Source organism: Salvia hispanica, chromosome 3 (genome assembly GCF_023119035.1).
Source record: "Salvia hispanica cultivar TCC Black 2014 chromosome 3, UniMelb_Shisp_WGS_1.0, whole genome shotgun sequence".
NCBI lineage: Eukaryota > Viridiplantae > Streptophyta > Magnoliopsida > Lamiales > Lamiaceae > Salvia > Salvia hispanica.
In genome coordinates this window covers 833,521-896,963 of record NC_062967.1, presented here as the reverse complement: position 1 = coordinate 896,963, position 63,443 = coordinate 833,521, and the positions used below count along the sequence as shown (strand labels likewise).

General features: G+C 33.8%; 7 protein-coding genes and 1 long non-coding RNA gene across 11 annotated transcripts in view; 3 read left to right on the top strand and 5 right to left on the bottom strand.

The window, feature by feature from the left end:
- Positions 1-4,856: 4,856 nt before the first annotated feature.
- Positions 4,857-8,993, bottom strand: LOC125215074 (putative late blight resistance protein homolog R1B-16). Of its 2 annotated transcripts, XM_048116382.1 has the most exons (4): positions 8,455-8,993; positions 6,697-7,626; positions 5,527-6,606; positions 4,857-5,076 (listed from the first exon to the last, which is right to left on the bottom strand). In XM_048116382.1, exons 1-3 carry the CDS (start codon positions 8,797-8,799, stop codon positions 5,551-5,553), a joined length of 2,331 nt encoding a protein of 776 aa, XP_047972339.1. In that variant the 5' UTR covers positions 8,800-8,993; the 3' UTR covers positions 4,857-5,076; positions 5,527-5,550. The 2 variants fall into 2 exon arrangements, with proteins under 2 accessions (XP_047972339.1, XP_047972338.1); XM_048116381.1 differs by having other exon boundaries at positions 5,527-7,626.
- LOC125214478 (disease resistance protein RPP13-like) lies at positions 8,966-36,346 on the top strand. The gene is made up of 5 exons (XM_048115523.1): positions 8,966-8,998; positions 32,090-32,427; positions 34,120-34,126; positions 34,861-36,209; positions 36,340-36,346. Exons 2-5 carry the CDS (start codon positions 32,090-32,092, stop codon positions 36,344-36,346), a joined length of 1,701 nt encoding a protein of 566 aa, XP_047971480.1. The 5' UTR covers positions 8,966-8,998.
- On the top strand, positions 12,654-15,535 carry LOC125215073 (putative late blight resistance protein homolog R1B-14). The gene is made up of 2 exons (XM_048116380.1): positions 12,654-15,258; positions 15,356-15,535. Exon 1 carries the CDS (start codon positions 12,747-12,749, stop codon positions 15,255-15,257), a length of 2,511 nt encoding a protein of 836 aa, XP_047972337.1. The 5' UTR covers positions 12,654-12,746; the 3' UTR covers position 15,258; positions 15,356-15,535.
- A 31-nt stretch (positions 36,347-36,377) lies between the features above and the next one.
- LOC125211093 lies at positions 36,378-37,195 on the top strand. Its single transcript, XR_007174453.1, has 2 exons — positions 36,378-36,483; positions 36,866-37,195. It is a non-coding gene; the product is annotated as an uncharacterized LOC125211093 (long non-coding RNA).
- A 6,021-nt stretch (positions 37,196-43,216) lies between these two features.
- On the bottom strand, positions 43,217-47,481 carry LOC125211450 (putative late blight resistance protein homolog R1A-10). Of its 3 annotated transcripts, XM_048111249.1 has the most exons (4): positions 46,802-46,908; positions 46,202-46,351; positions 43,852-46,116; positions 43,217-43,399 (listed from the first exon to the last, which is right to left on the bottom strand). In XM_048111249.1, exon 3 carries the CDS (start codon positions 46,069-46,071, stop codon positions 43,876-43,878), a length of 2,196 nt encoding a protein of 731 aa, XP_047967206.1. In that variant the 5' UTR covers positions 46,072-46,116; positions 46,202-46,351; positions 46,802-46,908; the 3' UTR covers positions 43,217-43,399; positions 43,852-43,875. The 3 variants fall into 3 exon arrangements, with proteins under 3 accessions (XP_047967206.1, XP_047967204.1, XP_047967205.1); XM_048111247.1 differs by lacking the exon at positions 46,202-46,351 and having other exon boundaries at positions 46,802-47,481; XM_048111248.1 differs by lacking the exon at positions 46,202-46,351 and having other exon boundaries at positions 43,852-46,092; positions 46,802-47,481.
- Positions 47,482-50,684: 3,203 nt separating this feature from the next.
- Positions 50,685-53,624, bottom strand: LOC125212016 (putative late blight resistance protein homolog R1A-10). Its single transcript, XM_048112018.1, has 2 exons — positions 50,945-53,624; positions 50,685-50,857 (listed from the first exon to the last, which is right to left on the bottom strand). Exon 1 carries the CDS (start codon positions 53,412-53,414, stop codon positions 50,946-50,948), a length of 2,469 nt encoding a protein of 822 aa, XP_047967975.1. The 5' UTR covers positions 53,415-53,624; the 3' UTR covers positions 50,685-50,857; position 50,945.
- Positions 53,625-59,150: 5,526 nt separating this feature from the next.
- Positions 59,151-60,957, bottom strand: LOC125214461 (putative late blight resistance protein homolog R1B-17). The gene is made up of 2 exons (XM_048115498.1): positions 60,936-60,957; positions 59,151-60,085 (listed from the first exon to the last, which is right to left on the bottom strand). Exons 1-2 carry the CDS (start codon positions 60,955-60,957, stop codon positions 59,151-59,153), a joined length of 957 nt encoding a protein of 318 aa, XP_047971455.1.
- A 659-nt stretch (positions 60,958-61,616) lies between these two features.
- Positions 61,617-63,443, bottom strand: part of LOC125212434 (putative late blight resistance protein homolog R1B-14) — a 3,095-nt gene continuing 1,268 nt past the window's right edge. Inside the window, exons 1-2 of the mRNA XM_048112606.1 lie at positions 62,078-63,443; positions 61,617-61,961 (exon numbers count right to left, since the gene is read on the bottom strand). The exon at positions 62,078-63,443 is cut by the window's right edge and continues 1,268 nt beyond it. Coding sequence (XP_047968563.1) covers positions 62,079-63,443 — 1,365 coding nt within the window. The 3' untranslated portion in view covers positions 61,617-61,961; position 62,078. The remainder of the gene's footprint in view (positions 61,962-62,077) is intronic.

Here is a 63,443-nt window from a genome sequence, read left to right as displayed (position 1 = left end):
TATTCAGGATTAAATTTGTAGTGTGTTTGGTTCATGAGATTCAACCCCACAACTCAATCCTAGATGGATAATCATGGGATGATTAGTCATAGCCAGTGGCGGAGGCAGGGTTTTAATCCTGGGGGGCCCAAATTACTAGTAGTGTTTAAGTTGTTGAGTGTTTTTAGTGTCAACGACACGGAAAAAACTTAAACATAAATAACATAGGGTTGCATGTAAAAACGGATAATGAGATAAATAAATAGAGGTCGAGTAGTAGAAACTAGAGATACAATGACAACAGTAACATCAAAATAATTAATAATAATTTTTTTTTTATAATAAATAGCATACTATTGAAATTGTTATTGCTAATATTAGTATCTTTTTTAGTTATATGATTAAAGAATTATTTTCTATTCTAGATTTTAAAATTATATTATTTGACACATTTACATGTTTATGAGATTAAAGAATTAATTTTTATTCTTAAATTATGAAAGAGTACAAAATATAGTTATTTATACAAAATTATTAGCTATAACTAGAGAAAATAAATTAAACTACAAATATTAGAAAATCCAAATAGAGCATAAATGAAATTTAAGAGAAAATTCAAGGAGGCAGAAAAATAAAATATTAAAAATAAGAGAAAATCCAAGGAGGCAGAAAAATAAAATATTAAAAACAAGGACCTGGATTCGAACTTGAATTCATTTGGTTGCTAGTCACTCTCTATGCCAACTGGGCTGTAGCATCAAGTTTCCATTGAAGTATACATATAATATACATAGTAAAATAAAAAAGGGTGAGGGGCCCAAGGGCCCCCCGGCCCCACCCTGGCTCCGCCAGTGGTCATAGCTAACCCCCTATGACTAAAATAATTTCACAACTCAATCCTAGATTGTATTTTGGTATTATTTTATCTTAGAAACCGAACACCACCTTAGAATACTAGTAGTATATAATTACCTGCGTGGATCTACGAACTAACCAAACTGATTAATAATATTGGTTCAGCCATCCGGTAGTATCCTATGAAACCGTGCATGTGACATGTAAACAACCAATATATTCCGTAGATATTAAAATGGAATGCTTTTGTAACCAGTTATCTCACACAATAGGCTAGCTAAATTATGATAGTATACGAGAATAATTTAAACTACTTTAACAATAGAAGTTTTTTTTTAATAAAAAAATAGAAATGACTTAATTAATTTAAGACTCTTATTTGTTGCTATAAAGCTAGTATAATTTTTTTTTTTCCTAATGAAATTAATGATAATTAAATAAGCATGTACAAATATAACATGATATTGACGTAATGGAAAAATCAATATTTGACCCCGTTGTTTATTAACGATGACATGAGATTGTTTAGGATTTCCACGATAACTAATGGTAATGTCATTTTCAATCATTTACACCAAATTTAAATATATTTTTGTGTATATATTACATAAAAAAATAATTTTACTCTAACCATTTACACTAAATTCAAGATTTACACCATTTTCGGATTTTTGTCTCACAAAACTTTTGCAGTAACACCAATTATGGTGTTGTTTCACAAAATAAACCCATTTTGGGGTTTGAGTTTGGTGTAGGTTGGAGAAGATTTCTACACCAAAACTCATTTTTGGTGTATGGTTGGATATGGTTTAACACACAAAAATAATTATAGTAGGTGTAAATTGTAATATTATACACAAGACAGTTTGTGAAATGTTAACTTTTTTACATACTCCCTCCGTCCCATAATTGATGGCACACTCGGGGATCGATACATAATTTTTGGAGAAGTTGTTTTGTGTGTATAGTGGAGAGAAAATATTTATATTAATGTGACAAAGAACTTTTTTCAAAAAAGAAAATACGGCATTTTTTGTGAGACAAACTAAAAAGAAAGACATCTATTATAAGACGGATGGAGTACGTGACGTAATTAGATGCGCAATGTAAGGCATAACGTAATTAGATGCGCAATGTAAGGGACCGTTGACTTTAGAAACGTGGGATGCCACCTCAATGGCTAAATATATATAAGGAAAAGTTAGTAAAAAACTAAAAATAGTGAACATGAGGTGTGATCAATTGCTAATTTTCTTAAGTTGCTAACTTGCTAACTCATCAACGCAATGTATTAAAAATGTCAACACAATGACATTAAAATGTCAATACATGATTTTGTTGAACTTCAATATAATGTATTGATATTATGTGTTGACATTTTAATGTCACCGTGTTGACATTTTTAATACACTGCATTGATGAGTTAGCAAAGTTAGCAATTTAAATAGTTAGCAATATAACCCACCCCTAGTGAACATAATATTATATGTTTTAATGTGAAATTGATATTGTATGACAAAAAGTTAAAAGGCATAGCTAAAATAATATTAGCGGGTGATGGAACTGCATTATTATTCCTATTATTTATTTAGAACAAAGGAAGTAGTAACAACCAAAATGACGCACATTATGGGAATACTATTATTTAAAGACTAGTAAACTCTTTGGGTTTGCTTAGTTGAGTTTATTTTGGTAAAATTTATGGAATACTAGTACTATTATTTTAAGACTAAAGTCTTTGGGTAGCATAGTTGAGTACTTGAGTTTATCTTGTTAAAATTTATTAAATGGAGTATTATTTAAAGACCAATAAAGTCTTTGGGTTAGCTTAGTTGAGTTTATGGAATAGTATTATATAAAGACTAGTAAAGTCTCTGGGTTAGCATAGTTGAGTTTATCTTGTTAAAATTTATTAAATGGAGTATTATTTAAAGACCAATAAAGTCTTTGGGTTAGCTAATTAGTTGAGTTTATGAAATATTATTATTTAAAGACTAGTAAAGTCTTCGGGTTAGCATAGTTGAGTTTATCTTGTTAAATGAAATAGTACTATATTTAAAAGCCAGTAAAGTCTTTGGGTTAGCTTAGTTGGTAATGTACAGTTTCAGTCCAGCATCCAAATTAAATAGTGGTTGCCTATTTAAATAATTACCACCATTTATAAAAAAAAGTAATTTTAATTATAAACAACAAGCGTTTTAAATTAGTAGTTAGACCGAATATAATAAATTAGTTTTGTAGGTACATTTGGCCGAGTTTATCAGGTTAAATTTTACTTCCTCCATCGCTAAAAATTATGAACATAACTACCAATGAATAATATACTATCAATATTGTAAAAAAAAATCATATGCCAAGCTGCAATTTTGCTATTTCAAAATTTCAAAATATTATATGATTGAATTGCATGCCATGTAATCGTCATGTGGTAGGGTATGATTGATCTCAGCATTGTATTATGTGAATAATCAAAACTTTTTGTTTAGGGAATAATCAAATCAACTTGACATCGAATATTGTAAACTATCCAAATGGTTATGTTTTGCCATGATAATTAATTTTAGGGAAATGATTTTGCCATGAATACTGGTAATTAATTTAGGGAAATAATTTTTTGACATTATGACATTATCATATATAGTAGGGTTGAAATGGTAATTGCATATTATATTTTATTTTTAATTAAATATATATTTCATGTATACACTTAATACACTTACGTCAATTTGTTTATTAAATACACCAATTTAAGGATATAGATATAGATTATGCATATATTATTCATGGGGAATACCCAAGTCTAATACTAGTTGGACCTTTATGTTATGGTTTGTGGGCCTAAGTTAAAAAATGATAAAAGCAATTAATAAGAAGAGGCCCACCTAAACTCAGACATTGGAAATAATAAACCATTCCATTTTCTCTAATTATTTCACTCGATCAGTCCACGTAGTGAAATCTCAAAGCTTGAAGATTCAAGCTCAATTTCAAGCAAGTTTACTTCTTTCTGAATGTAAGGTAAGTATATATTGTTTCTCTCACTCCATAATGGAATTTGAGTATTAAAGTAGAAGAAACCCAACCATAAATGGCCGAACAATCACTCTTTTATAATTAATGGCTTTTTGCTTTTTTTTTTTTTTTTTTTTTTTTTTTTTTTTTTTTTTTTTTTTTTTTGGGTCTAACTAAGCTCGAATTATGCCAATTTCTATGATTGGACACGAATTGAGTTAGCAATGGAAATGGGATCGAAGCCCTTGGTTGAATATCTTGAAGGGGCCGAAACCTAGTTAAATTGAACTCGATAAATGTTATTTGGTGGATATGAATGTGGATTGAGCAATAAATAAAGTTAAAATCAAGTCTATTTGATAATTTGGCAAGGGGCGAATATAAGAAGTGTGGAATCACTTGATTTTGATTTAGTTTTTATGGTTTGGCTTTGGAATTGAATTCTATGATATGAATAAGTCTTAGATTGGTAAAAGTTGGAGTTTTCCAAGCATAGTCATGAAATTAGATCTTTTGTGTTTTACCATTTTCCATGGAAAAATAAGGCACTTCAAAGAAAGCAGAGTGTAAATAAATCAACAACTAAAACAACACAAACAACCAACTTTTAGCATAATACTAATTGCAAACAACAGAACAATCACAAGAGGGATTAAGTCAAGACAATATACATAGCTACAAATAAGAATTGTTCAGAATGTGCTCAATGAACACCATACAAATTACTACCTCCATCACCCAAATTTTGACACATTTTACTATTTCGGCCAGTCCCTGAAAATTTGACACACTTCACTTTTACCATTATTGGTAGTGAACCTCATATTCCACTAACTCATTCCTACTCAAATTTTATTATAAAACTAATACTTTAAAAGTAGGACCCACATCCCACCAACTTTTTCAACACACTTTCCATTACATTTCTTAAAACCCATGCCGGGTCAAACCGTGTCAAGTATTCGGGAACGGAGGGAGTAATATGTAACGATAAATTATTTGATCTCATCTGTCACAATGAACGAACTGAGATCCCATACTGAACAATCAAATAACACAACAAAGCGATGTTTTGCAGTTCAACATATAAACCGAATCAAGTGCAGCATTTATTACAATCCGAGCGAACATGCTCGATTATTTGAAGAAGGGAAAAACAGTTCAAGATAACAATGCCAACAACAAATTGATGTGCAACAGTTTTTCAAGCCAGCCAGCCTGCATCAGTCCCTGCAAATTAATGCAAACTATTAATCATTGAAACAGAGTTTATGAGACAAAAAAATTGTCAATTATGGTCCTATTTCCTAATATCGAAAGATAGAAATTCTTTCATTTTTGGTCCGTTTCCTGAAAATAAAAACTCTACATTTTAGGAAATGTACCCCCACAATCCAATAACACTAATTCCACAATTTTTTTCTCTTCCGCCTCTTACTTTATCCATTTTTTCTCCATCTCTCTCTTACTTTATTTATTTGTTCTCCCTCTCTCTCTTACTTTACTAATTTTGCATTAAAATTCGTGTCATTTCCAACGTTCCTATTTTTAGGAAACGGAGGGAGTACTATATTCCCCCAGTCCCAAAGTAGCTGAATCGTTTTCCTTTCAGAGTTGAAATTAATTAACATGAAATTATAAAAATATTAAGTTGGAGTATGCATTTGAAAGATAACTCACCTGGCAATGATAAATAAATCTTGATCATATACGAGGAGGAGGAAGAGGAGGAGGAAAGATGGAGAGCATGAATTCAGAGCCTATGCCAAATATCATTTCCTTTTCAGCAGCAATATTCCTGGCAGCGTCAATTGCATCTACGCATACAGTCAAATCCAACATCTTGAAGCTCTGTAATTTAGCCAGATCAACTGGAATTACACGAAGTTTGTAACAGTGCTTGAGCACAAGGCTTCTAAGCTTGGGGAAGTGATGAGATTTAGCCTCCCAGAAAGCTAAATCTGTCTCTTCAATGAACAGGAATTGAAGCGATGGAAAACCTTCAACCTCATCTTCTAACTCCCAGGCGATCCCGGTAAATGCTTGATTTTTTAGCTTGAGCACCTCAAGCTTCTGGAGCGATGTGAGAATAGAGATTTCTTCCCATTTGAGGGAAGTCGAGCACAGTGTGAGGCGTGTAAGTCCAGATGGGAATTGATCAACTTTTGGTAGGCAATTCAGTCGCTCCGTTTCTTGTGCATTGTCGTTTACTAGCTTCAGCTTTCGCAGATATCTCATCTTCCTCACACTATCAAATGTTGCAGAGGCATTTGTCTTGAAATACCTCAAGTGCTTCATATTCCATATGTTGGCTTTAACATTAAGGGTAGGAGAAGTGGTGTTGATGATAAGAGTTTGCATGTTGCACATCTTGTCGAAATGTGGAGAAAGCATATCCAAGGTGATGGACAAGGCAATGTACCTCATATGGATCAAATTGTAGATGTCAGAATCAATATCCTTCAATGTCAAGGCTTGAACCTCAAAAACTCTGAGAAACTTAAAGGCTTTAATGAAGTTTGTGATGTCTTTCGCAGACAGGTCATCATCGGGCTCCTTGGAGAAACAAACAAATGAGCGGGCACGAGGAGTTAGAGATTTTGATGAGAAATATAGCTTGCAATCGGAATGAATAGAAAGACGGCGGCACCTCTCAGAGATTTGAGGCTCACACTCTCCTTTTTCGTTGAGTCTGATCTCTTGGAGAAAGTTTTCAATTGCAGCTTCTGTGCGGCAGAAATCACGCAAGGTATCATGAATCTGGAATGTTTTAACATTACCATCAGCTCTAAACTTGATAGTTTTGACTAAGTTCTTACTAATGAGATCCTCCAAATAATTTTGTCCAACCTCCTCCAACGGAATACGTGCATCCTTCTGTTGTATGAACCCTTCTCCAATCCACAGGCGGATCAATTTTGAAGCTGAAATCTCATAGTCTTCTGGGAACAACCCCAGATAGAGAAAGCAAGGTCGCAGATAGTGAGGTAGACTCTCATAACTCAAAGATATGAATTTTGTAATGCGTTTTTGCGGGTCCTTCTCACTGAGATATGAATTCACATCTTCCGACACTTTAATCCAGATCCTTTTAGTCATAATCAAATTACTATTTGATTTTGATAACTCGTAAAGGATGCCTCCTATGACGACTATTGCAAGTGGCAGTCCATCACAATCGTATGCAATTTTTTGCCCGACTCTTACCAGTTGAGGAGGGCATTCGAGCTTGCCCAGAGCCTCCAACCGAAACAGCTCCCAGCTTTCTTCTGGCTCAAAGGGACGCAATGGCACGAAAGGTCTTGGCTTACTAGCAGTCCTTCCCACAGTCTCTTCACGACTGGTGATCAAGACTTTACTTTTGTTTTCTTGTAACGGGAGAGCCTTTTTAAGTTGTTCCCAAGCATGTACGCTCCATACATCATCCATCACTAGTAGGAAAGTGCCCATCTGGAGATTTTTGGATACAATTTCAGCTAGTTCCTCTCCATCTTTGGCGCGCATGTCGGTGTCTAGAGTAGTTAAATGGCCGAGGATGCGTAAAAAGATATCTTTCTCAATGAACTTTGCAGAAACAGTAAGCCATATGCGGGTCGGGAACTTTAACATGATTTCAGGATCATTATAAATCTTCCATGCCAGTGTCGTCTTGCCTAGCCCAAACATACCAGTTAGAGAAATGACATCAAGACCGTCGGCTTCTCGAGTCAGACGGCTTATGAGGCGTTCGGTCACATCTGCAAAGCCCACCACATTCTTGTCCTTTCTTGGTGGTCGAGGCTGTTTGAAAAGTTTACTTTAGAGTTCAAACAGATGTAGGAAGAAATTAATGCTTTCTAAGTTCTAAAAAATGAACCCTAGGTCTAGAAGTGTTTGGAGGTTGATTGAGTTGAATCCGGCATTAACGTGAGGAGAGAGAAAGAGAGGTTTAATTGAATTATATTCGAATCTGGAATCATGCCATATTTGTGAGGGCTTTTTTGTCAGAACACAAGCAGTGAAAACAGGGAGTATTATTTCATGAAAACTGAACACTTCAATCCAGTTTCAATTATGTGGGCCTAGACGCCTAGTGATAGTTGTAACAACACAATCAAACACTTAAAAGTTGTTATATTATGGAGTATTACCTTTTCCAGCATTTTCTTTACAATCAAACAAGTCCTAAGGATACATGACATTGTGCATGAACGATGCTCACTCGCTATGAAACGAAGAAAAGATGGGATATTATATCAAAATTATGTTAATTCGAGCAAAAATATAAATTTGAAGAGAAGAGAAAGATGATGATGAATGTTACTGACGATAATGTCCCATATCGGTTAAGAATAGTAGCTAGTTTGCAGTCCTGGTACTAATGGCGACTATTCGTGCTAGTTGTGGCATGCAACGCCCTCGTACAAAATAGTGTAGTAGGATGTTGCACACAACGATGACTGGGCAAGTTATAATTAAATTTATACTAGTAATAATTTTGCATATTTCATAAAGAGTAGAACACCAATCTTGATCATTTAATTGTTTTTCTAATCATATTAAAACATCTCTTAGTTACTAGAGTAGTAGTACTAGTAGCATATGAATATGAGAGGGTAGAAAGGTAACCTTAGGAAGGAGTGTTTCCTTTTCGTGTTCCTCATTGGTGGTGAGGTTGATTTCTTTCATCAACTGTTGGACTCGGCTGCTGATGAGTATTTCCTTTTCATTTTCCTCATTGGTGGTGATGTTGATTTCATTCCTCAAGTGTTGGACTCGGCCGCTGATAGCCTCCACCTTCTGCCTAATGCTGTGGAGATTGAGCTCGCTTTGGTGCTTACTCAGCAATTTTGTGTAGAAACGACTATTCCGCCCTGACACTTTGTTCTTTGCCATGTATGCCCAATGATATCTTCGACATCGTAAATGACATCGTGAATCTCCTTCCGCATCAGCTTTATCCGCGCATTCCATTCCCGCATCTTCACTGTGTCCTTGAGGAAGGCTTGGAGGTGGAGGAGATCGCTCACCAACTTGTCCACGTTTCCCTCCGTCTCATTCATTAGATGGGTTTCGTGCAGCACGAGCTCCTTCAGGTTGTTCACCACGAACTCCATAGCTGCGTCCGCCATCTCTCTCTCTCTTTTGCCTCTTATCTTTTTATTTGCAGGAGATGAAAGTAGCCATCATTTATGAAGAAATGAAGAATGGTCTCCACTTGTGATTTACTAATTACTCCCTCTACTCATCAATACAAAGCCAAATTTGTTTGGGCACTAGTTTGAACAAATGTGTTAGAAAGTGGGTGGAAAATGTTAATAAAAGGTGGATTCTACTTTTATATATTAATTTTATATATTAAAATGTGAGTGAAATAAAAATAATGGAATATAGGGCCATTACCAAAAATGCGAAAAATCAAATAATACATTTATTAATTGACGGATGAAAAATAGAAAAAAGACAATTATTGGTGACCAGGAGTACATTAATTTCCAGCCTGCGATACTAAAAAAAGTCAACCACGATATTGAAAAAGTCACTTTAAATTTGCACAAGACTTGCAAAACGATGCCATTATAGATCTTTTGATATAAGAGTTGAAAATGATTCTTAATTTTTTTTTTAAATTCCCGGACTGCCGGTGGTTTAATATGTAATGTGGTCCTACAATTGTTATTTTACTTAAGAAGTCATTATCAACTAAAAACACCAAAAGTTTTTATTAATCTGTTTTAGATTATTTATAAAATCTGGATTTCAGTCATGGTAGCTAGGCTGTCAAAACATAAAAATGTCAAACTTATGATAATAATGTTTTTTGAAGGATTTAAAGCTTGAATACAAACTTTATTATACATAATTATGCTTAAATTAGTTCAACGTCACGGCCTAATGATCAGTTTGTGTGTTTACTATACTTTTGGGATAATGGAGTATAAAGTTTTAATAGTTAATATTAAAATATATCTAGAAATCTAATTTTGAAATAAAAAAAATTTAAAATTGTTAATTAATCAGTTTGTTGAGTTCATTATGCTTAAAATTGACGGTATTCATCTCAATTTGTCTCGACCAAACCCCTAATTTACATTAACCATTATAGAAGCGTCATTCCTCTTTCCATAAAATAAATTAATTCATTATATTTTCATTTGAAAACTAATCTTACAAAATTATGATTTTAACACATAACTAATCAGTCTAAAGATGTACCAATTTCAACTCTGCAAATGGTCTGTATTTAAATGCACCTACAAATGTAACCTTCCCTGCTATCACTTAGAAATTAGAATGGTCGTATCACTACAAATTCGGGATTGAAGATAAGTGTCAATGTAACGCAACAAATTTTTTTAAAACAAAAATGAAAAATCAGTCTATATATAGATTTACCATATTCAGCTCTGCAAGTGGCTTTATCAATGGTCTTTTTTAACTCATTTTTTTCGTTTGTGAACGTGAAAAGCCAGTTGTGATGCCTAATCTTAGGAATCAATTCCATTTCTCTAATAACAAGTTGGATTTGTTTTCATAGTACCACTTTACAATTATACCCTACAATTATATACTATATGCAAGACTGATTCATCATGAAATAGAGATTCCAAAAAAATTGAAAGTACAATCTTATAAGATAAGTTCTAAAGTCATATGTATAAAGTTGAATTTAATGAAAATATAGCAATAATACTTATGAAGTTTGGTTTGAGTAATAAGACATGATTGGTTGAATAATACTACTACAGGATTGGGCGGTGAACGTACTCAATCTTAATTAGCCAGTGATGTAATGAACTTGTTTAAATCTGAGGTGATGTCATTTTCTACGATGCCCAATTTACGGAGACGATATAATAAATAATTTTTTTGTTTTCCATAAGAAGCGCCGTCGGCATTAAATACGTAGCGTACACTTTCGATTAAATTATGTTCTCGAAAATCTTTAAATAATTTATTGAGAAAGGCCAGGTGCATTCATGACTCGTGAGGAAATGTGGAGGCTGCTTCTTATGTGAAACAATGAATTAATTTGAAATAACAGCTTGCCTTCCTTTCACATGGCTTTGAATCTATAGATTTAAAATTCATAACATGATTATACATGGCTGTGTTTTTTTTTATCAAGAAGTTTAAATTTGGAATCCATCGCTAAAAAAAAAAAAAAAAAAAAAAAAAAAAAAAAAAAAAACTCGCTATTAGTGACGGTCCATCACTAATCAGCAAAATTTCTCACTTAACACAGTTAGTGACAGATTAAATACCGACAGATCCGTCAATAAAAAATGTCAGTAAAACATAAAAGTGACGGATTTTTCCGTCACTAAAGTTACTAACCTACTCAATAACGAAAACGTAGGTGGTTGCCATGATAACTTTCGTGTTAGTGACGGACTAATCTGTCACTAATTAGTGACTAATCTTGAGCTATCGGCCGCTGTCATTAATTCCAAAACTAATGAGCGTTTTATTGTAGTGCATATTTTTCTAAAATTAATCAACGCATAATGAATTCGTTAAATACAGAGTTGTTTCCATGAATATTTTCAGAAAATGTCGTTTGGGAAATCATGCACGATTCAATCAACTTCCGATAGTTAGTAATGTGTTACAATTATGGAGATTTATCTTAATTACAAAAACTTGTTAATTTAATCCGCCTAAATTAAATCTTGTTAAAACATGTTATTATTCAATCAAGATTCAAAAAGTTTTAGTGAATACAAATTTATCATAGTTAAAATTAATTATGGTAGTGCTTCGTTCATCTGGATAGACTGTGAAATTAGTTAAGAAGATTTACTAATTTCAGTGCTAACACTCATCCTTATTTTGTTTGTTGGCCTCCTTTGGGAGCTTTTGGAGGAATCCGATTCTTGATTTAGCAGGCGAAGTACTCACAAAATTCGATGACAGTTGTTAAAAATGCATAGTAATCCATTTCTTACTTAAACAATTACTAATTTTTTATTCGGAATCATTATTTATTCAGAAATTAATCTGACAAAGTTTACTTATAAATTGAGCATATAAAAAACTTATCCAACTTGTCATTAAAGAAATCGGAGTCAGCCTAAAATTAAGGGTCAGCACATTCAACCAGTCATTAATCTGATTATGATTAGGTATCATCTCACTTGACTGGATGGTGTTCACGTGAATGTTATTTGGATCCGCTGCTGTGCATTCAAGCATAGAAAGGGATGTTGTGACATACATATACACACTAAGATCCTCTTAGTGTGATCAATTGTTTACTTGTTAACTCATCACTGCAGTGTATTAAAAATGTCAACACATAATTTTGTAGAACTTTAATATAATGTGTTGATACTATATGTTGACATATTTAATAAACTGTAGTGATGAGTTAGCAGAGTTAGTAACTTAAATACTTAGCAATATAACACATCCATACACACTAATATATTCATAAATTATAAAATTAAAATATTTATATTTTTTACATAAAATAATATGGTATGTATAAGAGCATCTTCAAGGGAAAAATATAAGATTGAGAAGGTATATTAATTATATTTTCTCAAAAAGTAATGAACTCCAAGAGAAGAAGGTAAATGAAAAAGGCAAATAAAAATACTAACTTTTTACCTTTTGTTCAAGAAGAGGTAAATATATCTTCTTAAATTCCTCTTTCCTTGAATAATGGTAGTTATTTCTCAAAAATACTTTTTACTTTTTACCTTTTATTCCAAGAAGAGGTAGTAAATATGATAGTTATTTCTCTTTTACCACTCTATTTACCTCACATGGTTGACTAATTACATGTTCTCTCTCCTTATTTTTGATGACTTAGAATACCTTACTCGTCAATACCCCAACATTTCATTTTCTTGTTTCAAACTACTTGAATCTAGATTTACCTCCTCGCCAAAAACAGAAGTTGTTCTTGGCCAGATATGGCCTATGCTGTTGTTGATTCACTCGCCCAAACAATACATCGACTCCTTAGTCAAGATGAACCGTATCCTATTTCTGATGATGGGAAGCAAGCGATCGAATCGCTTAGCCAAAAAATAGCTCTCCTCCGAGGCTTCCTCGAGGGCTCTAAAGAGGAAGAAGCCATGAGCTTGGAAACTCGAATCAGGGATGCCGCAAATCGAGCTGAAGATGTCATGGAGCACTTGATGTACGAGCATCTCATGAGATCCAAGGCAGTTGTTGAATGCACAGATATTATTCTGTATGATTTAGGTGAGCTGAAAAATGCGATGAAGGAGATCAACTCCATTGCTCAAGAGGTGGAAATAGTGCAGCAAGGTGACCGTCCAGCAGCGCAGTCCACATCATTCCAGAGTCCCACACCCGTTATAGATACTGTGACGGTTGGTCTGGAGGAGCATATCAAGAAAATAAGAGGTCTGCTCTGCAGAGGAACACTTGCACGCCAGATCATCCCAATCACGGGGATGGGCGGTATTGGGAAGACTACTCTTGCCAGAGCTGTTTATCACGATGATGAAATTTCCAACAAATTTCCGATTCGTGCCTGGATTAATGTGTCACAGGATTATAAAGCCGAAAATATTTTTGGAGAGCTCCTATATTCCCTGGAGAAACAAGTCGAACAAGGATTTGTCAACGTTGGTGACACAGTGGAAGACAAATTACACAGAATCTTGACGTTGAAGAAGTACTTGATAGTGTTGGATGATCTATGGAGTGCAAAGGCTTGGCTAGACATAACGAAGGGATTTGGAGACCCAAACAAGCGTGATGGGAGTCGGATTATCATAACCACAAGGATTGAGGAAGTGGTTAATTCTACCCACCGTCGCCATGCCATGTATTCTTACACTCTGCCTCTCTTGTTAGACCATCAAAGTTGGTGTCTGCTCAAGCAAAAGGTGTTTCCTTGTCACAAAGAATGTCCATCGGAGTTGGAGAAGATTGGAAAGGATATTGCAAAAGGTTGTAAGGGGCTTCCCCTTGCAATTGTTGTAGTTGCAGCTAAATTGTCTCAAAGAAACCAGACTAAATCCTCATGGAAAGAAGTTGCTCAAAACATACGTTCATTTATCGTGGAAGATGCAGAGTTCCAGAAGAGAATGTTATTGAGCTATATTCACTTGCCTCGTTATTTGAGGCCTTGTTTCTTGTACATGTGTGGCTTCCCTGAAGCTTACGAAATTCGAGTCTCCATGCTTATCAAGTTATGGATGGCTGAAGGATTTGTGGAAGATCAAGTGGAGGCTGAAAAAGATTTGATTGAGCTTGAGAGGCAAAACCTGATTTTCGTTAAGGCCATCAAGTCCAATGGCAAAATCAAAAGTTACACTGTCCATGGTTTGCTACGTGACTTGTGCAATATTCAGGCGATAGATGAGAATTATGAGCGGCGACTCAGTAATTCTCATCTTGATCTGAGGGAGGTTGCAAGAGCGTATGCCTCAACGCTGCGTTCTGTTATAAGCTTCCGACCTAATCAAAGCTCATTACGCGGTCTGCGCAAGTTCAAATTGCTGAGGGTGTTGGATGTGGTGGATACGGATGCCTACCCACTCCCTGCTTCAGTGTTCGACCTCTTTCACTTGAGGTACCTCGCTTTCGGATGTCCAATGGAGGTTCCATCAGCCATATCAAAACTTCATAATCTCCGATCTTTGATTATTCGTCCGAGCAAGAGATTGAGGCGCTTCTCAATGGATGAGGTATATCTACCGTTGGAGATCTGGATGTTGCCACTTTTGACTCATCTTGTATCCTTTTTCGATCTCTTGCCAGATCCAGAAGAAGCAGCTTCTTCTTCTACTCCGAAGAAGCTGATCTCTCTTTCTGTGGTGAAGAAGCTGATATGTACAGAAGAGATGATGAAAATGATTTGCAATGTGCAAAAGCTAGCAATCACTTATTTTGGAGACATATATCAAGAAGACTATCAGCTCCACAATCTCGTTCTTATGTCTCAACTTGAGAAGCTGGCACTAGTTGTGAAGAAAGATTCTCATTTTCATCTAAAAGCTAAGCCTGTTTTTCCAAAGACACTGAAAAAGTTAAAGTTGAGTGGTTGGCGATTTCCATGGGAAGATATGAAGGCTATTGCAGCTTTGCCCCATCTTCAAGTGCTCAAATTGAAAGATCATGCATTTGAAGGCCATACATGGGACACTTTTGAAGAGAGTGATGAGGAGGATGGAGAAGAACGTTTTGTTAGTCTGGAATATTTGCTAATTGAGGAATGTGATTTAAAAAATTGGTTTACTGACAAACACCAGTTCCTATCACTGGAGCGCCTAGTGCTCAAACGTTGTGCTGAACTAGATGAGATTCCAAATGATATTGGGCACATATTAACACTTCAAATGATTGAGATCGATGGTGCAAACCCGTCTCTTCTCGAGTGTGTCCAAGAGATCCAGAAGGAACAGATGGAAGAGCATGGTCGAGTCCTTAACGTTCGACTGCTGTAAGGTTAGGCAAGTTCATTTAGCTAGACTTTTTTATTAGGTAGCTCATAAACATATTTAGGATTATTGTGTTTTTCGATATGTTCTATACTATCTTTCAGGGGTATTAGCAAGAACTGATTAGATGAGTTGGATTTGATGATATTCCACATTCCCACCCATGGATTTCAAAAAGACCAGGTTGCAAGGCTTCTGGGAATTTGTTTTGAATCCCTGCATGTTGTTTCTTTATTTGTATCCATGTGACCATGTATTTATTTACTAAACTTATCTGTTTTGAATCCCTGCTTGCTTTTTTTTATATTCATGCGTTTCTTGATATGAATTTCTCTTATTTGCACTAATTGATTTTCGTCAAAAGCATGCGATGAGGTCTTAACTAGACATTCATAAAATCTCAAACATGTTATGAAGTCTAGAATATATAGATTTCATCATTAGTTCTTGCCTATAATATTAACTAGTGTTAACCCACGCGCTATGCGCGACTTGGGAAAAAATACTATGAATAAATAAAATAAAATAAGTGATAATATCATTGCATATATAAGATTAAAGATATTTAGGAGAAAATACCATTACATAAGTGACAATATTATTTTATTAGACTTATATATCTAGAGTATAAAAAGCTAATAAAATATTAGGGAACAACAACATTGTCTCGCAAAAAAATAAAATGATGAACTACAAACAAATAAAAAGCGCACATATATAACTACAATTTTAAAAAATAAGTATGTACTATAACAATAAGATTATAAAGAACGAAAAGTATCAATAACACTTTTTTAAAAATTTACATATCTGAGTTAGTAAATTTAGTCAAATCAAATGACCGTTACTTATAACTAAAAATGTTACTATCAATTATATACACAATTATTATTTACAAATATTGAAAAGATTCATAACTAATAAATATTTAAAATCTAGCCTAAAATTTATAAATATTCAAACGACTAAATCAATTTTCTACCTGCACTGTTTCAAAAATGTGGATATACTTTTATGAAATGAGAAATAATATAATTATATCAAGTTCTAAACTCATAAATTATATTAATAATTTATTAAAATAATAAAAACTCATATAATCAAATAAGTTTAGAAACTAATAGTTGCATAAAAAACAAACGCTAATTCAACCTCTATATATGTTGTGGCTCAAAGTTAAAATATCTTAAATTACATGTTTCAATTTATTTAATAAATTTATTATTAAAAAAAATCTATATTTTAAATATATAAATTTGTTGGTACTAAATATAAATATGATTTAATAATATAGTTTGAGTGGTTCAAAACAAATTTAATAAAATTCACCAATTAGTTATGACAATTCTATATTACTTGTCACCTCGAACGTTAGCAAATCCATCGTTGGTTTATTGAGATAGTTGTTGCAACGGTCTAACCCCTACACTCCTCACTTTTAACAATATATTTTGATACTGATACTATAGTTCCTCACTTTTAACAATACATAAATAAAAAAGTGTTTTAATGCTTGGTCGGATTCATTAAATTAGCATTTGAGTATGTGCACTGTCATTTCAACATTTTATTCAAAATTATCATATCATGTTATATTTGTAAAAAATGTCTCGGCTTTATCTCCATGCATAATTATATCCCGTCATTTTTTAAGTTCTACCAAAAAAAAAGGATATTCAAAATTGTAGTACAACATTTTTAATATTTTTAATTCACAACAGATTGAGTAAAACATTTTTGATGATCATAATATGAGTAATTTTCAAATAAAATGATAAAATGAAAGCGATAGAATCAATAATTTACCTATTTTGATATTTTAAGAATACCATATTAGCTTAAGATATTCCAAATTTTATCTGTTTATATTTAATACATATATGATGAAGTTAATTAACACCCAACACCAAATGTTTGCTATTTGTATATTTTTAGTCCCCTGTTGATAATTTGCCTGAATAAGATATCAAAAGGTAAAAAATTCAATTATAAAATTTTGGATAGAAATAGAAATTCTTTTACTATAATTTTTGCTCCAATTCCCATTATTTTTAAAGTAAAATAAAAAGAGAAAAAGACAATAATAGAAAGAAGAAAAAAAAACCCACCCTAGCAAAACCCCAATAACAAATCTCAACCCTCCAAATAACAAATAGAAAGAATTGCTCCGTCCATAATTTGATCACGAAACTAATTTGTAATGATTTTGGGAAATGTTCCTTGAATCCTAATGCTCAACAAAAACCCAATAACAAATCTCAACCGTCCAAATAGCAAATAGAAAGAATTGCTCCTTCATAATTTGATCACGAAACTAATTTTATAATGAATTTGGAAAATGTTCCTTGAATCATAAGGCTCTGCAAGATAAAAAAAATATTAATTAATGATTTTAGATAAATAGTTAAAAAATATACTAATAAATAAAAATGCTAAAACACATACCATAAAATCATGGGAAACACATTCCAAGCTCACAACATTTGATTTGTTGTCCAGGTTTGGTCTTTACAAAAACACATACACCGAACTTTGATAACTGATGAAGTTAAGTTATGTTAGATTGTAGATCATTGAGGTAGATGAATTCTATAACGTCATTTTTCTTCTGGCAAAATTACAACATTAGCAAAACATACAAAAAAATAATAAGGTAAATAGATGAATACAAATACTCCATACTACTATCTCATGGCCGTAGGAAGTTTCTTAAACTCTAGAAAATACTCGCCAATTTCAAAACAAAACTTGGTGACGTTCGTGGCTTGTTTGTTTGGTTGGATTTTTTCATTGGTATTTATAGAGGTTATATCTGCGGATTTAAATTGTATACATTAATTCTCTATTAGTAATGATGTTAAATGGTGCAACGGTTTTCATTAATTAGCCAAGAGCGTTTCAAATAAAACGTTAATTGGCTTTGGAATCTTTCCAAAATTAAATATCAAATTTAATTAGTCTAAATTAATAAAAATACATAAAATGGTCGACCAAGGAAGAAAAATTTGAAGTGGATTGGATTGTGTTCTGAAATTTGAGGGCATCCGTAATGGTGCGGACGATGCGGCATCGCAGACGATGGGTTAACCATCGTGCGTGCCCCATACATCGTCCGCGGACGATGCGCGGAGGATACCCATCGTTCGTCGCATCATCCGCCACTATGGACGATGCGGACGATGCTCACACAAATTTTTCTTATTTAAACACTACAATTCTCTACCATTTCACACACTCCAATTTCACATCTCTTCAATTATTCTCTCTCATCGTCTCAAAAATTAATCCCGACGACTACAATTTGAGTACATCGGATGGCTGCAGACGGGCCTTGACTCGAGCCTTATTCGATGCCGTTAACGAAGCCAAGGCGGAATGCTTGGCACAAATGCAACGGGAGCAGGCGGCGGCGGCGGAGGTGCAGGTCCCTCGCCCGATACGACGTCGGACGTATGTCCCCCGCGAGCACGACGTAGCGCATGGACGTCGGTTCGCAGATTATTTTGCCGAGAATCCAAGGTGGGGCCCGAATGTTTTAGAATGAGCCGAGATCTTTTTCTCCGCATTGTGCACACGTTGGAGGGACGTGATGAGTACTTCCAGATATCGGGAAGACGAGATCGGCAGACCCGGACTTACGCCGTTGCAGAAGTGCACGGTTGCGATCCCGCCAGTTGGCCTACGGCACAACAGTGGATATGTTCGACGAGTACCTTCACGTCGGGGATACAACTGGCCGCGAATGTCTCAAGAAATTTTGTAAGTTAGTTGTGGAGGCTTTTGGCGACACATATTTGCGACGCCCGACTGCCGATGATTGCTAAAGCCTGATGCGGATGCACGAGACGGTGCACGGCTTCCCTGGGATGCTAGGGAGCATCGACTGTATGCACTGGCAGTGGAAGAACTGTCCGACGGCCTGGAGAGGCCAATTTACTAGCGGCTACAAGGGCAGTCACCCGACGATGATCCTAGAAGCCGTCGCTGACTAACGCCTTTGGATCTGGCATGCCTACTTTGGTGTAGCCGGGTCGAACAACGACATCAACGTCCTCAACTCGTCCACCCTATTCGCCGATCAATGCAGGGGTCGCGGTCCGGCCATTCAGTTCACTGCCAACGGCCGCACACATCATATGGGGTACTACTTGGCCGATGGTGTAACACCCCTTACTCGGTTAGTTTTAACCGAATAAGTGACGTCACATTTCGGTCAGATCGATAAACAAAACCTGCCTATTTAACCTGCATAACTTTTTTTTTCGTTTTGCAAACACTCAACACACAAAACTATTATATAAATAATCAAACCTATTAACACAACCATTTAATACTATACATAACAAAATAATGTTAACTTGTTTGATAAGTATACACAACCTTACATTTACAACTAACTATTTACAACCAAAAGCTACCCTAAGCATGCCACGTGAAAACTCCAACTTTACCAGCAAAAAGGAGGGTAGTGACTTGACACGTGCAGCTGCCAACAAGCGAGTCCACTCGCTTCTATACGCTGCAAGAGGGGGGAGAAAGGGAGGGTGAGCTTCAACAAGCTCGTAGTGTAAACGCATTCCAGAAATCAATCTCGAAAGACTTCAATCGATATTACGTACACAGAATATCAAATTATAACTTAGAATGCTACACAATATCTATTCATTTTTCATTTCAAAGTCTATTATAGTTTACTATCACTTTATATAATATCTTCCAAACTATTTTAATTAATTATTCATCAAACACAATATATTAGTCATGATGATACTTTCAAATGCAACCATTTATCATTTATCAATCAAAACCATATGGCACAAAGTAACCTATATCATACAACTATCAATTTCTTTCATTAATCAACAATATGCTTTAGGAAGCTATTTAGATATCCAAGTCATAAAACATCAATTCTCAATCAGATACCACATTCATATCACATTCAGCCCCACATTATGCTTAGCGATGGACATGGGTACACGGACACTATAAGTAGCCCGATGAGGGCCTCTGTTTTGTATACATCTGGGTGAGATACTATCAGATGTTGTATATCTTTCGTATAGCCTATCATAAGGCATCTGTCATATATTACCTGTATAGGGCTCATATCAACTATCAACATATCATATGGATCATCGCTTCGGTTATCTGGAAGACGAATGATCAAATATGTGTGCAGTACTGTTGTCCTATGGCATGCCAACTATGCCCCGTGATTCACTCAAGCAATGGAGCATAACACAACTATTTCATATCAACTTTCACATTATCCAACACATATAACTATTTAAATCACTTTGCATATTATATATCACACCAATTCACAATTTCAAAACATAATTCCCACATCTTACCTTTCCATATCTCGTTTATGTCATTGAGTTATACCATTCACACAATCATATTTAATCTCTATTGCACAAGCAGATAAAACATATAAAATGTAGCAATATGTCTCGAAGTTAAAGAGATTAAACTCTAGAACCCGCGTACACTACCTGTACACGTCACAAAAACGCTATTACTCTCTTAGTCAACCATGGATGTGCCCCTTTTCCCTGTCGCTTGTGCTTGCACTCAGTTCACCAAATTTTTCAAACAATCACATATACAATTTATATATAAACACAAGAAAAACCAAATCATCACATCTATCTATTTCACTTTCCATATTCTTTCCTTCATCACAACTAAGCCAAATAAGACGTATATACAAGTTAAAACATTTCTAACTTCATTCATACCAAAAAGAAGCTAAGAAATTCAATAATACTATTCAATAGCTTCGGAAAATGAAAGCTATACCCGGCTGTCCCAAAAAATATAAGCCTCACACTTTCATTTTCCTACATAAAACAAACCTAATTAGTTTTACGAATATGGGACAGCCACTTCATTTTGAAGTTAACACAAAATATTCACATCTTGAAGCTAAAACTTCAATTGTAAACCTTTTTATAACAACCAACAACTAAACCTCTTTCACCAAATCATTTTTAAAAAATTTCAGCTGGAATCTGGGACAAAAATCAACATCAAACTTCACCACAATGCAGCCTCATCTTTATACAATATCAAAACCATCAAGAATGTAACTTTAAAATCACCATCAAGAGCTTAAGGTCACATACTACCCTCAAACTCGGATTTTTCCATCATTTTCATGCTTAAAATGTCATAACATACTTCCAATTGCATAATTCCATAGCCAATTTACACAAAAGCATCAAAGCACCAAAATCCCCAATTCAAGAACCCTAATTTCGACTCCCACAACAAGAATCACATCAAATTAACATCATTCCTATGCTTAGAAACAAGATTAAGGAGGTTAAGGAGGAGTCTAACCTCTAATTTCAACTAATTTGCAAAGCTAAGTGGATATGGGTTTGCAACCTCAGCTCCAAAATTGAGAAAAACTAGAGGAGATTGAGAGCTTGGATTGGTTGTGGTTACTACATGCTTCACGTTGGAGTGATCGGAGCTATCACTAGGGCTGGGAAAAAAATACCGAAATACCAAAATACCGGCCTTATCGTACCGAAAAAATATCGAAAATACCGAATTTTCGGTATACCATGACTTTCAGTATGGTATGATACCTTACCGAAATATTCCGGTAAGGTAACGGTATGAATTTTCAAATACCGTGGTATACCGCTGCATACCGAAATTCGGTATATATATACCGTAAATTAAGGTATATACCACAAAAATATAAACAAAATTATATATAAATATATTTTATATATTTTTAAATTATAAAATCTATTATGAAATATAAATATAATTATGAATAAATTATTTAATTTATTTTTAAAATTATAAATTATAAATAATATTTTAAAAAATCTAATTTTCTATTTTAATTGATGTTGAAAGTCAGGTATACCGCAAAAGTAAGGTATACCGAACTTCGGTACGGTATACCGAAAATGAGGTACGATATCGGTATGAAAATTTGTCATACCGAAAATAAGGTATACCGAAGTTCGGTATACCGAAAACTTTGGTAAGGTAAAGGTATGACTTTTTCGCATACCATATTTACGGTAAGGTATACGGTATGATGGTTTCAGTAAGGTATACCTTACCTACCCACCCCTAGCTATCACGTTGGTTGATCAGAGAAATTATGAGAGCTGTGAAATTTTCTTACAGTGAAGGAGGGAGTATGCGTAATGAGAGAGAGAAGAGAAATATGAAATCTGATATTTGAATCCTCTCTCTAAACCTTTTCTATTTTCCTTTTTCTATTCTTCTTTTTTTCTTCCTAATTCTCACCATAAGACACGTTTTTTTCTCCCAGCTTACTCAACAACATTCTATTCTCTCTTCCTTATCCTATTTTCTATTTTCTATTTCATTTAACTTCTAATCCTATTAGTAAAAACATGTATAACACCACTAATTAAAAATCTAATTTCTAATTCTAAACTTAGTTTGGGATATTACAGATGGCATATACCCAAGGTGACCTGTTTTTTTAAGACGATCAGCTGCCTAATTGATGAGAGCAGAGTCTTGTTTGCGGCAAAGCAGCAGTCCGCGCTGAAGGATGTGGAGCGGGCTTTTGGGGTGCTCGAATAGCGGTGGGCAATCGTGAAAGGTCCGGCGCGTTTCTGGTACAAGGAAGTCATCGCCGACGTCATGTATGCGTGCATCATCATGCATAACATGATAGTCGAACAAGAACGTGGACATGTCACCGATTGGGTGGATGATGAATCCGGATCTAGCTCCAGCACGGCGACCTCGCATGTCACTCGAGGATGACCGATGGGCTTTTTAAATTAAATATTTTTGTAGTAGTAATTTTGTACTAATATTAATATATTCAATCCCACGATAATTGATTCATGGATATGTCACTAGCTGGGAGCCTGGGACCCATGGCCCAAGGCCTTTGTCCCTGATCAATTATCAAAACTCTTGACAGTGGACGCAATTAGTTTTGTTAAATTGGTTGTTAGAGTATGAAAAATGACATAAAAGTTTTTTTTCTTTGTTTTTTATTCGCTTTATTATTTACTCTGGGCATCGTCGTATTGGTCTTTAAAAATTAAAATTGAGGATTACAGCTGGCCGGGCAGCTGGCCTCTCCCTTTCAGAAACAAAAAAAATTAAGAATTCATAACTAAGCATATTAAGACTAATTCCTTATAATCTGATTATAACGATAACGATAACGAATGAATAATAAAAAATAACTAAAATATTTGAAGTCAATATAACTCCTTATAATCTGATTATAACGATAACGCGCGAGAACGATAATCTGGCTTAACCCTTCATAACTAAGCATATAATCAACCTAGTTAATAAACAAATTTGGGTGATCCTAAAATTAAGGATGCACGTTCACAGAAGACAAAATGAAGCAGCAACATTGACATTGCTTAATTGCGACTGACTTAATTGCTTATTTATGCATTTTAAAACTCTATAATGGATGAGGTTTACTCGTAAACAGATTAAAACTCATAATCTTAAGCCGGACGTTTCTACCTAAAGGTTGACATTTAACGTTTGGACAGCTTAGCTACCAAATTGTAAATTAACTTTTAATATGAAATTCAAATAGTAAAATTGAGAGATTTGAAATTATAATTCAATTTTAAATCTAAATATTTTTGTGATACTAAAATTTATATTTGAATTAAAGGTTCAAAATCTAATTCCACAAACAATTTCATAATACCAACTGGAGCATTATTTGAATTCGTTTTCTTGAGAATTTATCTAAACCACCCCAAGCCTGCCCAATCCTGTAGTATTGATTAGATTAGATTAGGGCATCCGCATCCGTGCTTTTTGGCAAGAGCACGGACGTGAATTCAAAATATCCATAATTTAAATTAACCAACATGGAAACATAAAGATTAGCGTTTCCATACCTAAACCCTTTTAACTTATTCCATAAACGCTTAGGCGGCCTTTATAATGGTTAACTAAAAAAGTGGTTATATATTTCATAGATATTTTTTTGTTTCAAACTTCTTTTTCCGCCCCAAATTTTAAATTTCCCAGTTTTAGCCCCCAAAATCTTGTATACTTGAAAGATCGACCTATTATCACAATACAATTTCAAGGACAGGATTGAGAGACAATCCCAAGGCCCAAATAAAATTCAATCATTAAGTTAAAGAACCCATAAATTTGCTTTAATGGAAACCAATCTTTTTTAGTTGATCGATGTCCTTAATGTTGAGAAAAAATCTTTTTTTCCCTTTAAGATCTCATTATTATCTTTGCCCTTCCCAATATTCAACAAAAAGGGTTACTTTGGAAACGGCCAGTTTCCCAACGCAAATTTGATTTTGGCAGAGTTTTGAGCATACATCAAACTTCTAAAAGTTAGAGGCATAAGGAATATTTCCATTTTTTTACCCCCAATTTTTTTTGGAAATTGACCCAAACCCAATTTTGTCAAAAATAATTTGGAACAACATTTGGAGAACATACCTCCATATCTCTCTAAAAGTTCGATCTATGAGCTTTATAAACAATCCAAAACCCACATGATTGATCACAAGATTTTTTATCCATGAGTGGGATGTTCCACATATCTTTTATGTTGAAATTTTAAAATAATTTTAGGTCATGTAGTAATCCAATGTCACTACTAGCAAGAATATTTTTCAACAAAAAAAAACCCAAAAATGAACTTGCCCCCACAAACCCGGGGGTATAAATAAAGGTTTATTTTTTAAAACCAAAAAATAAAAGGTCATGGAATAAAAAATCCATTTGGTTTTATTTCACCATAAATTGATGTTTAAGTTTGCAATAAATTTTCATTCCATTTCTTAAAGGGTTTTCATGGTTTCATGAATTCTTCTTACAAATCATCAATTAGAAAAGCTATTTTCACATCCATTTGATGCATCTCCAAGTCAATATTAAAATACCAAAATGATTCTGGAGTCATTCTTTGACACATTAGAGAAAGTCTCTTTATAATCAACGCATTTTTCCGAGATAACCTTTGGAAAAAGCCGCTTTAAACCCTTTATAAACCATCTATGTCGAATTTGGTCTTGATGACCCATTTACCAATTACTTTTTCATTGGGAAATTCACAAGGTCAAAATTTATTATAATCCATAGATTTTAACTCTTCATCATGCATTAATCCATTTATTAGAATTATTACATTAATCAGGAATATGCGATCATTACGTATTATACCCTGGATTTTTGGGAGATAGCCACATGCATAAAAAGGGTACCTTCGTTTTTTTAAGAAAGATTAATGGCACATGGGAATTTTTCTTCCATACCTATGTTCAATGATTTTGGCATCATCATTGTGGTTTATTCAAAATTGTTAGAACACCATTCTGCTGAGACGTACTTGGCATAGTGTATTAAGCACAAATGTCATGCTTTTCTAAGTATTTGGCAAAAGGTCCATGTAATTGACTTATTTTAGTGGTACGGCCATAAAATTCACCACCTCTATCAGATCGAATAATTTTCACATTTCTATTTAATTGCCTTTCAACCTCAGTCATAAAATGTTCAACTGTGCCTGAGATTTTTCTTGCAATAAATAAATCCATAATGCGAAAAAATCGTCAATAAAGGTGATAAAACGTTTTTATCCACTAGAAGTCGAGACATCAAAAGGTCCGCAAATATCTGTATGTATAATTTTAAGGAGCTCATTGCTTCTTGTGGCATTTTTAGTATTGTGTTTGGTTTGTTTACATTTAATACAATCCACACAAACGGTAATGCTTGTAAAGTCTAAATTCGAATGAATATTATCCTTTATAAGCCTCTTAATTCTTTCACTAGAAATATGATCCAGTTCCTTTATGCCATAAGAATGATAAATTCGAATGAATATTATCCTTTAGACGCTCCTTCGGTTGCAATATGAGCATGAGATGCACCCATTCCATACTTCTTCATCTTATGCTCCTCCTAGACCAATACGTTTCCCAATTCTTTAAGAGTCCACTAATCTTTTATAGTGAATCAATTTGGAATGGTCTGAGGATATAAGGATGTTAGGATGAGTTGAACAATTAAATCCTTATCCACCTATAATCCTAACTTTTCCAGCTTAGAAGAGATGTTATTTATTTCCATCACATGCTCGTACATAGTCCGAGAACCATCATATTGCATGCTCATGAGATCCTTTATAAGTTTTCCTGCAATAGACTTATATGCAGTTGTGAAGCGATCCTCAATATTATGCAAATATTCTTTTGCAATATCAGTCGTTGAGAGACTTTATCTACAACGAATATTCTAATGAACTGTAAACTTAGTCCTGTTAGATTTTTCCCAAGCATTATGGGCAATCAACCAACTACTTTGATCAAAGATAATTGGATTATCATTCAACAGTGTTAGGTTCCAAGTCCATTATTCTCCAAGAGTGAACTTAAGTTTCTCTTTCCATTCAGAGTAGTTAGTTCCATTAAGTTGGGGAACGTTTGAGGTAAACATACTAGTAGCAAAAAATATATGTTTTTACATTATAGGATCAATTAAGAAATGAATGCTCACATATAAAAGCTTTGAATAATAACACGAACATTAATTTAAAAACCCTATCATGAGGCAATTATGAAAACTCATTTGGGTAGTCTTCATACAATAATAAAAATCATGTTTTTAATATTCATATCTCAGTTCAATAATTGAGTAATAATAAATTGGCGTTACCTTTGGGTAATCGACACCAATTTAAATTATTAACTCCATTAGTGTTTATTATGTCGCAAAGACTATTTCCTTTGGGAATCTAGACCTTTTATGACAAACAAACTCTTTAGATAATGAATAGCCACAACAAGCATGATGATTAAATGCATACATAGATTTTCATATTAACTTGATTATAAACTCTTCTCATTTTACCTCACTTTGGTGATTGCAAAATAAACATAATATAATCAAGAATGTATAGCGATTAATTGCTTAAGCAGATTTTCACTTAATTTGATTATAAACTATTATTTTACCTCACTTTGGTGATTGTAAAATAAACATAATATAATCAAGAACATATAGAGATTAATTGCTTAAACAAATTTTATTATGAGTTTGATTATAGACTCTCCTTATTTTGCCTCACTTTGGTGATTGCAAAATAAACATAATATAATCAAAATACATGTTAAAACGAGAATTGAATTATGTAATCATTCATTCCACCGTCTCGGTAGATTCATAATCATAAAACATTTAATTGAAATCTCAATTCATCAATGCATATATTCAAACTCAATTTACATAAAGTATATACACAATCAAAATACCCAAATCAATTCCATATACATAAATAGAATCAATTTGGAAACAATATATTTAAAACATGGAAATCATTCATTCTCAATAATGAGCATACAAATATGAATTCACAATTCATCAATTAAAAAATATCCATAATCAAAACTATGGAGACAAGATTACGGTTTATGGAAATATGACATACTCATAATCAAATCTCAATAAAATATCAACTAATTTCATTCTATACACATGCATCATGCGAATATATATCAAATATAGTCACATAGAATGAACAACCATCAATTAATAAAGCAATTGACCAATACAATTCATAATTAAATCATGCGCATCAAATTAAATTTACCAATTCAAATATCTCACTGCCACGACGTGCAAGAACAATAATCCATAAAGACATCAGTCATATGAACTCATTAAATTTGAATACGAGATTCACGAATTGAATCAATCAAACTTAGAATTCACAATTCATTAAAATAAATAGTTAGGCAGAAACCATTTTCCATCAAGAATTGCCGAATCAAAACATAAAAGTTTAACTAGCAATGCATATATTGAAATCACAAATACGTAATGCACAATTTACAAAATATGAATTAATAATATGCTTGAGCATGTTTTAATAACAGTAGGATCAATCATAGCAATTTATCAAAAAATATGTTTTAATAACAGTAGGATCAATCATAGCAATTTATCAAAAAATAAATTCATAAAGTATGGTTTTCAATAATACGAAAATACATGAGTTCTCAACCATGCTCTGATACCACATGTAAGACATTATTTATCATCATATATACAAAAATACATAATTGAATATAAATAAAGCAAGATCTTCGAACAACATGTATTTCACGTACAACCATAAACATAATAGGATCGAAACATACCTTGGCGATCCATAGCGGAAGCGATTGAGGAAGGAGGAGACGAACTTCCCCGGACTTTCTTTGGCGTAGTGGCGTAACTCCAACTCCAAGGATTTGTTTCTCTCTCTTTCCCTCGTTTATGTGTTCTCTTGATGTGTGTAATTTGATGGGATCACCACACTTGTATTTATAGGCAGAGAGAGGACAAACCCTAAGTATCAAACCCTAAAAGCCCTTTCCATCAAAGAGGCCCAAAATAATTAGTAAATACATTTCTTATTGACCAAGAATATAATCTTCAGTATATTAATATTACTAATGGATCACAATCAATTCTAATTAAATCTTTAATAATATATATGCACGTTTCTTTTACTTGATGGCCAAGGGAATGAATATTCATTCCATAAAAAGATTATGTAATCAATCTTTTCCATTTATTGGCAATCAATCGCCATATATATATACATGAACATATATTCTCTTTGGAGAAATATAATATGATTATTTAATTAATTGATGTGACAATAATTAATTGATAGTCAATTAATTAGGGTAAAATGTGTCTTATACCAAATATACTTATTATACTAAAATCCAATTCTATTTAAGATTCTATCACATGTCACATATGTGAGACATAAAACTTACAACATGCTCAAGAGTCTCATCATTCCATTATTTAATTTAAATAAAAACACCACAATATTAAAATGCATTAAAAATATCCGATTACTATTACAAATTAAAATAAATTAAAAATTGCATAATTAAAATCCTAAAAATTTAAAATTACATAATTAAAATCCTAAAAATTTAAAATTACATAATTAAATTCATAAAATTAAGAAAACCAACTACGCGTTGCCGAATTTCGCCCAAATGTGTTTGATTAGGTCTTCTTGTAGCTCATTGTGGATTTAAAGTGGGTTTGAGTGAGTGAGGAAGATGTAGATGAGTTCTGTGAAATGGATGATGAACGGATATATTTTTTGGAAATCCAAAAATATATATATATTTTTATTTTTGGTATTATTTTCAAAAAAAAATTTAAAAAAAAAAGGAAAATCCAACGGATATACCGTTGGCGAATAGAATTGCGCCACGTCAATGTGCTCGCTGGCACAGAGATGCATCGTGCAGCACTGTGCCAGCGGATTGAGCGCAGCGGCGAGCAGCAGTGCACCACGCCAGCGGCACAGACGGCGTCCGTGCCAGCGAGCACCACTGCGGATGCTCTTAGATTATTCAACCAATCATGTCTTATTACTCAAACCAAACTTCATAGTACGTAATAATATTTCTATATTTTCATATAAATTCACCTTTATACATTTGACTTTTATTAGAACTTATCTTATAAGACATGTAATTTCAATTTTTTTGGAATCTATATATCATGATGAATCATTCTTGCATATAGTGATATAGTAATATAATTAATTGTAGAATATAATTGTAAACTGGTACTATGAAAACAAATCCAACTTGTTATTTCAGAAATGGAATTGATTCCTAAGATTATTAGGCATCACAACTGGCTTTTCACGTTCACAAACGATAAAAATGAGTTTAAAAAGACCACTGTTCTCAAGTCAATGCGCATACGACTGACTATAAAGCCACTTGCAGAACTGAATATATATGGTACATCTATTAGTTTTGTTTTAAAAAAAAATTGTTCAGAGTAATATTGTTTAGTCATGTGGAGGGTGTGAATCACATCAATATTGTTTTATATAAATAAACAAATATCTACTTGCCATTGAATATTGTTATCACATGATCAATCAACACTACAATGCACCACTAGCGTTTTTAATTTTTGAATAATTATGACACTAATATGTGTGCCAAGAAATTAAAAACATATCACCAAGTTTAGAATACTTAGTGACATTTGAGGGCCTAACTAATTTTTTGATCTATAAAAGTTAAGTTATACTCCCTTTATACTATAAAAATAAACATGTTAAAATGATATAAATTTTAATGTATAATTAATAAAGAAAAAATAGAAATAAAAAGTGATTAAAGTATTATTAATTGATAATGAACTTATCTCATTAGAGAGAAAATAAAATAAAATAAAAATGAAAATTTTTATTTTTATGGACCGGACTAGAACTAAAAACTTATTAATTTTTTATTTTAGCTAAATAAGAATTTGAATAATTTTGTATAAAATACTTCATTTATATTTCAATAAGTTAACTTATACTCCTATAACTGTGCACATACTTGAATTCATGATGATACGACTTTTTTTCAAACTTATTATTCATATTAGAATTATTTTTACAAAATTAGTCTAATTTTAGGGAATTAATGAAGTACTATTTGATTCGCAAAACCCATTATGTTGTGAAGTCAACGGACGCTTAAATACGGATTAGTTCATTAATACGAATCATATGACTTTATGTCTTTACACGCCTTCACATCTAACAACCCCTATTACAATAATATTAGATATATAAAGTTTTTTTTAAAATTACATAAATATTAAGTAAAATAACAACGGTAGGACCCACATTATATATTAAACCACCGGCAGTCCTGGAATTTAAAAATTAAGAATCATTTTCAACTCTTAGATCAAAAGATCTATGATGGGTCCACTTATGTATCCATATTGTGTATCGATATTGCAAATTACTAGTACATCACATGCTACGATGCTTTGTAGAAATAAATATGTGCAAATAGTTATAGTATTAGATTTAACCTAGGGTAATTCAAGATCTATAAACAAATTAGTCCGGATTGATCCAATGACTTCATTGTGATGTTAATCTTCTGGCTTCACATTGCACACCGTGAACGGAGTTATATGAATGCAAAATTTTAGGTTCCAAAAAATAAAATATTCATATCAAGTACTCCACCCGTCTCTTAAAATTTGTCACCATTTGACTCAGCACGGGATTTTAGAAATGCACTGTAATAGAAAGTGAGTTGAAAATGTTAGTGAAATGTGGATCTTATTTTTATATATTAGTTTTAAAATAAAATGTTAGGGAGAATGTGTTAGTGGAATATGAGGTCTACTACCAAAATGGTAAAAGTGAAAGGCGACAAATTTTTAGGAATGGACGAAAAATAAAATAAGTACTCCGTAACAAATTTTCACGGATGGAGTAGTATTTTGTTTCACCAAAAATTGAAATCAATCTAATACTACCCCGACAATTTTGATTTAGTTTTTATGTATTTAGTTTTAAATACTACTCCGTATTCAGACAGCTCACAGTAACGTGCACTTATATCTATGACTGCAAAACAATTGATCCACTATTTATAACTGGTTAAAAAAACCATAAAAAAAGCACAAATTAAAATAAAATAAAATAAAATGGCGTTTCTTCCCATTATTTAATTATCTCCGATGGCAAAATTTCATCGCATATAATGGCGCGCAACGATGACTTTGATTTCTCAGCCTTCATTTCACAAGTCTCGTGCAAATTTAAAGTGACTTTTTCTGTATCATGGACTGGAAATTAATGTATTTCTAGTAATTTATAGTACTGCTAGTTAGATTAGAATACGCGTCACAGCTCACGGTAAATTGCACACCTATATATATATATAAATATACACACACACACACGAGTGGAGAGCATTCTTTCACAAATGACGGCTACTTAATTTTCATCTCCTGCAAATAAAAAGATAGAGAGAGAGATGGCGGACGCAGCTGTGGAATTCCTGCTGAACAACCTCAAGGAGCTCATGCTGCACGAAGCAGGGCATCTAATGCATGAGACGGCGGGAAGCGTGGGCAAGTTGGAGAGCGATCTCCTCCACCTCCAAGCCTTCCTCAAGGACACAGTGAAGGTGCGGGAAAGCAATGAGCGGATAAAGCTGATGCGGAAGGAGATTCACGATGTCGTTTACGATGTCGAAGATATCATTGATGCACACGTGGCAAAGAACAAAGTTGCTGGGCGGAATAGTCGTTTCTACACACAATTGCTGAGTAAGCACCAAAGCGAGCTCAATCTCCACAGCATTGGGCATAAGCAATATATTATTATTATTATTATTATTGACAATATTTTAAAAATAAATTAAAATTATAAATCATACTTAATTTTACTATAATAAATAACTATAATTAAAATTATCATAATGAAAATTATATTTTATAATAATTCATAATAGAAATTAATAATTTATTAAATAAATAAAATATAATTATATAATAAAAATTATATAATAAATAATAATTATTATTATTATATTGTATAAATTAATAATAAATCAATAAAGTCATAGTGCAAATTTAATTTATAAAATTTATTCAATTATAACATCTGTACATATTATAATTATAATATACTCCCACCGTCCACGAAAATTCGTCCCGGTTTGACCGGGCACGGGTTTTAAGAAATGTAATGGAAAGTGAGTTGAAAAAGTTAGTGGATTGTGGATCCTACTTTTATATATTTGTTTTATAATAAAATGTGAGTAGGAATGAGTTAGTGGAATATGGGGTCCACTACCAAAAATGGTAAAAGTGAAATACGACAAACTTTGGGGGACGGACGGAAATGAAAAAATGAGACAAATTTTCGTGGACGGAGGGAGTAATAATTATTGTATTTATTATTATAATAAATCAGTATAATACTCCACGTAACTATAATAATTATTATAATAATTATTGTATTTATTATTATAATAAATCAGTATAATACTCCACGTAACTATAATAATTATTATATTATTATATATTAAGATGGATAATTCATATTTAAACTATCCATGGTAGTAATTAATATAATAATATAATAATTATTATTTATAATTAATAATTTATTAAAAATTGTACAATATTATTCTTTTTTATAAATAAAAATAATAATAAGTATATTTTTAGTTTGGTGTTTAAATTAAGTATAAATTTAAAATCTTAATATTTTCTAAATACAGGAAAGTAAAGTTACTAGGAATAGTATGAGATAAGTTTATTTAATTAATATTTTCCGAGGAACGCAAAAAGGAAATATTTTTTGAGGTTACCTTTCTACCCTCTCATATTCATATGCTACTACTCTAATAACTAAATGATGTTTTAATATGATTAGAAAAACAATTAAATGATCAAGATTGGTATTCTATTCTTTATGAGTTAATTATTGCTATCAAATATGCAAAATCATTACGTTGATGTTTTTTCCAGCCATGCAAAAACGTAAAGAGAACTCTAGAGTATAAAACTTAAAGTAAATTTAATATTCAAAGTTTATCTTTTTAATTCAATAATGATGCTTTTATATAGCCAAAGGAAAATCATAAGCTTATGAAAAAATAATACTTAAAGGAAAAATAATTACTACCTCCGTCCCCCAAAATTTGTCTCACTTTGATCCGGCACGGATTTTAAGAAATGTAATGGAAAGTGAGTTGAAAAAGTTAGTGGATCGTGGGTCCTACTTTTATATATTAGTGTTATAATAAAATGTGAGTAGGAATGAGTTAGTAGAATATGAGGTCCATTACCAAAAATAGTAAAAGTGAAATTGGACAAATTTTTGGGGACGGACGGAAATGAAAAAATGGGACAAATTTTCAGGGACGGAGGTAATAATATTTTTTCATCTACTAATTCTATTAACTAAAAAATAAATAAAACCCACAATATAACCTTCTCCAAATCTTGTTTCTAGAATTGCATGTGGGATATTGGTTTGGTCCAATTTTCTCAGATTTGGGGTATTGAAAAATGGAACTTTCATCTATTGCTTGAATTTGTCAGACTTTTAGTTCGTTTTGGGGTGTTAATTTGCTTGAGTTCCATCTAATTTTACTTGATTTTGTTGATAGCTTTGATTGATTCTAGAATAACTTTGGGGTGTATATCTAATGTGCGTTATTTGGTTGAGTATTCACCAAATCTAACTCTTATTAATTAAAATTTATGTAAATTAAATAATAAATTTCATATATCCTAAGTCAATCGTGATTAAATGTCAAATCATATTAGAATTATTTATTTATTTATATATTTAATATAATCAAAAAAATATAGTATTTCTAGTATTCACGTAATAAGGATATTTTCGTCATTTCACGTTCTATCTATAAAATAAAATAATTTTATACACGATCTTATTAACCAAACAATATCAAAAAAGTTCTATATGACACTATCTCAATTTCACTCCAAAAATGTTACTATCAAGTTAACCAGCTTGTTGTATCCAATCTACACAATCAATCGAGTTCTTGCACTAGGGATTGATCATTTTTACCAATGAATTTCACATTTGACTAAGATTATTTAGTGGAAATTTCCAATTAAGCTGATTATGAATGTTTAAGGGAGTCGTGGCATTTGAACATTTTTCCATAAAAATTTATACGAATATACATACTAGACCTAGGGCTCATTTTTACGACTTAGAAAGCACTAATTTCTTCCTGCATCTCTTATACTTTTCAAACAGCCTCGACCACCAGGAAAGGAAAAGAAGGTGGTGGGCTTTGAAGACGTGACCGGATGCCTCATAGACCGTCTGACTGAAAGAGCTGACGGTCTTGATGTCATTTCTCTAACTGGTAGGTTTGGCAAGACGACACTGGCATGGAAGATTTATAATGATCCTGAAATCATCTTAAAGTTCCCCACCCGCATATGGCTTACTGTTTCAGCAAACTTCATAGAGAAAGATATCTTTCTACGCATCCTCGACCATTTTACCACTCTAGATGCCGACATGCGTGCCAAAAATGGAGATGAATTAGCTGAAATTGTATTTGAATATCTCCAGATGAGCACTTTCCTACTAGTGATGGATGATATACGGAGCATACCTGCTTGGGAACGACTTAAAAAGGCTCTCCCGTTAAAGGAAAACAAAAGTAAAGTCTTGATCACCAGTCGAGAAGATAGTGTGGGAAAGGCTGCTAGTAAGCCAAGACCTTCCGTGCCATTGCGTGCCTTTGTGCCAGAAGAAAGCTGGGAGCTCTTCCGGTTAGAGGCACTGGGCAAGCTGGAATGCCCTCCTCAACTGGTACAAGTCGGGAAAAAAATTGCATACGATTGTCATGGAGTGCAACTTGCTATAGTCATCATAGGAGGCATCCTTTATGAGTTATCATACTCAAATAATGTGGATACAACTAGAAGGAACTGGCTAAAAGTGTCGGAAGATGTGAACTCATATCTCAGTGAGAGGGACCCGCAAGTACGCATGACAAAATTCATATCTTTGAGCTATGAGAGTCTACCTCACTATCTGCGACCTTGCTTTCTCTATCTGGGGTTGTTCCCAGAAGACTATGAGATTTCAGCTTCAAAATTGATCCGCCTGTGGATTGGAGAAGGGTTCATACAACAGGAGGATTCACATATTCCGTTGGAGGAGGTTGGACAAAATTATTTGAAGGCTCTCATTCGTAGAAACTTAGTCAAAGCTCTCAAGTTTAGAGCTGATGGTAATGTTAAAACATGCCAGATTCATGATACCTTGCGTGATTTCTGCCACACTGAAGCTGCAACTGAAAACTTTCTCCAAGAGATCAAGCTCAACGAACAAGAAGAACGTGTGCCTCCAATCTCTGAGAGGTGCCGCCGTCTTTCTATTCATTCCGATTGCAAGCTATATATCTCATCAAAATCTTTAACACCTCTGGCCCGCTCATTTGTATGTTTCTCCAAGGAGCCCGATGATGACCTGTCTGTGAAAGACATCACAAACTTCATTAAAGCCTTTAAGTTTCTCAGAGTTTTTGAGGTTCAAGCCTTGACATTGAAGGATATTGATTCTGACATCTACAATTTGATCCATATGAGGTACATTGCCTTGTCCATCACCTTGGATATGCTTTCTCCGCATTTCGACAAGATGTGCAACATGCAAACTCTTATCATCAACACCACTTCTCCTACCCTTATTGTTAAAGCCAACATATGGAATATGAAGCACTTGAGGTATTTCAAGACAAATGCCTCTGCAACCTTGCTGCTCAAAAGGATAAGATATTTGGCAGAGGCTCAGAATTCAAGCTCTCAATCTTTCCTCCTCCCCCTCCGGCTATATGATCAAGATTGATTTTACCATTGACAGGTGAGTTATCTTTCAAATGCATACTCCAACTTAATCTTTTTATAATTTCATGTTAATTAATTTAAACTCTGAAAAGAAAAACGATTCAACTACCTTTGGACTGAGGGAATGTAGTATATCTTTCTGAAAATAGAAATTTGATTATACATATATTGGTAATAAAATAGGTGGACAAATATGAAGTAGTGCATGTGCGGAAGTGTAATGAGAACAGCTAGTGTATATGTGTCCTGCTAATATTGAACTTGCATTTTGTAATATGACATTGTGCAAATTTCATTTGAATATGCAAAAAAAAACTTTCGATATTAGGAACCATAATTGACAATTTTTTTGTCTCATAAACTTTGTTTCAAGTTTGATAGTTTGCATTAATTTGCAGGGACTGATGTAGGCTGGCTGGCTTGAAAAACTGTTGCACTTCAATTTGTTCTTCGCATTGTTATCTTGAACTGTTTCTCTTCTTCAAATAATCGAGCATATTCGCTCAGATTGTAATAAATGCTGCACTTGATTCGGTTCATATGTTGAACCGCAAAACTTTGCGTTGTGGTGTAGCTTGTGTTATTTGATTGTTCAGTATGGAATCTCAGTTCGTTCATTGTGTCAGGTGAGATCAAATAATTTATCGTTACATCCTAATTTGTATGGTGTTCATTGAGCACATTCTGAACAATTCTGATTTGGAGCTATGTATATAGTCTTGACTTAATCCCTCTTGTGATTGTTCTGTTGTTCTGATTTGGAGTATTATGCTAAAAGTTGGTTGTTTTGTGTTGTTTTAATTGTTGCTTTATTTACACTGCTTTCTTTGAAGTGCCTTATTTTTTTCATGGAAAATGGTAGTAAAACACAAAAGAATGTCGAAGATACATTATCTTTTGTTTTGAGTAAATACATAAAAAGTTACATTGGGTTTTCCTAGTTTACTACTATTGAAATTATTGTAACAGGAATTGTTCCATCATCAAATCTACCTACACATGAATACCGTGTAATGTAACACCCCTTACTCGATCAGAGGAACTGATATGATTTGGAGCTATGTATATTGTCTTGACTTAATCCCTCTTGTGATTGTTCTGTTGTTTGCAATTATTATGCTAAAAGTTGGTTGTTCGTGTTGTTTTAGTTGTTGCTTTTTTTACAAGTCTTATTTTTTTCACGGAAAATGGTACTAAAACACAATTCAACATCAAATCATTCATCAAATCTACATACATGTGAATACCGATAGTGGAGGATTCATGTAATGTAACACCCCTTACTCGATCAGAGGAACTGATATCGAATAAGATGTCACAGCTCTCATGGATATAATGTTTGTGTAGCAACTATGATGAATTTTCTTTTATTCTGCTAGTATCATTTGTTTTGTTTTTCCTGCGCATATGCTATATCAGAACTTATAACTGGTAATCATATTCCCATGAATCATACTCCCTCAACAAGCAATAATAAAAAAAATCAAGCTCACAAATGCCCTTCATGTATATTAGTATCAAATTTGTGGCTAGCCTAATTTAATCCAATTTCACAACTATGCTTGGAAAATTCCATTTTTTACCAATCTAAGCCTTATTCATATCATAGACCTCAATTCCAAATCCAAACCATAAAAACTAAATCAAAATCAAGTGATTCACACACTTCTTATATTCGCCCCTTGCCAAATTCTCAATTAGACTTGATTTTAACTTTATTTATTGCTCAATCCACATTCATATCCACCAAATAAACATTTATCGAGTTCAATTTAAACATTTGACCACATAAGTCTTCAATCTCATTTCAATTGCTAACTCAAATCGTGTCCAAACATAGAAATTGGCATAATTCGAGCTTAAACCATATATATACAAGGATTCCTTACCTTAAATTCAGAAAGAAGTAAGCTAGCTTGAAATTGATCTTTGAAGCATCAAGCTTTGAGATTTCACTGCGTGGACTGATCGAGGTAAATAGAATGTAGAGAAAATGGAATGGTTTCAATGTTTGAGTTTAAGTGGGCCTCTCTCATTAATTGCTTTTATCATTTTTAACTAAGGCCCACAAAACATAACATAAAGGTCCACCTAATATTAGACAAAATCCATGATGTATTTTTGATATCGGCATAATTAAGACAAAATACATTTTCTTAAGTCCTTATACTTTAGTCAAAATGTTCATTAGATCTTTATACAATTTTTTTGTTTTAATAAGTCCTTATACTTTTCACAATATTTTTATCAGGTCGTCGTACAACTTTTCATTTTAGTAGCTCCTTATACTTTTATCACAACTTTCATTAGGTCCTTATACATCTTTTATTTTAGGGACATTTTTACATTTATCTTGGATAATAATCTAAATTTAATTAAACTTAATGAATTTTTTAATATTCCATTATTTAACTTAGCATAGTCTGTGAAGATAATATCATCTTGTTATCCAATAATCTCAATAAGTTGTAGAGACTAATAAAAATATTAACCGTAATGATTGAAGATTAAAATCGAAGTTTTTTTTAGAATAACTATCCAAATTTTCAATTGATTATTTATATTTATATTGAAAGATACGTTTCCTGAATATTTATAACCATAAGATAAGTTAAATAATAAAATTAAAAGGTTCATTTAATTTAATTAAATATAAATTATTATCTAAGATAAAAGTAAAAGAATATCTTAAAATAAAAAATTGTGTACGAACATACTAAAAGTTATAATCAAAGTATAAGGACCTACTAAAACGAAAAAATTGTACGAGGATGTGATGAAATTTATGAGAAAGGTATAAGGACCTATTAAAACGAAAAAATTGTACGAGGACTTAATGAATATTTTGATTAAAGTATAAGCACCTAAGAATATTTTTGAAATTGATCTTTGAAGTATCAAGCTTGCTTACCTTACATTCAGAAAGAAGTAAGCTTGCTTGAAATTGATCTTTGAAGCATCAAGCTTTGGGATTTCACTGCGTGGACTGATCGAGGTAAATAGAATGTAGAGAAAATGGAATGGTTTCAATGTTTGAGTTTAAGTGGGCCTCTTCTCATTAATTGCTTTTATCATTTTTAACTAAGGCCCACAAAACATAACATAAAGGTCCAACTAGTATTAGACAAAATCCATGGTGTATTTTCGGTATCGGCATAACTAATGACATGAGAAGCAAATTATATTTAAATTTATTTGCTATAAATAACTCACTATTAGTTATACATATTAAATATAAAGTAGTGATCAATGTATAACTTATTTTAAAATATAACTAAAGAATAAATCTCAGCCACATAATTATCTTAATCCAATGATTAATAAAAGTACACATTATTAATTAATAAAAATTGCATAAGGATATTTCTGAAAATAAACTTTATTCCCATATTCTCAAATACACACTCCATTCACGCATTATCTCTCTCTATCTCTGTTATCATTATCTTTCTCTGTGTGTGCCGATCTCTGGCCGTCACCGTGATGCGTCGGAGGCGCTTCGGCGGAGGAACGTGGAGCTAGAGAGGGAGCTCCGGAGCAGCCTGGAGGGAGAGGAGAGGGTGGAGGAGGAGTTGTAGATGACGTGGCAGCACGTACGGTTGGTGGAGGAGCGGCTCTGCAGCGAGCTTGAGGAGCTGGAGGCGGAGGCTGTCGATCACGCCATGGAATCTAGGGCTCAAATCACGCTTCTTATGGAGAAGCTTTCTGCTTCTAACAAATTTCTCCAATCTCTCTCGCTCAATAATCTCTCTCACTCAATAATGTCCTCACACTCAATAATCTATCTCTATCTTTGTAGTTCTATGCATGTAATATAGTTAGAGAATGAACAGATCTATATTTTGTAGTTTCTTTTGGATTTGAAATCATTTGGATTTTTAGAATTTTCCGTGGGATGAATTGTTGTAATGGATATGCAGATCTATGTATTGTGGTGTTGTTGATAGAAGATTGAGCACTTTACAACATAATCAGATCACTCTGAACTCATTTTTAATGTAGTGAGCTATATTTTGTCAAATACATGTTCATATGTGAACAAAATATACTTCACTATAAAGCCAATACAATTCACTGTACCATTTTGTGAACTACAATTAACAGTGCACTATAAGCAAGGATCACAAACACTTCATTCTAACCATGAAATACTTCACTTTAAGCATATTTTTACTTCACTGAGATGAAAAAACAAATCACTATAAGCATGCATCACAAACACTTCACTCTAACCATAGAATACTTCACTCTAAGCATGTTTTAACTTCACTGAGATGAAAAAACAGAGCACTATAAGGATGTCTCACAAACGCTTCACTCTAACCATGGAATACATCACTCTAAGCATGTTTTTACTTGACTATATGCACTATATATATCACTATATGTTCATTATATTTCACCAAAATGAAAACAACATTTACTTCACTATAAACGTCATATGCATCACTATATGCTCAATATACTTCACTAAAATGAAAAAACAGTATGCTATAAGGAATGCTGTATATACTTAACTATACGCACAATATACATCACTGTATGCTCATTATACTTAACTGAAATGAAAATTAGTACACTATAAATAATACTCTTCACTGAAACATCAATCATCATAATTACTTCACTATAAACAATATTACTTCACTGTAAGTGAGTTTTGTTTCATAGAAAACTTATTGGTTCAACATACTTATTTCGTTGCGTACCTATTTTTTAGTTCGGTATAAGTGTGAATTAGTTCACTGCTTACATGTTTTTAGTTCACTGTGTACTTATTTTAGTTCACTATGATTGCGAATTGATTCACTTATTTAGTTGTTTACATCATTTCAACAATTAATTAGTTTATTTGTTAATTATATTTTGTTAAATATCATTTGTGAACAAAAGAGCTATTAAAAATCAACTGAATCTATATATCTATGAACTACATAAATAAAAATTTTGAATAAAATATTAATTTAAGTTATGAAACTATTGAATGTAAATGAACCGAATAGGTATTACAGTGAACTGAATCATGTTATGAACTATATCAGTTTCTACAATTGTTTCATTCTCCATACATGCATAAGCTTCCCCTACTCTTTATTTTTCTCTTCAGTCTTTCGTCTTTCTTTACGTATATCAGCAGCTTCCGAAAGATTCACTGGTTATCCTATTATATAAAGAAAGTAAAAAATGATTAATAACAACATTCAAACACAATATACTTGAACATAACAACATTCAAACACAAAAAGATCACTAATAACATGTATCGCAAACACCTCACTCTAACCATGAAATACTTCACTCTAAGCACATTTTACTACATTGAGATAAAAAACAAATCACTAATAACATGCATCACAAACACTTTACTCTAACCAAGGAATACTTCACTGTAAGCACATATTACTTCACTGAGATGAAAAACAGATCACTAATAACATGCATCACAAACACTTTACTCTAACCAAGGAATACTTCACTGTAAGCACATTTTACTTCACTGAGATGAAAAACAGATCACTAATAACATGCATCACAAACACTTCACTCTAACCATGAAATACTACACTCTAAGCACATTTTACTTCACTGAGATAAAAAAACTGATCACTAATAACATGCATCACAAACACTTCACTCTAACCATGGAATACTTCACTCTAAGCACATTTTACTTCACTGAGATGAAAAAAGAGTGCACTATATATTAGGTTTGGTATACTGAAAAGCATGTTTCGAGCAAGTTTCGCTCGAATAGAATCTTGCTTGTATACGTAAAACTCTATAATCCACTTTTAACCCGATTCAGTATTATTCGAGCAGTTACGCACGAATAGAATCAATATATTATTACATTGTGTTTGCTTGTGCATTTATAAAATGTTTTATAAACATTTAAATGTATTAGAAGCAAACAAAGTCTAAGTCTTTTGCTTAGTAGACTGGTTGTGGGCGTCGTCCACTTTAAGGTAACACGGTCGGTTCTATGCAATGCTTTGCAAAAGAAAAAGAAGAATTTCACAACCCAGATAGGCTTAGACTACCTATCGTGAAAGGTTGCAATGTCAGTCCGATTATTTCTAAGCCTTACTGAAATAAGATGACGTTGATGTGGTATAGCACTAAATGGATCTAACAGCAAGACGTGTCTTTATGCTATCTACTGAAAGACTAGGTCTTGATAAATAACTATTTCTTAATCTACATACGTAAGCATTGAGCATACGATATTGATTATGCACTACTTTGACTTATCAAATGGTGCGGGTTTTTCGCAACCCAATAATCCTGATATATTGGGTAGTGGTGATTAATATCTAGCGGTGCTAGGATTGCTATTATGTTGAATCGCGCACGAGGTGAGTCTCGTTTGATAATGTCCTCAATAGGAGCTCGAACAAAGTTTTATTATTCGGAAAACTGGTCAGTTGGAGTTTTATTACTCTATGAATAATAAATAAATGTTTCTTGCTAAGTCCACTCTTGGAATTAATAAGATATTAATTAATTAAGTCCATAGCAGACATTAATTAATAAATGGACATTTATATCTTAAGTGCGGGAAATAAATAATATAAACAACGGAAACTCGGATTACTTGTAATTTCGGATTTGGATGGGAGTGCAATATTACTTCTGTAGTGGCTGCTCGTAATATTCGAATTAAAAGCTTATATTAAATTGGGGTTCAATTTAATCAGTAAAAAGCTAATTGGAGGAGCCCATATCCAAAACCTTCCATAGATCCCTGATTGGGCCCAATATAAATTTACTATAAATAGGATAATAAATAAGACAGAATCAAGTGCAGCATTTATTACAATCCGAGCGAACATGCTCGATTATTTGAAGAAGAGAAAAACAGTTCAAGATAACAATGCCAAGAACAAATTGAAGTGCAACAGTTTTTCAAGCCAGCCAGCCTACATCAGTCCCTGCAAATTAATGCAAACTATCAATCATTGAAACAGAGTTTATGAGAAAAAAAAAAATGTCAATTATGGTTCCTATTTCCTAATATCGAAAGATAGAAATTCTTTCATTTTTGGTCCGTTTCCTAAAAATAAAAAATCTACATTTTAGGAAATGTATCCCGACAATCCAATAACACTAATTCCATAATTTTTTTCTCTTCCGCCTCTTACTTTATCCATTTTTTCTCCATCTCTCTCTTACTTTATTTATTTGTTCTCCCTCTCTCTCTTACTTTACTAATTTTGCATTAAAATTCGTGTCATTTCCAACGTTCTTATTTTTAGGAAATGGAGGGAATACTATATTCCCTCAGTCCCAAAGTAGCTGAATCGTTTTCCTTTCAGAGTTCAAATTAATTAACATGAAATTATAAAAATATTAAGTTGGAGTATGCATTTGAAAGATAACTCACCTGGCAATGATAAATAAATCTTGATCATTTAGTAGGAGGAGGAAAGATGGAGAGCTTGAATTCATAGTCTAGGCCTAATATGTTTTTCTTTTCAGCAGCAATATTCCTGGCAGAGTCCACTGCAACTGTGCATGTAGTCAAATCCAACATCTCGAAGCTCTGTACATTAGCCAGATCAACTGGAATTTCACGAAGTTTGTCACAGTGCTTGAGCACAAGGCTTCTAAGCTTGGGGAAGTGATGTGATTTAGCCTGCCAGAAAGCTAAATCTGTCTCTTCAATGAGCAGGAATTGAAGCGACGGAAAACCTTCAACTGCATCTTCTAACTCCCAGGTGTGCCCGATACATGCTTGATATTTTAGCTTGAGCACCTCGAGCTTCTGGAGCGATCTGAGAGTAGATATTTCTTCCCATTTGAGGGAAGTCGAACACAGTGTGAGGCTTGTAAGTCCAGATGGGAATTGATCAACTTTTGGTAGGCAATTCAGTCGCTCCGTTTCTTGTGCCTTGTCGTTTACTAGTTTTAGCTTTCGCAGATATCTCATCTGCCTCACACTATCAAAAGGTCCATTTTCTTCGGAAAGCAACGCTAGTTTCCCACTCATGCCCAATTTCTTCAGATTGGGAGCCCGCTTATGAAGTCCCTTGCAACTCCTCATGGAGATTAAGCCGAGTGTCTGAAGCTTATTTGCACAATCAGCGGGCTTGGCCCTGGGCAATGTTGCGGAGGCATTTGTCTTGAAATAGCTCAAGTGCTTCATCTTCCATATGTTGGCTTTAATTTGGAGGGTAGGAGATGTGGTATTGATGATAAGAGTTTGCAGGTTGCAAATCTTGTCGAAATGTGGAGAAAGTATCGCCAAGGTGATGGACAAGGCAATGTACCTCATATGGATCAAACTGTCGATGCCAGAATAAATTTCCTTGAATCTCAAGGGTTGAACCTCAAAAACTCTGAGAAACCTAAAGGCTTTAATGAGGTTTGTGATGTCTTTCGGAGATAGGTCATCATAGGGCTCCTTGGAGAGACAAACAAATGAGCGGGCACGAGGAGTTAAAGATCTTGATGAGATATACCGCTTGCAATCGGAATGAATAGAAAGATGGCGACACCACACAGAGATTTGAGGTACACATTCTCCTCGATCGTTGAGCCTGATCTCTTGGAGAAAGTTTTCAGTTGCAGCTTCAATGCGGCAGAAATCACGCAAGGTATCATGAATCTGGCATGTTTTGACATTACCATCAGCTTTAAACTTGAGAGTATTGACTAAGTTTCTACTAATGAGAGCCTTCAAATAATTTTGTCCAACCTCCTCCAACGGAATACATGCATCCTCCTGTTGTATGAACCCTTCTCCAATCCACATGCGGATCAATTTCGAAGCTGAAATCTTATAGTCTTCTGGGAACAACCCCAGATAAAGAAAGCAAGGTCGCAGATAGTGAGGTAGACTCTCATAACTCATAGATATGAATTTTGTCATGCGTTTATCCAGCTTCTTCTCACTGAGATATGAGTTCACATCCATCGACACTTTTAGCCAGTTCCTTCTAGTTTTATCCACATTATTTGAATCTGATAACTCGTAAAGGATGCCTCCAATGACGACTATCGCAAGTGGCAGTCCATCGCAATCTGCTGCAATTTTTTTCCCGACTTGTACCAGTTGAGGAGGGCATTCGAGCTTTCCCAGTGCCTCCAACCGCAACAGCTCCCAGCATTCTTCTGGATCAAAGGCGCGCAATGGCACGAAAGGTCTTGGCTTACTAGCAGCACTTCCCACAGTCTCTTCACGACTGGTGAGCAAGACTTTACTTTTGTTTTCTTGTAACGGGAGAGCCTTCTTAAGTTGTTCCCAAGCAGGTATGCTCCATACATCATCCATCACTAGTATGAAAGTGCCCATCTGGAGATAGTTGGATACAATTTCAGCTAATTCCTCTCCATCTTTGGCACGCATGTCGTCATCTAGTGTGGTTAAATGGCCGAGGATGCGTAGAAAGATATCTCTCTCTGTGAACCTTGCTGAAACAGTAAGCCATATGCGGGTGGGGAACTTTAAGATGATTTCAGGATCATTATAAATCTTCCATGCCAATGTCGTTTTGCCCAGCCCAGACATACCAGTCAGAGAAATGACATCAAGACCATCAGCTTCTTGAGTCAAACGGCGTATGAGGCGTTCGGCCACGTCTGCAAAGCCCACCATACTCATGTCCTTTCTTGGTGGTCGAGGCTGTTGTAAGAAAATGATGAAATCCTGAGATTTCTATGCAATGTCAATGTTTAACCTATAAAGTGGTGTGAAATTCGAATCGATGACATTTGGTCACTAGATTACTCACTTTAAAACACTGGGTGGATTTGGTTTCTTGCACTAGGACACCTCTAACTGTATTGCAGTTGGTTTTTCATTTTGATGTAAATTTATCATCAAGGATTTAATGTCTGTGAGACAGACGTCCAGTCTCCAGTGGAAGGTTCCGTATATTGAGCTGATTTTGAGAGTTAGAGGATTTATTGGCAATTTAGATCATCATCTTTATAAAATTAACACGTGACAATTTGGACTTGAGATGAAAACGGAAAACAAAGATCTATCATTCGTAATATAAGATACAAAATTAGATATTGAAGAATAGTAATGAGTAGTTGTGTTGAAATGCACCCAAAATATATTTTTCATATTTAAATAGTAGGAGTACTAATAAAGTAGAAAAGTTAATCATCAAATTACATAAAAACTGAGACTGAATATGAGATAGTCAAAATGCAGGATTGTTGAAACTAAAAGGTGGCTCTCTAACTTAATTTACTATCTTGCACTCCTCGTACCAAGTATGCCAAATAACATTTGATTTATATTTCATAAAGAATAGAACACCAATCTTGATCATGTAATTGTTGTTGTAATCATATTATATATGAGAGGGTAGAAAGGTAACCTCAGAAAGTATTTCCGTTTTGTCTTCCTCATTGGTGGTGAGGTTGATTTCTTTCCTCAACTGTTCGAGTCGGCCGCTGGAACCCGCCACTTTCCGCCCAATGCTGTGGAAATTGAGCACGCTCCGGTGGCTAGTCAGGAACTTTTTGAAAAAAACACTACTCTTCCCTGAAACTTTGTTCTTTGCCATGTATGCACCAATGATATCTTCGACATCGTAAACGACATCGTGGATCTCCTTCCGCATCAGCTTTATTCTCTCGTTGCTGTTCCGCATCTTCACTGTTTCCCTGAGGAAGGCTTGGAGGTGGAGGAGATCGCTCTTCAACTTGCCCACGTTTCCCTCCGTCTCATTCATTAGATGGGTTTCCTGCAGCACGAGCTCCTTGAGGTTGTTCAGCAGGAATTCCACAGCTGCGTCCGCCATCTCTCTCTTTCTCCTTTATGCTTCTATCTTTTTATTTGCAGAGATAAAAGTAGCCATCATTTATGAAGAATATGTGCTTAAATTACTGATAAATTAATTGCTACGAGACTTGCTAAATGGGGGCTGAGGAATCAAAGACAAAGTGTAATTGAATAATTGAATAAGCATATGCAAAACCTCTTTAATTCATTCAACAAAGTTATGAATCCACCATATATCATTCAATCTAAGAGTTGAAAATGATTCTTAATTTTTAAATTCTGAAACAATGTGCGGACTGCCGGTGGTTCCTATCATTCTTATTTTACTAATGCTTATATATTTTCTATATATATCTCACATAATAATACTTCCTCCGTCCCCCATTAAAAGTCATTTTTTTCCATTTCGATCCGTCCTCAATTAAGAGTCACACCTCATTTTTACCATAAATGGTAGTAGGTCCCACATTCCACTAACTCACTTCACTAACATTTTATTATAAAATCTATATAAAAAATTGGGTCCCACATTCCATTAACTTTTTCAACCAACTTTTCTTTACATTTTTTAAAATCCGTGTCCAGTCAAACTGTGACTGCTAATGGGGGACGGAGGGAGTATGATTGTAATTGGGTGGTTAGGTGTGATGGCATGTAAAGTCATATGATTCGAATTAATCAGATTACTTATTTGAACTAATCCGTAATCAAGCATCCATAGGCCTTAGAGCATTCACAATGGAAGGACCCTCCCATAGGGTCCTCCCATTCCACATCAGCATTTATCTAAAGGACCTATCTTCCCACAATGGAAGGGCCTTTCCATAGGGGCCTTCCCATTTTCAATTCATTTCCACATCTCCTATATATTTAATATATTATTAACTTAATTAAATTAAAATGTAAAAATATTATATAATACATGAAATAAATTTTAATTTATCTCAAATACGTGACAACTTATTAATTAACTAAATGAAAGCATAAATTAGCCCATCTCAAATATATTCCATTAATTTAATAAAATTATTGGCCCATTCATTTATAGTCTATCTATTTAATAAATTCATTGGCCCACTAATTTATAGTTTAAATAATAAATTAGGGTTAATCTTCCTCACAACCGCCGCTTTCTTCTTCTTCTTCTCCCTCCCTTCTTCTTCTTCTTCTTCCCCTACGTTTCTTCCCCTCCCCCATTCAGCAATACAAAAAAGATCAGGGCCGATTGTCGACCGTCTTACCACAATGGAGGGCCGATCGACGCCCCATTTGGATAGGCCAAGGCCGATACATCGGCCCTTTTGGAGAGAGAAGGTGGAGCCGCCGGATGGCCCTTCCACCGCAATGGTGGGGCGATGAGGCATTGTGAATGCTCTTACAATTACAATATCTTGGGTTTTGTGAATCAAATACTTAATCCATCCTACCCATAAACAAGTTAGAGTAATTTTTTAATTTTGATCCATTTATAAATATAGAAAATTCTAACATCTTTTTCTAATGAGATGAGTCTTATTATACATTAATAACAATGTAATAATTTTATATTTTTATCTCTCACGTCACCAAATAGTCTAAACTTTAGTGTTTTTAGTTTCTTGACACACATATTAGCGTCATAATTATTCAAAAATTAATAACGCTAGTGGTACATTGTAGTGTTGATTATTCAATGGAAAGTTGATAGTAATTGTTTATTTGCATTAAACAATATTGATGTGACTCACACCCTCCCACATGTTACTCTGAAATTTTTTTAAATATCGATGCTTTTAGTTATGGTAACTAGGCTGTCAAAACATAAAATGTCAAACTTCATAGTTATGCTAAATATTTATGAATATGATTAATAATGCTTTTCTTTAAGGATTTAAGAGCATTCATATCGGTATATTTTGATCTTTTTACACTTCTATGTTTAATAGATTATTAAATAAATTAAATTAAAATAACAAAGTAATATATAATACACAAATACTCGTTGTATTACAATTATTAAACAAAATACTACAAGAAACAAATTGATATTCTTAAAAAGAGAGAAAAAGTTAGGGAAATGAGAAAAGATAAAAGATGTTGGCGTGGGAAATGGAAAGAATGGAACAAGGTTTTTACAGTAGAACATGTGAAATACATAAATTCAAAACAAACAAAAAAAGTGTAATGATAGGCTGATCATGACATAATAATAGGCTGATCATCGGCCCCTTTCCATTGGACATGGCCGATCCAGCGGCCCTTTGAGGGCGAGAAAGGGCCAACTTTAGGCCCATTCTCTGCAATGGTGGCCGATCTCCAGGACTATGATGACCCCAGGTGGCCATCCACCGTGAATGCTCAAACTTGAAATGCAAACGTTGTTGTACTACATAATTATGCTTAAATTAGTTAAATGTCAAGGCCGAATGAGTTTGTGTTTGTTTATTATACTTTTGGGTAATATAAATTAATAATATTTAAATATTTACTACTTCATTTGTTTCTTAAAAATAGAAATTCTTTCCTTTTTAATCAGTTTCCTAAAATTAGGAACTCTCTACTTTAGAAAATGGTCCCAGCAATTCACTAATAGTAATTTCACTACTTTTACTCTTCATCTCTTGAACTGTATTCAAACAATCTCTTTGTCTATATGTATATGACTTGACTATTAATAATGATTAAAATCAAAATATCACCTGCAAGTGTACGGAATTTTGTAGGTTAACAATTTAAAAAAGTTAGCAATTGATCACGCATCTATTTATCCATCCCAAAAGAAAAAGGAATTATTTATGAAAGTTTATTGTCTGGTTAGGACCTCATGGCATGCTTTTGACCATGTAATTATATCACTTAGATATGAATTAGTGCGACGGTGAGCATTTCATATGAAGAAATACATAAATATATATATAAAAAAAACCAAGATAGTACTTCTTCCCTCCATTAAAATTTGGTACCATTTAATCCGGTACGAGTTTTAAGAAATATAATAGAAAGTGGGTTGAAAAAATTGGTGTTATATGGGTCCTACTTTTATATATTAGTTTTAAAATAATATGTGAGTGGGAATGAGTTAATGGAATGTGGAATCCACAACAAAAATTGGTAAAAATGAAAGATGACAAATTTTTAAGGACGGACAAAAAAAGAAATATGTGAAAAATTTTCAGAGACAGAGGGAGTAGTACTGAATAAGCAGGGATTCACAACATATAAGTTTAGTCAGCGTTTCATATGAAGAAATACATAAATACATATAAATAAAAAAATAGTACTCGCTCCATTTCTTTTCGTCACAGATTCCAAGTAATGGAGACGTTTCTTTTCGTCACGGAGATTAAGAAAAATTGTGCTAGGTGGTTAAGTAGAGAGAGAATAAAGTGTAAGTGAAAAAGATAGATGAAGAGAGAAAAAAAAGTAAGAGAGAGTAAAGTAAGTGTGGAAAAATGTGTTGACTTTTACTAAAAAAAGAAAATGACTCTATTACTATGGAATATACCAAAATGGCAAAATGTATCTATTAATATGGAATGGAATGAGTAGCACTGAACAGGCAGGGATTCACAAATACATAAGTTTGTTAATAGTGGAGTCCTTAAATACAAAGCGTGTCGGTGAAGTATTGGATCTGGAATATCATCTCACTTCTCTTGCTATAATACCCCTGAAAGATAGAGCAAGCAAATTAAAAAGACAATCATCAAATACACTCTGTGCCTAATAAAAGTCTCTCTAAACTAATAGGGCTAACCTTATAGTAGGTCAACTTTAACGATTTTGCCATATATCTCTTGATCCTGTTGGATCTCTTTGACACAGTTCAAAAGAGATAGGTTTGCACTATCAACCTCGAACGTAAGAGCTGATGCTATATATCCAATGTGTTTTGGAATCTGATTCAGCTTATCACACCCTTTGAGCACTAGGCGCTTCAGTGCTTGGAAGTGGCAGTTGTCAATAATCCACTCCTGTAAATCAGATTCCTCAATTAGCAAATATTTCAGTTTAACAAACGGATTCACTTCAAAATCTTCTCCATCCTTGTCACCATAACTTTCTTCAATAGTGCTCCACGTATCGCCTTGAAAGGCATGATCTCTCAATTTGAGAACTTCAAGATTGGGAAGAGTGGCAATAGCTTTCATATCTTCCCAAGGAAATCGCCAACCACTCAAGGTTAACTTTTTCAGTGTCTTGGGAAAAATAGGCCTAGCTTTTTTCTGAAGATGAGAACCTTTTGTCACAACTAGTGTCAGCTTCTCAAGTTGAGATAGGAGAACAAGATTCTCAAGTTGATAGTCTTGTTGATATTTGTCTCCAAAATAATTGATTGCCAGCTTTTTCACATTGCATATCAATTTCATCAGCTCTTCTGTACATATCAGCTTCTTCACCACTGCCAGTGTGAGCAGTTCCTTCAGAGCAGAAGCTGCTCCTTCTGGATTTGGCAAGAGATCGAAAAAGGATACAAGATGAGTCAAAAGTGGCATCATCCATATCTCTAATGGTAGATATACCTCATCCCTTGAGTATTTCCTTGACCTTTTGCCGGGACGGATGATCAGAGCGCGAAGATTCTCAAGTCTGGATATGGCTGATGGAACCTCCATTGGACATCCGAAAGCAAGGTACCTCAAGTGGAAGAGCTCAAACAATGAAGGAGGGAGCGAATAGGCATTAGTATCAACCACATCCAACACTCTCAGCAATTTGAACTTGCGCAGACCGCGTAATGAGCTTTCATTACGTTGGAAGCTTATAACAGAGCGCATGGTCGAAGCGTACGCTCTTGCAACCTCCCTTAGATCAAGATGAGAATTACTGAGCCGTCGCTCGTAATTCTCATCTAGAGCCTTTATATTGCACAAGTCACGTAGCAAACCATGGACAGAGTAACTTTTGACTTTGCCATTGGACTTGATGGCCTTATCTAAAATCAGGTTTTGCCTCTCAAGCTCAATCAGATATTCTTCACCCTTTACTTGATCTTTCACGAATCCTTCAGCCATGAATAACTTGATAAGCATGGAGACTCGAATTTCGTAAGCTTCAGGAAAGCCACACATGTAAATGAAAAAAGGCCTTAAACGACGATGCAAGTATGTATAACTCAAAGACATAGTCTTTTCAAAGTGCTCGTCATTCTGGATAAGTGAACGTATGTTTTGAGCAACATCCTCCCACGAGGATTGAGTCTGACTTCTTTGAGACAATATACGAGCAGCTACCACAACTGCAAGGGGTAGCCCCTTACATCCTTTTGCAATATCCTTTCCGATCTTCTCCAACTCAGATGGACATTTTTCGCTCTGAAATACCTTTTGCTTGAGTAGTTCCCAACTTTGACTTGGGCCTATCAATTGCATCTTGTGCATTTGATCATAAGAAGCCACACTCTCTATCCTTGTGGTTAACATGATTCGACTTCCATTTCTGTCGTTGGGAAAGGCTCTCATTATGCCATTCAACGCCTCTGCGCTCCACACATCATCCAATACAATAAGGTACTTCTTGAAGATCAACATACTGTACAAACTATATATGGCTGGCTCGCCGTTGCTTTCCACATTTCCTCCAAACGAACGTAGGAGATCCGCAAATATATTTTCCACGTTATGATAATCTTGTGATACAGTCACCCAAGCACGAAATGGGAACGTCTCCTTAATCAACTCATCATGATAAACCTCTTTGGCCAGAGTTGTCTTCCCAATACCGCCCATCCCCGTGATCTGGATAATCTCGAGGTAGGGTGATTCTCCCAAAACCAAACCTTTTATTTTCTTCAAATCCTCCTCCAGACCAACAGTGAAACCGTCACGGATGCACGTTGACATTGGTGGCCTCGACTGCAGCATCTTCGGAGAAGGCCACGGTTTGATGAGATCCACCTCTTTGGAAATGGAGTTAATTTCCTCCATCACCATATTCAGCTCGCCAAGATCATATTCAATATCGGTGGCAAGTCCAGCAGCAGTTGATCGGATATGCTCGTGCATCCAATGCTCGATTACATCCTCTGCTTCATTAGCTGCATCTCTGATTCTTCTTTCCAAGCTGCTGCCTTCCTCCTTAAACCATTTAAGAAAATTTATCAAGGAAAATACGTTTTTTTTTAGCATGTGAATCTGTTGTTTTCCAATTTCAGAGAGGGGGTATTCATCATGATTTAGGATCTGGTCTATTGTTTGAGCTAGTGAGTATACAACAGCATAGGCCATCTCTTACTAGAAAACAATTTGGAAGAAAAATTAGGAATGTTGGGTTTTTTATGAGATGACTGAAACAATTTGGAAGATTATATGATATCAAGTGTTGGGTTTTTGGGTTGCTAGAAAATTTTTGGATTGCAAAATAGCTTTCACAAGTTACGCTTTAAAAGCTTTTTAGTATCACTGGATTTTACCCTCACCGATGTACATCTGAGCATTAGATATGTAGTTAATGCTCATTAATTAGGACATATAATGTGATGATAAATAAACACTTATTGCAACACCCAAAACTGTCACAATAGATGTCACACAATCTTATTACTCCCTACGTCCACAAATAGGAGTCTCATTTTGCCATTTTGGTCCATTTACAAATAGGAGTCACGGTTCATAATTACCATAAATTATAAAGGGACCCCACATTCCAATCACATAATTTAAAAGTAATATATACAAGTGAGACCTCTATTCCACTAATTTTCTTTCACCCATTTTTTCTTAATATTTCTAGAAACCCGTGACGCACCACTGGTTTTTAGAAAGTTTTTTTTACTCGCTCTGTCCCGCTTCATTGGTTGCATCCCTAATTTTAGAAAGTTTTGTTTACTGGTTAAACAAAGAGAGAATAAAGTAATAGTAAAATAAAAAAAATAGATTAAAAAATAAAGTAAGATAGATAAATTTTAGTGATATTGGTCCCTAAAATCACGAACTTTGGCCAAAATTTGATATTTACCACGAACTTTAAAATTGGTATAGAATATCATGAACTTTGTCCGTTTGGTTGGTATTTCCCATACTAACCCAAATAAGATATTTTTATCAAAATCTTATTTTACGTGAAAAATCGTGATACATTTTATGATATTTTAAATCACTTTTTTAAGTTCATAACATATAAGATAAAAAAATCACATAGAAAACCACATTGATTTATGTCAAATATGATTAAAAAAACCAAAAAAAAAACCTCGTAAGTTAGTAAAATATAGTGATAATATTCTAGACCAATTTTAAAGTTAATGAAAAATACCAAACTTTGACCAAAGTTTATAACGTTAGTGACCAATCTCACTAAAATTTATTAGCGGAACTAGGTGGAGAGACAGGAAGCTTAAGCCCCTAATCAAGTCTTAAATTATTTTTTAATAATTTTTTAAAATTTATCTGTTTGTATAAATTGTTATACAAAAGTCCCAATTAATAATTTAAACCATTCGAAAATATGTTGTACTTTATAATTAGGAGTATCTGGAATACATATAGCCCATAATACGATTTTTTTTTTGCATCAGCCCTAGATAAAAAAATTAAAAAGATGTTAACTTCACCACCACCAGCTGTACTCTGCATACAATATTCGATGGCAAGTTGATATTTCTTTATTTGCATAAAATAATGTACTATATTATTCAATCATATATTGCTTTGAAACTATCAATACCGTATTAATTATATTAATGTAGTGATTATGAATTTGTCGGTCGTATCACGCTTCCTTTGATTTAAGAATAATGGTTTGTTTTTCTCCATGTATTTATCGTTTGTGAACGTGCTAATCCGTAATTTTAGGATCACCCACATTTGATTATTGCTAACAAGTCGGATTTGCGTTCATATGCTCAGTCTACACTGTCAGATTGCTAAATAAATAATAATTGTTCTCCTTCATTGCTGAAAATCTTGATCTATTAATTTTTAATGTCTCTACTATTGAAATAATGTTCATGAACAAGGGAGTATAAGAATGAATAACTTACCACCAATATTTATTTAATGAATAACTTACCACCAATATTTATTATTTATTTACAATAAATATTGGTAATAAATATTGGATCCTAGCAGCCTATTGTGATACTTTCAGGTGCCAGGTAAAAGCCAGGTGCACAGATAAATTATACTAGTATAATATGACATTTGAAAGTGTTAAAATAATGTATATCACCACAAACGTATTAGGACACTTAAAATGCCACAAATTAAAATGATTGTGCACCAACATGCAATTTTTTGTCTTAGTTAATTAATCAGTTTAAATTTAACTGTAGTTAGTCAACTTGATGCAATGAAGATGACATGTGAACACCAATATATTCGATATATATTAAAATATCTTTTGTGAACGTGCTAACCCCTAAATTTGGGGACCATTCTGATTTGTTTAACAACAAGTTGGAGTAGTTTTCATATGGTCACTTTTGACTTACATGTAAACTTTGTCAGATTACAAATTAAATAAATTATGATTCGATCTAGATTTACTTATTTAAGTGAATAAGAAATAATAGAAAACCTTTTTATTTTAAACATAAATTGAGGACATTATCATTATGTGTGCATCGATAATGTATACACTTTACATGGTTAGTTACTTGATTAGATGCATTTTTAAAAAATATATAAGAAATAATGTTAAGTGCATATATACGCCAATGCATGACTATATGAGTATTCTACTACTATTATCACAAGACGCCTATGAGTGCTAAACTTCAACAGTACAGAGAGATTCTGCCTATTCCTATATCATTAATATTCATTATATGTAATCACAATTATACACGTTAGACCATTAATATTATTACTTCTATATGTTTATATGTTGGTAATTAGATGCGCTTGATTGAAACTTTATATACTGTCAATTTTTCCAGCACAGTTAATCTTTTATTTATTTATTTATGACTCATTGTTCATCATTTTGTACGTTTAACTTTTAATTATATAATTAAAAATAAAACTTGCCATTGAATATTGTATCACATCTCCGCCCTGCCACCATTTGCCATAGTTATTCATGTTGTTTAATATAAAATTTCTGCTTGGAATAATTTGTTTATATATTTTTCTAATTTGCTTGGAATTGGCGTTTTTTAGCAACCCAATTCTCTATATCAGATTCATCAATTAACAAATATTTCATACTACCAAACTGGCATTAATACCTCCGGTAGTGTCCCATGTATGTCCTTTAAATTAAAGGCATGATATCTCAATTTGAGCACTTAAAGATTGGGTAGAGCTGCAATAGCTTTCAAATCTTCCCAAGGAAATCACCAACCACAAGGTTAATTTTCTCATTTCCTTGGGGAAAATAGGCTTAATGTTACTCAAGAGTACAACAAATCAAATAAAGTCCAATGAAGTGGAATACAAATTTGTTGGGCTTATCCAATCAATTACTAAAATATAAGAGGTCTTGAGCCCAAATTAATTAATTTAAATCCTACACTAAGTGAGCCCAAGGAAAGTCAGCGCTAATTTCATCCTTAATAATCTCATATTCTGCAAAATAACTTCCCAAATTAAAACCAGTCAATCAGCAATCAATTCCAATTCAATTTAGCAATTACCCCAATCAATTACCAAAATCCCTCAAGCACTACTCGGTTATACTCCCACATACCCTAATCTGGTGTTGATTCCCAAACTTTGTTCTTATAGCCCCAAAGTCTCATGGCAGAAAATCCTTTCCTTTTTTATTTGTTCTCTTTTATTTTGTGTTAATGAGTGGAGGTGTGCTCTTCTATTGCTAACCAAATGTTTTTGTCTTGGGCCTTTTTTTTATTTGTCGTTTGGGTCCAAATTCGTTTGACTGGGCCTAGAGATTTAATTAATTGTTGGATTCCCAAATTAAAAATTCCGAGCTGCTAATCTAATGTCACGAACCACGGTATGACAATTTAATGAAACCTTATATCATGACATTAATAGTTACTATCATAAAATTTTAATTTAAACTAGTCCAGCATTTATATTATAGTTATGACACACAATTTTTTATGTACATCTTAATGTTTTAATAGAATAATAATAACAAGGTTGAAAATTTAGATTATATAAGTAAAGTTAGAAAATTTTTGAAATATTTACTTTATACTACTATAGTATTAAAATATGTGTTAAATTTAGATAAGTACATTCATCGAATTAAAGAGAGGTATATTTGAAATTTATTAAAATCATTTAGAATCTATGTTGGAGGTTCAAATCTAGGTATAATTTAATATCTTAAATTAAGTTCTTCGAAATCACCATTAAAATTAATCTACTTTTATAGATCCTATTAGACTTACTCACCACAAACCTAATTTTCGTCATGTTTAATTTTTTGGTCACCTCTCCAACGGCTGGTTCAAATTTCGGAACACAATCCAATGATTCCAATCCACTCCAAATTCTTCTTCCAATTACATAGAAAAAAATTGGAATTACCAGCGGAAATTCAATCGGTAAGTAAGTTTGTTACTACTTTTTGTGGTGATCGTTACTCACCAGTCACCACAAACCTTACTTAGAAATAATATTAGGAAGAATATTATCCGCAAAACTTAATTATGTCACCGGTTAGGTAGGTGGAATATTATTAGCAAACCTTAATATTAGATGGAATATTATTAGCAATAATGAAGAAATCTATATATTCAAGACGTCATAACATGTTTGAGATTTTATGAATGTCTAGGACTAGTTATGATCTAGCCAAGACCTCATCGCTTGCTTTTAACGATGTAAATATATCAATTAGATATCAGTTAGTGCAAATAAGAGATTACATATCAAGAAATTCATGAATATAAATAAAGTATAGCTGCAAGCAGGATTCAAAACAGATAGGTTTATTAAATAAATACATGGATACAAATAAATAAAAAAGTAGGGGTTCAAAACAGATAAGTGTAGTAAATAGTTGGATAGGGTGAAATACAAATTCCCAGAAACCTTGCAAACCTAGTCTTTTTGAAATCCTTGGGTTGGAATGTGGAATATCATTAAATCCAACTCATGTGATGATTTCTTGCTAATACCCCTGAAAGATAGATCATTGAACATATCAAAAAACACAATCATCCTAAATATGTTTATGAGCTACCTAATAAAAAATGTCTAGCTAAATGAACTTGACTAACCTTATAACAGTCGAACGTTAAGGACTCGGCCATACTCTTCAATCTGTTCCATCTGGATATCTTGGACACACTCGAGAAGAGATGGGTTTGCACCATCGATCTCAATCATTTCAAGTGTTAATATGTGTCCAATATCATTTGGAATCTCATCTAGTTCAGCACAACGTTTGAGCACTAGGCGCTTCAGTGATAGGAACCGGTATTTGTCAGTAAACCAATTCTCTAAATCACATTCCTCAATTAGCAAATATTCCAGATTAACAAACTGTTCTGCTTCATCATCTTCATCACTCTCTTCAAAAGTGTCCCATGTATGGCCTTCAAATGCATGATCTTTCAATTTGAGCACTTGAAGAAGGGGCAAATCCGCAATAGCTTTCATATCTTCCCAAGGAAATCGCCAACCACTCAACTTTAACTTTTTTAGCGTCTTTGGGAAAACAGGCTTAGCTTTTAGCTGAAGAAGAGAACCATTCGTCACAACTAGAGTCAGCTTCTCAAGTTGAGACAAAAGAACAAGATTGTGAAGCTGATAGTCTTGTTGATATATGTCTCCAAAATAAGTGATTGACAGTTTTACCACATTGCAAATCATTTTCATCATCTCTTTTGTACATATCAGCTTCTTCACCACACATAGTGTGTGCAGCTCCTTCATAGCAGCAGAAGAAGTTGCTTCTTCTGGATTTGGCAAGAGATCGAAAAAGGATACAAGATGAGTCAAAAGTGGCATCATCCAGATCTCCAATGGTAGATATACCTCATCCATTGAGAAGCGCCTCAATCTCTTGCTCGGACGAATAATCAAAGATCGCAGATTATGAAGTTTTTATATGGCTGATGGAACCTGCATTGGACATCCGAAAGCGAGGTACCTCAAGTGAAAGAGGTCAAACACTGAAGCAGGGAGTGGGTAGGCATCAGTATCGACCACATCCAACACCCTCAGCAATTTGAACTTGCGCAGACCGCGTAATGAGCTTTGATTAGGTTGGAAGCTTATAACAGAACGCAGCGTTGAGGCATACGCTCTTGCAACCTCCCTCAGATCAAGATGAGAATTACTGAGCCGTCGCTCATAATTCTCATCTATGGCCTTAATATTGCACAAGTCACGTAGCAAACCATGGACAGTGTAACTTTTGATTTTGCCATTGGACTTTCTGGCCTTCACTAAAATCAGGCTCTGCCTCTCGAGATCAATCAAATATTGTTCAGCCTCCATTTCATTTTTCACAAATCCTTCAGCCACCAATAACTTGATAAGCATGGAGACCCGAATTTCATAATCTTCAGGGAAGCCACACATGTATAAGAAACAAGGCCTCAAATGACGAGGCAAGTGAGTATAGCTCAATAACATTCTCTTCTGAAACTCCGCGTCTTCCAAGATAAATGAACGTATTTTTTGAGCAAGTTCCTCCCATGAGGACTGAGTCTGATTTGTTTGAGACAATATACGAGCAGCTACCACGATTGCAAGGGGAAGCCCCTTACAAGCTTTTGCAATATCCTTTCCGATCTTCTCCAACTCAGATGGACATTCTTTGCTACCAAACACCTTTTGCTTCAGCAGACACCAACTTTGATGATCATCCAAGAGAGGCAGAGTGTAAGAATATATGGCACGGAGATGGTGGGTAGAATTAACCACTTCCTCAATCCTTGTGGTTATGATAATCCGACTCCCGTCACGCTTGTTTGGGTCGCCAAATGCCTTCCTTATGTCGTCCCAAGCCTTTGCACTCCACAGATCATCCACCACTATCAGGTACTTCTTCAACGTCAAGATTTATTTAAATTATATTTAAATATTTAAATAAATTATATTTAATTAATGACGTTAGAAGCAAATTATATTTAAATTTATTTGCTATAACTCACTATTAGTTATACATATTTATAGAAGTAAATACCCAAAAAAAAAAAAAAATCAAAATTGGTAAATTTCGCCACAATAATATAGTATTATAGAATACATAAAATATTTTATTGACAATGATAATGATAAATAGAATAAAAATAATCCATATCACTAGATATATGAGTAATAATTTTATCGTACCAATGATTATATAGATGTGCATTATAATAATTTAAATATATTACAATAAATTTGATTTTCAAAATATTAATAAAATGTCAATATATTTTATTAAAGTATAAATTATAAGTATATATTACAATTACTATTTTTTTTTTTTGCATATTAATTTTTTTAATAAAAGGATATTAAGTTGGATATTTGTGTATATAGACAAAATAAAAAATGAATAATTTATCAAAATTTAATGGCATTTGATTGCATGAGATTGTAAATGGGGATAGCATAATACTCCATCCGTTCCATCTGTCCCTATTAGGAGTCACACTTTGACCGGGCACGGCTTTAAGAAATGTAAAGAAAAGTTGGTTGAAAAATTTAGTGGAATGTGGGAGCAATTTTTTTTTATATTGGTTTTATAATAAAATGTGAGTGAATTGAGTTAGTAGAATGTGGGACCTACTTACTATTTATGGTAAAAATGAAGTATGACTCTTAATTGGGGACGGACCGAAATGAAAAAGTGTGACTCTTAATCAGGGACGGAGGTAGTATTCTCTAACCCTCAACCAAAGAACGAGGTCCTCGTCATCTCCAGAGCCAATCAAATCACAGAGGCAAATCAGTCGTAAATCGTAATGCACATTGAATCACTCCCCACGTTCAATGAAACTGGATCGGGTCTCTACTCCACTCCTACTCTACCTACACACAACAAAATAAAATAGGGATATTGGCATTTAATATCATGAAACTTTCAAAAAGTTGGATTTTTCCCACGAACTTTAAAATTGGCAAATAATATCACGAACTTTACCTCTTGTTTGTTTTTTCCCACGAATGAAAAAATTCTTCAAATAAACGGATTTCTTTTCGTAAGTTCTCAACAACAATTTTGAGAGCTTCAAGTTTTTCAATCTTTGAAGATAGTTTTTCTTGAAGCACATCCTCCAAAATTGTTCTTCAATCTATTAAAATAACATGAATTTTTTCATTCGTGGGAAAAAACAAACAAGAGGTAAAGTTCGTGATATTATTTGCCAATTTTAAAGTTCGTGAGAAAAACCCAACTTTTTGAAAGTTTCGTGATATTAGATGCCAATATCCCAATAAAATAAGATAATAACTATGGGCAATTTTAATAAGTGATGATTGATTATTTTATTTTGTTGTGGGTGTAGAGTAGGAATTGTGGAGCAGGGGATCTGCTCCGTTATTAAAAAGAAAAAAAAAGAAAGTAGAGAAGAGAGAAAGGGTAAAGGTTATACTACTATATATAAATTTTTCATATAAATATGATACATTGTCATTTGAGAATGATGTATTATCAAATGTATTACAAAATAGGTGATCCTCGCACAATAACTCCCAAACAGTTTAAACAAAAAAAAAATGCCACCTAAATAAATAAGAGGCCCAAAAATATCATTTTGATCCTTATAATCGGCCCAACTAAAAACAAAAGCTGGCCCAACACTGTATAAATACACAAATGTGAAAGAAGATACAGAATTAGAAACAAGGAGTCAAGAGGATGATGCTTCTCCAGAAGTGCAGGTTCGAACCATTGTAACCTTGTGTTTATGAATTTGGGATCTGAAAAATCATCGAAGCCAAAGATGGAACAAATTAAAAAGACAATCACCCTGAAATTATCAATAATGGAGTATGAGATTGCCTAATAAAAGTTGATCTAAATGAACTTGGCTAACCTTATAGTTCTCGAACTTCAAGGTCTATTCGATCATTTCTGTTAATACGTTCTTGCTGGATCTCTCGGGCACACTTGAGAAGAGATAGGTTTGCACGATCAACCTCAATTAGTAGAATATCTAATGTGCGTGCAATGGCATTTGGAATCTTATTCAGCTTACGACAACCTTTAAGCACTAGGTGCTTCAGTCGTGAGAAGTGGTGTTCTTTTACAACCCAATTCTCTAAATCAGATTCCTCAATTACCAAATAACGCAGTTCAGCAAACACTTTTCCTTCGTCCACGAACTCTTCATCACTGTACTCATCAGTGTCCCATGTATCGCCTTCAAAGGCATGATCTCTCAGTTTGAGCACTTCAAGTTTGGGCAGAGCTGCAATAGCTCTCATATCCTCCCAAGGAAATCGCCAACCACTCAAGGTTAACTTTTCCAGTCTCTTTGGGAAAACAGGCTTCGCTTTTTGCTGAAGGAGAGAACCTTTCGTCACAACTAGTGTCAGCTTCTCAAGTTTAGACAGGAGAACAAGATTCTCAAGCTGATAGTCTTGTTGATATTTGTCTCCAAAATAAGTGATTGCCAGCTTTTCCACATTGCAAATCACTTTCATCATCTCTTCTGTACATATCAACTTCTTCACCACACACAGTGTGTGAAGCTCCTTCAGAGTAGAAACCGCACCCTCTGGATGTGGCACAGGATCAAAAAGGGAGACGAGATGCGTCAGAAGTGGCATCATCCAGATCTCTAACGGAAGATATGCCGCATCCATTGAGTTGTATATGTATTTCCTTGATCTTTTGCTGGGACGGATGATCAAAGATCGAAGATTCTGAAGCCTGGATATGGCCGATGGAACCTCCATTGGACATCCGAAAGCAAGGTACCTCAAGTGAAAGAGGTCGAACACAGATGCAGGGAGTGCATAGGCATCAGTATCCACCACATCCAACACCCTCAGCAATTTGAACTTGCGCAGACCGCGTAATGAGCTTTCATTACGTTGGAAGCTTATAATGGTACGGAGCGTTGAGGCATACCCTCTTGCAACCTCCCTTAGATCAAGATGAGAGTTACTGAGCCGTCGCTCATAATTCTCATCTATCGCCTTTATTTTGAACACGTCACGTACCAAGTCATGGACAATGCAACTTTTGATTTCATAGCCATCGGACTTGATGGACGTGGTGGAAGCCAGATTTTTGCTCACGATTTCCTTCACATATTGTTCAGCGCCCCATTGATCTTTAACAAATCCTTCAGCCACCCATAACTTGACAAGCATGGAGACGCGAATTTCATAATCGTCATGGAAGCCACACATGTATAAGAAACAAGACCTCAAACGACGAGGCAAATCAGCATA

What these genes read in the sequence shown, in the direction of transcription:
- LOC125215074 (XM_048116381.1), bottom strand. Translation starts at nt 8,799, where the DNA reads ATGGAATGCGCGGATAAAGCTGATGCGGAAGGAGATTCACGATGTCAT. An exon ending in AGGAAACACTCCTTCCTAAG is followed by an intron (nt 7,627 to 8,454) that starts GTTACCTTTCTA and finishes CTTTTCAAACAG; the next exon opens with CCTCGACCACCAAGAAAGGA.
- LOC125212016 (XM_048112018.1), bottom strand. Translation starts at nt 53,414, where the DNA reads ATGGCCTATGCTGTTGTATACTCACTAGCTCAAACAATAGACCAGATC.
- LOC125214461 (XM_048115498.1), bottom strand. Translation starts at nt 60,957, where the DNA reads ATGACGAGGACCTCGTTCTTTG. An exon ending in GACGAGGACCTCGTTCTTTG is followed by an intron (nt 60,086 to 60,935) that starts GTTGAGGGTTAG and finishes AGTACCTGATAG; the next exon opens with TGGTGGATGATCTGTGGAGT.
- LOC125214478 (XM_048115523.1), top strand. Translation starts at nt 32,090, where the DNA reads ATGGCGGACGCAGCTGTGGAATTCCTGCTGAACAACCTCAAGGAGCTC.
- LOC125215073 (XM_048116380.1), top strand. Translation starts at nt 12,747, where the DNA reads ATGGCCTATGCTGTTGTTGATTCACTCGCCCAAACAATACATCGACTC.
- LOC125211450 (XM_048111247.1), bottom strand. Translation starts at nt 47,227, where the DNA reads ATGGCGGACGCAGCTGTGGAATTCCTGCTGAACAACCTCAAGGAGCTC. An exon ending in AAACGGAAATACTTTCTGAG is followed by an intron (nt 46,117 to 46,801) that starts GTTACCTTTCTA and finishes TAGAAATCTCAG; the next exon opens with GATTTCATCATTTTCTTACA.